This window comes from Miscanthus floridulus, chromosome 4 (assembly GCF_019320115.1).
Source record: "Miscanthus floridulus cultivar M001 chromosome 4, ASM1932011v1, whole genome shotgun sequence".
Lineage (NCBI taxonomy): Eukaryota > Viridiplantae > Streptophyta > Magnoliopsida > Poales > Poaceae > Miscanthus > Miscanthus floridulus.
Window position 1 is genome coordinate 92461660 of NC_089583.1, and position 72089 is coordinate 92533748.

The window sequence follows — 72089 nt, forward strand, 5'->3', positions numbered from 1 at the left end:
CGTTGAGGCTATTGCGCCAGTGGTAGTGGCACGGCAGTCCTGTGTGTATGGAATTTTTTTGCCATTCTTCCCACACTTTCTTACAAATAGTTGCACATATGATTCACACATGAAACAAATATCATATAACATCATGCACATACTCCACAAAAGAGGCACATGGTTCACAAAGCATGCTTGTAGTTCACAAATGAGATAAAGGGTTAGACGTGAAGGGCTCTCAAGGACAACCCTTGTGGCCTAGATTTGTCGCAAGGAGATTAGGACGGCCGACGTCGGAGTGGTCACAAGCATGTCCTCGCATGTTTTGTCCTTGACCTCATCGCGGGCATTGGGACAAACTCTAAAGAAAACATATACAACATAGGGACTTTGTATCTCCAAAGGACCATCACAAATCATGTAGTAGTTGCTAATGACACACGCACCTGAGTTTGTGTACCCTGAGGAGCATCAGCAAGTTGGAAACCCGTCAGCTCGTCTTGCTCATAAGTTGGATCATCGATGCCATCATCACCTCCATCGTCATCATCTTCTTCATTCATATGTCTTGCATGGGAGCTCTCTGGTCTATCAATCGTCGCCCTTTGGCTTGTACGGGTTTGTCGTCCTTGGTGGCATCCCGGAGGTGGCACTTGTACATCTTCGGCTCTCATGCAACTCAACTTGCGAGCCATCCATCGACAGGATGTCAACACCTTCTGCAACCATGGTCATGTCAAATGAGAAGTGGTTACATATCGTGCCGGGTGAGTAGGAAAATACATAGGCATAGGGTACTAGCTTGGCAAATTCTTCAAGGTATGAATTCTCGATCCCTCCTGCACATCCAAGGTAAACTCCAGCCTCATTGGAAAGGTGAGCTAGCTGACTTTCCTAGAGTACATGCATAATCATCATTAACATGTACTTTTCAAGTGAAGGTGCATGAAGGCATAGTTCAAATTAAATGCTTACCATGTAGTTCTCAAGTGGCGCTCTCTTCGGCTACACGCTTGTCCTTGTCATGACATCATAGGGGTCGTCGTCGTCGCTCCCTTCTTCATCTATTGGAATGCTCGACACTGGTGGATGCACACTGATTCTGGGGGACCTGTTAAGCCACGCTAGGTACTCACGGTACTCGCTGGTCATAAACCGAGCCCCACTAGTCGGTGGCACCCTCTCTCTAGCTTCCCATAGTTGCACGTACTTTTCATGCTTTACAAGCCAGTTATTGCCGCCGAACCTTTTCCTCCTTGACATCCTGAAAGGACGACACATATTATATTTTGAGGACTTGTACGAAGCATGCAATGGTGAGTCATGATATATGCAAAGTCTAGCACACTCATGCAACTGACGGTTTGTCGACTCGTGTTGTTGAGGGAAATTTTGTTTCCTACCAAACTGCTTCATCACTCTTTGGGGCAGGTGGTGCTCGACCACATAGTACAAGATCATCGATACATTGGATCGCCACAGCACCTTCTCAGCCTCAACATGTGGGGCCATGTTCAACTCCCGTAAGTCTCGCCTATCATGTGGATCCCATTCAACCTGTAACTTGAGTTACTTAGTACATGGCCTTGTTCATACTTTGGGAACAAAAGAAATGGAAGCATCGGTGGTAGAATGAACTTGATTCGGAGTTAAAACATCCAAATCATTAGAGTATTGAATGTAGCGATGTTGTGGCTGACCCCGAACCAACTTAACTCCCTTCTAAAGGTAGCATATGGGGGGGCGATAGTCACCATATGTCCAAGCCTGAAAAATGAAACAATTCTAAGGATGTCGATAGTGCATGCAACATATGAAACACATATACCAAATAAATGCAAGGTACTTACTGGAACTTGGCCTCTATGCACCCATCCAATAGGAATGCGCTCCCAAATCCAAATCTGAAGCAAGTATGTGTAACCACCTATGTTTGAATTGGGGTTGGCCCTCCTACATCCCTCACATAGCTGCCGATATAACCAAGCAAGAGTGGCAGACCCCCAACTATATTGGGTGATGTTTTCCCATGGCTCACGCAGCTGGGGTAGGACCATCCACGAGATGGTGTTCCTAGAAGCATCTGGAAAGAGGAAGCTTGCGACCATGTGCCACAGCCTGACATGAGCGTGCCTCTCAACGACGTCCGTCGGTGCATGGGGTGGGCACCTGTTAAAGTGTTGCCGCAACCATGTGCCACAGCCTAACATGAGCGTGCCTCTCAACCCAAAGTCTTCTTCTCCTTCTTCCCTTCTTCAGGGTTGGGTGGCCGATGGCCAGTAAACTGCTCCGCCATTTCCTTCCAGTTCTCTGTATCTACCATGCCTGTCACTGCCCAACCATCCAAGCAAAGGCCCAAAATGTAGCCAACGTCTTGCATGAGCACAGACATCTCTCTAGAGGGTAGGTGGAAGCTATGGGTCTCCGGATGCCACCTGTCGACGAAGGCGGTGATAAGGGGACCATCCATGTCTGGGAGGCCAGCATTGATAGCTCGAGCCAAGCCCAGAAAACCAGCTCTGGCTCTTGACAGGTATTCAGCGTAGCACTCATCCCACTCGAGAGGTCGGTGAGTTCGGGGACACAGCGGGACCAAGGCCTGCAAAAAATAACGTTACAATCGATAGCAGGGTTAACACATTATACATGAAAATGAAATATTATGTGTAAATCACTTACCGCACTCTCATCAACCATCAAGTGCGCTCGGTGGTCCTTGTGGTAGTAGGTCTCAAGAAGGGGGTAGTGCGGGTGCGCCATGCTGCAATTGTCAAAAATATAACACAACGTTACAAAATGAAAAAAGTAAATGAAAATTCTAAATGGTACAAAAACAACGAACAAATGCATGGAATATATAAGCAACACCTATTTTAATCTATGCACCTTTATAACCTTCGAACCACTAGTACTCCTGTTCCGTGTTTCTAATTTCTTTGACTTCTTATGCTTGTTATGTGTGGCAGCAGTATGACCGGTTTTGTGGCATTTGGAGCAATGGACTTGCCCGGTGCCTCATCAAAGTTGCCAAAACCATACATATCTTCACCATACCCGTTCAATGCATCCATAACTCCTTGAAGCTACTTTTTCTTCCTTCTACCCTTCTTTGTCTTCAGAAGGTCCAGGTCGGGAACATAATCCAACCCATAGTACTCGGGCCATTGTGTCGGATCTAGGTAAGGCTCGAAGCTCAACTCCCACACTTTGAGTGTTTGATATGAGGTAAAAAGGAGACATGAACTTTTCACTTTCCTGGTCTAGACCCCTACATCTGCAAGTTGTGATGACATGCAAGCAAGGCACATGGAAGAGTTGTGTAATGTTACAAGAGCATTTCGCTTCTCATCTCCCAGGTTCATTTCTCTAGCTGACCTGATATTGTAGACTAACCTTGATGGCCCAAAGGCCTCCCCCACTTGGTTGGAAGCTATCGTCTCCAAGAGATCCAAGTGTTTTGTACCGGCTCTACCCCATTTCTCTTTGGACGCCTTTGCTATATTCCATCAATTCATAAAGTATTCATTGCACTTCCTGAATGAGTACTCCACAATACTAACATGGGGACTACATGAATACTCTTGAACACCTTATTGAACAATTCTAAAGAATCAGTAGTCATCACGCCGTACTGTAGACCTCCAGCATCGAATGCAAGAGCTCACTTGTCCCTTTCAGGCATCTGATCCACAAGCCAACTCTTTGCCCTAGCATTGAGGACCTTCTGTAACTCCACAAGCGTCTTCGAACTTTTCCTCCATTCGACACCCACACAATGACTTCAACTTTTGTACTACCTCCTCCATATGTTGGCAGCAAAGTGCCTCATGCACCACTGATGCTCAAGAGGAGGGCATCCATCCACATGCTCTTTCATAGCTATCAGGAGACCATGATGCTGATATGAGATCATGCATATGTTCCGACATGAATGGAGGACATTCTGTCTCATAAGCTTCATGAACCAACACTAGCTATCATCGTTCTCACCCTCAGCCAAAGCGAATGCTAAAGGGACAAGTTGATTGTCTGGGTCCACTCCAACGGCAATCATCAATACACCCCTATACTTGCTTGTCAGGAAGGTACCATCAACAAGTACTAAGGGACAACAATGCTTGAAGGCCTACGTGAATTGAGCAAAACACCGAAATACTCTCTACAGAACATGCTTTGGAACACCATCCACGTCCATGACAATGCGACCCACGTAAGAACACCACCTAAGTCCTAGATTGAAGTGTTTTATGGCACTTAGAATCCTAAGAACTTGGTTGTACGCCTCTTTCCAATCGTCCCATAGCAACTATATAGCATGCTGCTTTGCCCGCCATGCCTTTGAGTACTTCATGTGGCAGAACCGCCCGAAATAACATGTTTTCGGAGACGCTCGTCTTCCACTAGACACTAAGAACCCCAAAAGTTAGCTACCTCGGACAGTTCCGTCGAGCACACCCCAAGGGAGAACTTGAAACAATCCACGTTTTACATCCAGAATCCAATAATAAGAACAAGCTTATAATACTTAGTCCATTTCATACAGCCAGAGTTCTTGAAAATCATTTATTACAATACCAGAGTTCAGAGTATGATAATTAAACAGCGGAATGAAAATAAGCATCTAGCGAAAATGATACAAGGATCCATCTGTGCCCACTAGAAGAATCCTCCACATAAGAGCTACTCCTCAAGCTGCACCTACAATAGGGGTAAAATAAACCCTGAGTACACAATGTACTCGCAAGAATTACCCAACTAGTGGGAATAGTTTCCTGACTCTCAAGGATATGATAGGCAATATGGGTTTGTTGTTTTCTTTTTGTTTGCGAAAAGCATTACTAATAGTTCATCCTTACAGTCAAGTTGTATTAGCAGTCATGATTACTTCATTAGCTAACCATTCTAAGTAAGCACCTGTTCTTCTTCCAAGCAAGGGTTGAGCAATCAGAACCATTTCACCATCTTTCATCTTCCAGTTCTTAATAGGGTGCTAGACCATAGCCAAGTCATACCGTCTCATGGAAACAGCGATTCATGAATCAATGTATCCCAGCTAGATACCCTGAAACACACACCCCATTTGTACCCCAGGCACAAACAAGACCAACCCATTTCACTCCAATCATGGGGTCTAGGTCCCTGTCCAAACTTGAACTCTAAGCCCCCACACTTGAGACCCGATCTTAATATGGTGCTTAGACCTCCACCTTTTCCCGCCACCAATCAGTTGGTCTAGAAAGAGCTGGAACCCACGACAAGAGTGTAACGAGCCTTCCCACTCCCATAAGCAAGTATGTGCTCAGAATAATAAGTCTATGACTTGACTACCATCCACAACAACGGATGGTCCTCAATCGACATGAATAGGAAAAATAGTGTAACCAAGCTAAGCCCCGTTGGCCGCGGGACACAACTGTTACACCCACCAATACCCATAACATATCCCTGCCATGTCTCCATTTTTCCTTTCATCGTTTTATCATGAGAGTAATTATAATAATCACCTATTATGAGTAATGGCAGGTTACACACGTTACCGAAAACCTAAGCATAGCAGCTACTCGGACCTGTACTAGTAGTACTCATAGGACGGTTATATCTATGCATATGATTTTCATAAAATTCCTGTAACGTAAATGCACATCACATATATATATTCAGTGATTATTAAAAATAAGGGTTATGCACCGAGGCTTGCCTTGAACAGGCGTGGTGTCAGCTGAGTCAGTCAGTAGCGGCTTTGGGACCTCCTCCTGCACGAGAATCTCCTCGTACTCCTCGACAATCTCCTCGAACTCGTGATCACCAGTGGTCACGATCTTCGCCAACTCATTCTCTACATGCATGCGATGATGATGCAACACTTAGCATTTATGCAACAGCAACTCTTAAAATAAGAATACGCATACTAAGCTACTAAGCTAGCTCTAATGACTAAGGTACTAAGCTAACTATTATTTTTACCAAGCAAAGTGTTGGATTCAACTAACAAACACCTACATGATTTAATGCATATTTAAAACAAAGAGCATTTAACTAATGAAGAATATATCTTTATTTGTACTAACGATTTAATGCATATTTAAAACAAAGAGCATTTAACTACCCTAATGCTTAGTCTATTCTAAAGCTACAAAAATTACAGTGAGCACATAATAATACAATGAAGCTATCATAAAAATTTCAGGACTAAAGCTATCACCAATTTACCACAAAAATTTCTACAATATTTAACCTAATAATATTAAGCACTCTCAAATAATTTAATAGCTCCTGGTATCAACATGTATATATATGAACTAAATACACTAACAGATAGAGCACAATTTTAGGAACCTAACAAAATTTGTTTCACAATTTTTGGACACCTACATGATTTTATATGATTTACCGAAGATCAGCTCAAAAATTAAATTAAAAAACTATTTCTAGTTCCTTATTAAAAAGAAAAATGAATTCTCTCGCGTGGCCCACATGCACGGCCCACGAGGAGATGGCCCGTGACGGGAAATCCCGCGCACGCCGGTGCTTTTATAGAAATGCCCCCGCGCTATCCTCTATTAACACGACAACTCCGTGTACTATTTCTACAAACAACGTTTATGCAAGAAGACCCTCGTATTAACCTGTCTTCGCATCGAAGAAGTCCCTGACGCTTCCGCGCTCGCCGGCGCGTCATTGACCGGCACTGGGCCGCTACGCTGGCCAACTGAGTACCTCCTCGACCCATCTAGAGGACCGATGCTCACCTACGAGACAGCGCACAACAATGGGTAGTTATTCAGAGACCAGAGACAAAGTAGGGCGACTTCTCCACGTCGACGGACAACCTGAAGTGGCGACTATGACATTTCGGTGAGCCATGGTGCTAAGGGAGTAGTAGAGGTAGCAAGCATCAGCGACCCACCAAGGACCTAGCCAAGGCGATGGTTCGACCGGAGACGCCCCGAGCAAGGCTCGCCACGTACGCACGGTGAACTCGACGATGAGCCATGGCAGACACGAGCGTGTCAGCAGTGTTGGGACAGCGGTAGGGGTACGGCTCAGGTGCGTATGGCGAGGAGGGGTTCGAGACGAGTCTAGCGGTGTGCCAATTTGGCTCGAGGTGGTCAGGTGGGAGCTGCCCTCGATGATGGGCGGACTCGGCCATATCGGCACGGTGGTGGGGAAAAGCTCCAAAATTGAAGCTCGACTAGGCGCCATTCAAGGCGGGATAGGGGCGGGTAGCTAGGCAGCTGGGTGATGGATCCTGCGATGCGACGAATCAAGCAATGGTGACTCCTCCCTGCTTGTTTTAATGATGCAGCTTAGTCCACCAAGGTAGCATCGAAGAGAGAGGGGAGGGGGTAGGTCAGAGCTTAGCTTGTCCTCGCCATGACGGAACGCGAGCGGCGCAATCAGGACGCACACGCGCAGGTGCTACAAACAAGGCGTGCGCGCGTCCACGACCGACATGGCACGAGCGACTGCTATGCCTTAAAGGGCGAGGCGACAGCAAGTACGGCCATGTGCCGATGTCGCGGATACGCCAAGCGCGCGTAGCAGCGGTAGGGCCACTGACAGGGCGAACAGCGATGAAGAGCCACAGAGGGGTGCGGATGCGACGGCGAGGTGACGGCAGTGCAGCGTGGTCATGGAGGCACCAATGGCGGCAGTGTGAGGCAGGGCAGCAGGCCGCGGGGCCAGCAGCGCGCTGTGGCCGGCCTCGGCCAAGCCTAGGTAGCCTGACCGACCTAGCGTGGCGGCACAGGGTGACCACATGGGATGCAACCATGTGTGCGGCGTGGGGTGGCCGCGCGGTGACCGTGCGCAAGGTGCCAACCATCCCGAGACTGTGTCGTGCATGAATCTTAAAGCACCCAAAATGACTAAATAGTTGTTTTAGGAGCCAAACCATCTTCACCATGCTCAAAATGGCATATGAGACTACCAAATCGAGCTATAACACTACACCGCTCCTTAACCCAATCTCTCAAAATAATTTGGTAAACATAGCAATGTCTAGTTGTTGACAACTTGGAATTTTTCTAAGTTTTTGAGCTGAACTTGATTTCAATTTGCAATTTCTAGGCTAGTAGAAATATTAGCTAGTAATATTATTTTTCGACAGCAAGTATTTCACTGTCATCTATAAAGTTTGTACTTCAAACTTTATTTAAGTATCACACACATGTTTTATAGTATTTTCGCTAAATAAAAATTAGTCTTAAACCCTACTTGATATACATGAACTATTGAATCAACTTTCTTTTAAAATTTTTATTAGTCATTTTAAGTTACAAGAAATTTATCTACACATTCTATCACATGCATTAACACATAAACATGATGCTCATGACATATTTTAGTAAATGATTTAGGGTGTAACACCGAGAGTGTTACACTTCACTCTATAACCCATGAACCCAAATATGGTCTTGATCATGCTTGAAACAGATGTGTCACTATCGGCCCTAACCGTGCCAACAAGATGATGACCAAGGTAACGGTCTGTGTTTTGGGCGTGCACACCCTTTGGTTTCAAAGATCAACACGTGTGAGGTTGCCTCACATTGCGAATCTTCCACTTTTAGTTTCTCTGCCTCCGAGCCCATAGACCCCATTGACATCCATTCTTGCAAAGCACCATGTACCTCTTGTTCTTGTCTGAGTGGCTCACATAATACGACCTATGAAACCTAACGGCATAATCCATCAGGAAATCCTTGAGATGCTCCAACGTATCAAATGCCATTCCCTTCTTAATCTGCACCTCCTCACTATTTGGTACCCCATCGGCCAACAACGTCAAACCGTTGTTACATATTGCCTGGTCAACCATACTAATGTCCATGAAATTTGGTACCGCGGGTACGTCGACATGGACAGCCTTCAATTGCCTCAATTCAACATCATTATACTCCATTCTCAATGACCCATCAGCTGGGACTCCTATTGCGTCCACAAACCCTCCCTCACAACAATCACTTTCGTCCTCGCTACTACGCTTAGACCTGTACTCGTCCTCCAACGCATCATCCGAAGTACTTGGCCCCGAAGTAAAGTCATCTTCGTCCGCAGAGGCAACATCAACTTCGTCATCCTTCGATCCTTGGGATATGTCATCCATATCATGTGTTCTATCTCTGTTGCCATCGTCCTCATCAAACATTTCTTCATCAAAATCATCATTCAAGACACTGGACTCACATGACCTATCAACTTCTGTAACGACAACCGCCTGTAACTATTCGTCTTGGGTAAGGTTCTCTATAGGCTTCACATCCACATTATCATCCATAGCCACCATAATTGGGCTACACCCCTTCTCCACAACAACTTCCAAGCACCTAACATTGCTACTCTTGACAACTTCTACATAGTTCTTCCATTCATCCTCATATGACAAAGACATCAACACATAGTGTGCTCATTCCTCCCCATAGTCAAATCGACCTCTCAATCTTAGTGGCCACCCAAATTTATCCCGACATTGGCTAACCAAACCATCAAAGGAGGAGGTGTACTAAAGAACTAAACATGTTCTTGCATGCTTTGAAACTCCTCATTTCCTTTAACTTTGCCACCATAAAATAATCACACTAACCGATCCATCTACAAAATATGAACAAACACATCAACAACACATGAACTACGCATTTTGGAAATAAATCATATCCATTCACTAATACACTACAATAAGACAAACTTCACAGTGATGTCAACAAAGGCAACAAACATACCGATCTAAATCCACCATGCATCAACTACCTACGTCCATGCAACACGTAGTTTACGTCCAATCCACGGGCAAAGTATATCCTAAACCTAATCTATGCATCCAATACTAACAAGCAACGATAAAAACATTCACACCATCCCTAATTTTCTAACCCTATTCATGCAACTCATGAGGCAACAAATCAAGAAATCGAGGGGGGAAGATAAACCTGGCTGTTTACGTGACTCCACGGACCACGGAGGTGAGGGCCGGCATTGGGGGAAGCCGCAGCCGGTGCTGCCGACGCCGGGAGAGCACCAGGTAGCAGCAGTAGCCGCTCAACTCCCCTGCGGCGACCAAACACAGCGAGGATGGCTGGAGGTGGTGGGGAGGTGGTGGGGTGGCGGTGGAGGCCTACCGGTGGCGTCGACGCCCAGGCCACGCCCTTCTCTTCCCTGGGCACGTTAGGAATGGAGGGAGATGGAGAGGGAGGGTCGCCGGAGTGGGAGGGGCCGGGGTGGTGCGGTGACGGTGGCCCGAGCTTGTTCGCGGGGCTGCGGCACGCGGCTTCGCGCAGAGCCTTGACTCGGTGAGAGAAAGAGAGAGAAGAAATGGGCCGGGCCAACCAAAACCTAAGTCGCCATGTCGCGCCAGACTGCCTGGCGCGACAGAGCTGTCGCGCCGAAGTCACTGGCGTGACAGGGCGGGACCCACGCTCCGCCACGCCAGCTCCGATCAAACAACCACGACAGCGTGGCTCCCCTTGTCGTGCCAGTGCATGTGGCACGACAGTGGGTCACTTTTGCAAATACTGTTTTTTTTGGACTAGTATTAAAATATTAATTAAAAAAGGATTAAAAATAAAAAAAAGTCCTCTCCCCGCTAGGAGCTTTGTAATTGTAAAGATGGATAATTTATCAGCAAGTAAAGAGGTACTTTAATTTTTTATTCCGATTAGCATGGTAACTTTTAGGCCTTGAGAATTTACATGGAGTCTTCTTTTATTGGCCAAATACTATGATAATATATCTCGAGCACAATACTATTCAATAAGCAAAAGCAATGAAAACCAATATTGTATGGACACAGTAACATAAGTTAGCCAGGTGTTGCATAATTTGGGCAGGCATAGATGAATGGATTTTAAAGAGCATATTTTGTCGTATCATTGGATGGAGGTAGAAGCTTACTTTGGTCAACAATAACCAATGTTGCATAAGTGCAATTTGATATTTCGCATGATAGAAAGGAAAATTATTAGATACAATATACATAGCAGTCGGCAGCTTCACAGGGGAAGAGCTATTTGAATATGGAATCACCTAGCCGTCGCCGGACCAGCCGGGGTTCTGAGACGGCCATTCCTAAATCTGAAGGCGATGTACATGAAGCAACACTACTTAGCTGTGCACTGGCACCGCTGGCTGTATCAGAAAGGAAAAGGCAATGAATGATTATGTGCACGCGTACTGAAGGCAACTACTAGAACAACAAAAATAAATCAAATCACCAGTACTGATGATGACAACATTACCTGTATGTGGCTGATCTACATGAGTAGGTTTGCGTTTGTGGCCTCTATCCATATTGGAAGAACCTACTACGCAGGAAGTTGTAGGGCAAAGAACAGTATGATAAACAACCCGTTAGAGTACCTAAATAAATCAATCGTAGAACAAAGTATCAATGTATGTGCTTTATTACTTTGAAGCAAGCACGTAAGCGAAGTAATGGCGATGCCATAGACACAATCAAGCACATAGAGATTTTGAAGCAGAGTATCCACGTGAAAGATACCTGCGCATTGACAATGAAATAAAACTGAAAAAGATTATCTGATCAGAAGCAGCGCTTCTTACCCAAAGACGATGCTGTGTTGCTTGTTGACGTCAATGTTCCGGTCTTCTGTATCAAGGATCCTGAATGTCAGGAACAATACCAAACTGCGCATAACATAGCACATTTAAATAAATAAACAATTTAAATGAAGGGGTACTGAAAGTAATGAAAGAAAAAATAAGAGACACATAGAATCTGCTGCTTTTCATAAAATAAGATTGTATTGTTCAATCCGCATAAACAAAAGGAACGGTAAGCATCCTGACCTTGCATACACAGCAGGTAGTGAACACAAAGGCAACCCTTTTCTTTCTTGTTTTGGAATTCCAAGGATCACCTGAAATGCACAGCACATGACAAAGCTAGTGGGTTCAGCGTGGGCAGGACTTTTTTTTCTTGGTTTGGCGTTTTATCGAGCTCCTAAAATGCACAGCACATGAAGGGCTAGGCATTGTATGGAGCACCTGAAACGCACAACACACGAAGGGCACACAAAATAGGTCTTGAAGTGCTCACCGTCCACAGGAAGGAGGAACAACGCGAAGAAGTCACGACGGAGTCGCCGGCGGAGCGGAGGAGGATCGGAAGGGCACTCGCGGTGTACCGGGCCAGCCGAGACCAGGCCGGCGCAAGGGCTTCTCCTCCGGCGCCGCCTGTGCCGCCGGTGCCGCCTGTGTACGCCGCAGAGGGTTGGACCGGGGAGGGCGCCGGCGACGGGCTACATCGGCCCCGCGACCTGTGCCGACGTGGGCGTACCGGGCCGTGGACGGGCAACGCGGGAGGCAGGTCGCGGTGTATTCCCCGTGGACGCGGGGCGGCGGGAAGTCGACGGGTGGGCGCGGCGGCTGCGGCGGCGGCGACAGCACTGGCAGCGGAAGCGCCCGCGGGGAGGGAGCTGTTTCCTTTTTTTCCTGGTGTCGATGCTTCGGGAGGCTGCACGTTGCTTAGCAGGTTGTGTACGGACGTTGCTGTAGCGGCAGCGGACGGATGGGGAGGGAATTGAATGTGGCTGGAACAAGCGGTGACGTGGCTGAAGGTGTCAGCCTTTTTTTTTTGTTATACACAAACAAGGGTAATGGGTAGATATGTTTAACAAAATAAATGGACAAATAACTATGGGGAAAAAAACACATTCATAGAACAATCCTCCAACCACCATCTTCATTACTCAGTTGCTGTTCTTGTCGGCATCTTCGACTTTCCAATGAGGAATTTAGGCCGTCTAGAATGCGCATCGACTTGCCCCTGCAATATCCTAATCAGACTCCCCTTCTCACCACAATTCTTAAGAACAAGCTCCATAAGGTTTGGCAGGTGTGTCACTCCAGACAAGCCATGCTTATTGTTTTGGAGTAATGGACACCTTTTCAGCCAAAGTTGTTCCAGCTGAGGCATTGCCTGTTGGTGGATTGTCACCTTTTCAGTCTTCCCTAGCCCACCATTGTCAAGGAACTTGAGTTTTAAGAATGTATCAGCAAAGAATTCCAATGAGTCACCTGCATATGAGTTCTCCCACAGACCTAGCAAAGCCAGGTTACGCAAGTTTTGGAGGTGCAGAATGTCTTGCTGCTTCAGCTGTGTTCCCAGCAGCTTCACCGTCGCTAAATTGTTGAGTGAACTGATCCATTCAGGCAGCTTGGTGAGGTTACCACACAGCCTCAATGAAGTTAGATGTGTTGGTATTGCTGATTCATGCATTCAGTCAAGAAAATCAAGTGAATCAGAGTGCAGCTCGAGGCTTTGCAATCGATCGAGCTCTCCTATCGACTTGCACAGCTCATCTCCTTCTTTCTCCGTAAGATCTGTGACCCTGGCCCCTAACCTTCGCAAATTCATCAAGTTTGTCAGCTTCGTAAGCCTCCTTGACACACCATTTCCCTTACCAACATTGACCGCCCCTATCACGTGCAAGTTCTTCAGCTTCTCGATCCCTTTGGGGGCTCTCACGCTAAACTGGTCCGCATTGAAAACCTTGCAGCATCCTCTTCTGAAAATGCGGCCGTTATGGTTGTTCATCCCTGACTCCGCCATCTTCTCATGCAACTTTTTGAAGTTGACGCCAGCTAGAAGATATCGCATCTTTTCCAGTTTGGCAATTCCTCTGGGAAGTTGTGTCAGTTGTGTGTCTTGGATGTCCAATGTCTCCAGGTATCGAAGCTTCTGCAAGGAACATGGAAGTTTCGAAATATTTGTTCGTCTCAGGGACAGATACCTTAGGTGTTGTAGCTCCCCTATGTGCTTGAGGTCACCATTCTTCAAATTGCCTGTGTCCTCCAGGTCCAGCACTCGCAACAGCTGCATCTTGGGAGAAATGAGAGACGCAGGGCACTCACCAAAGATTGTCAATGATCGGATATATGAAAAGTTTATGTTTTCCAGTTTCTCGTCCCTCGTCTTCCATCTCGACACCACCAGGTGACGTATCTTACCCTGTGGAACCTCAATACTGGAGTGCTTCTCAACGAAGAATATTTGGTTCTCCTCAATAGACTTGGGCAGGATGATCTGCAGCAGCATGCTGTGAACCCGGCAGCGAGTAGCTTTTATTGATCCATGGCTAACCTTGCAAGGTTGGATCATGCTTCTATTAATGAGCTCGCTGAAGAAACGCTCACCTACATCCTCCGTGGGCATGTCACGGTTCCTTGCTATGTGACCTTCTGCCATCCACCGTCTCAACGAGCGGGTGCGTCTCATCTCATGATTCACAGGGAATATACTGAGGTAAAAGAAGATAGATTTCAGGTGATACGGCAAGCCATTATAACTTGATTCTATCACATTCGAGATTTTGCGGAGGTCAGAACCCAGCTCGGCCCCAAGGTGTTCGTGCATATTCCTCCATTCTATGCTTGTTTTAGGCCTGTTGGCTAGGAGACCTCCTATTGTAGATATGGCAAGGGGAAGCCCATGGCATACAGTTAAAATTTGGTTGGCTTGCTCCACCATCTCCTCTGGTAATGTGTACTCAGCAGATTTGTAGACCTACAAATGATTGAAGTGAAATAGATAAATAAGTGTCCTGCAACAATATAGGGCAGTTTTAAGTGCAATAGAGGCATTGGCAAGGTGATTGTGAAATTCTTTGTACTTAGAGCATCTCCAAGAGTTTTTCTAAAGTTTACTCTCTAAATCATTATTTGGAGAGTCATTTAAGTAAAATCGATTTCTATATCTTTGTATCCTTCAATAGCTTTTATATATGATTCTCGCTCTCCATCTTTGACTAACGAGAAATCTTGAATAGAGGATGTCTATATTTGGAGATCTAATTAAAAGAGGTCGTTGAAGGATATTTTTTTCACCAAAATCTCTATTTCTATAAATTAGAAAGAATATATAAAGGGTCACTTAGAGTTGCTCATATGGCCTCTTTGGATTGCTCCATTTCACCGGTTTCAGATCCATTCTAAAAATTCCATCTTGGATTGCTCCATAATGGAGTTAGATTGGAGCGACTTGTAACCTATATTAGTAAAATTTGTTCTATTCTATTTTCTAAAAAGCTACCACCCCTAACATTACAAAAAAAACATACAAATGTCCCCTAAATCCATGTATAAATTACCATATGTGCCAGTATGAAAAATAAACCAAAGTAACCTCTTATCTTCATCTAACTTACTCACCTATGCCACTATAAGAAATAATCTAAAATATTAGCTAAATTTCCATCTAAATCACTTGTACTATAATTATTAAATACTCCCTTTTCCTAAAGTTTATTTTTTTTAAATTGTTATAAGTCAAACTTCTCTCACTTTGACTAAATTTATAGAAAAATGATCCAATATCTATGACAGCAAAATAGTTTCAACTAGATGAGACTGTCCAGCTTTCTGTGCCGCTTGACTCGCCCTATCGCAGGTCGCCCGAATTGGCAACTCCTTTGCGCTAAGCGCCGCCGCCATCGTCCACCACCGCTGGTCCCACTCCCTTTTCCTCCAGCATCTCACCGGAGACGTGAGGGAGTGGGGATCCATCGTTTTTAATAAGTTTTCTAGTAGATCAAGTTCTTAGGGTTAGAGTCTCTCCATGCCAAATTTCTTGATATTGGGGATTTATCTCCTCCTCCTCTTCGGCAACGGCGAGGGAGCAGGGTGGAATTGTTTTCTCCATGGCAGCTCTGTTGAAGATGAGGACGACAACTACGACGTCGGTAACTTCACCTGCATGACGACATGGAGACTTTTCTTTCCGAATAGTGACATCAAGGCAGAGATGATGTCGCCGTCATGGAATAATTTTCTTCAATCTCTTCTCCGTTTTCTTGTGGTTAGATCTGGCCACGATGAAAGACTAGGGAGAATAAGTTTCAGATCAGTCTTCCTCATTTTTCGGTGGCAGAAAGAAGAAGAAGGAAGACACAAAAAAAAGTTTCTTAATTCCGCATGTAGGAATGTTGGTCGTCGTTCGTTAGGCATCTATTCTTAGGCATTTTGCCGAGTGTTTGCCTATGCGGTCAATCCATAAGAAGCGTCATAGAGGTTTGGTTTGGAGATTTGGAGCTATTCACAGCATGGGTACAATTTAGATGAAAATCAATTTATGGATATATGTTGTGCATTCCAGAGTGCTTGTAACTTGTTTGTGTACCCAGTTTTTATCTAATAAAATTCTTCTTTGGTCGTAAAAAAAAATAGTTCTGACTAGATCCGTCATGCACGATATATACCTTGGCAGTGAATGTGTTTGCTATTATAGATATTAATATAGTTCCTATAAATTTGATCAAACTTAGAGAAGTCATTTGATTTTATGACAAAACAAAAAACAATAACCTACATCATGGAACAAACACTACTAGAGAACAGACTTTAGAACGATGTCCTAATTTGACATTAGCCTCGGCATTTTTTGCCCCCGGGACTAAAGGACCCTTTAGTCCCGGTTGATAATACCAACCGGGACTAAAGGTCCTTGCCCAACGATCGTCCGTGGGGCAGGGGTCTTTAGTCCCGGCTGGTATTACCAACCGGGACTAAAGGTAACCTTTAGTCCCGGCTGGTAATACCAGCCGGGACTAAAGCTTTTAGTCCCGGTTTGGGTAATGTCCCGGGAATAAAGATTAATCTTTAGTCCCGGTTTGGATCCCTAACCGGGACTAATAATCCCGGCCTATAATTCAGCTCATTTCTTCCTCCCCGAGCCCGAGCCATTCCATTCAAACTCACTGCCTCTGTTTTTCAGCTTGCTGTTGTTCTTGCTCTCTCCCCCTCTATTGGTGTTGCTCTTCGATTTTGGAGGTAACAAACTTAATCCTCTTATGTTTTATCAGTAGCTTATCTCATTTATTTTGCGATGTAGATGCATGTGTAACTTTATATGTTGGACTTTATTATGCTTTTATATGTCATTTTTAGCTCAAAATCACATGATGATTTGCATATATGTTTGGATAAACAAAAGTTAAATTAGTTCATGAAATGAGAAACTTAGAAAATAGTTAGAAAATTGTAGAAAATCCGTACTAGTTAAACTTGCGGACCGTGTTCAAGTCGGCGAGCATGTTCTCTGCCAAGCGGTAACGGACGTCAAGGAGGAGCTTTGATTCTACGAGGGAGAGCGGCAACGGTCGTGGAAGACCGTGTTCCCTTTCTCGTAGAATCGGAGCTCTTCCTTGGCCTAGTACGGTGTCGTCCGGTGGAGAAATGCTCGCCGAGTTGATCACGTAAGCAAGGTCAACTAGTACGGATGGTTATTTATTGAAACATGTTTTTGAGCTATAATTTAATGGATATTTGATAACTTCAGACCTACAAATGTCATCTACAAATGTTACTATCCTCGGTAACCTAAACGTCCGCGAGCTCATCGATATCGAGCAGGTCACTTAGAATTATTTTTTCCATGAAATGAACTACTTAGAAATCATGCCTTTTTTTAGAATTAAATTTTCCATAAAATGAAAAACTTAGTAAATAGTTAGAAAATTATAGAAAATCCGTACTAGTTGAACTTGTGGACCGTGTTCAGCTCGGTCAACATGTTCTCTGCCGAGCGGTAACGGACGTCAAGGAGGAACTTTGATGCTACGAGGGAGAGCGGCAACGGTCGTGGAAGACCGTGTTCCCTTTCTCGTAGAATCAGAGCTCTTCCTTGACCAAGTACGGTGCCGTCCGGTAGAGAAATGCTGGCCGAGATGATCACGTAAGCAAGGTCAACTAGTACGGATGGTTATTTATTGAAACATGTGAAATCCGTACTAGTTTTGTTTAAATATATCATTTTAGAAAATATGAAATTTACACTAGTTTGCAAAAATAAGTATAGAAAGTAGATGACAACTGGTACCGGATGATCGGCCTCTTGTTCGGTTGCGAAACGACTAAGGCCAGAACTCCCTCTCATTATCTGTGGCAAGTGTAAGCAGAAGATTGTGATGGAGCACCGAGTCAAGAGACAGGGACCCAACAAGGGTCGTGTTTTCTACAAGTGCCCGGATCGCGATGTGAGTTTCTTACGCATTTTATCTTTATGGCTAATTGACCTGCTTTTCTTGAATATTTTTGACTAAATATTTTTTGGCTTTAATTACAGTGGGAGGGCAATGGATGCGATGGTTGGTACTGGGAGGAAGATTATGCTACATACGTGTAGAATTTAGGTGCGCTTGAGGTAGCGGCTGCTGCTGATGAGGCAGTGAGCCAGCAGGAGAAGCTTATTGATATTCAACAGAAGAATGATTTGTCTGTTTTAGTTGCGTACGATCACGAAATAATTATGTTACTGAAGTGCATTGTAGTTTTAGTTTATTTAGTGATAGTTGGGATTGCTTACGTTGTAGCCAGACTTAGTTAATTAATCAACCGTGTGTGTGTCATTTATGTTGTGTAATAAAATACTAAATTATGTTCAAGGTTTTCATAATTTGTCGTGTAATACAGATTATGTCACGCCATTGTATGTACAATGCCGATCGCCGCTCTTAAGACTTTATTGAGGGCTTGCACTATTTCTTAGGTGTGGCCGAGGCAAATAAGCGGGATGGTTTCATGTGCTGTCCATGTGCCCTATGTAAGAATTTAAAGGAATATTCAAGCTCAATGAGTCTTCATTCACATTTGCTTAAGTCAGGTTTCATGTCAAACTATATATGTTGGACTAAGCATGGAGAAAGCGGGATCATGATGGAAGAAGGTGAAGGAGAAGATTTAGACATTGATGACATTATTGCTCAGTATGGTGCCTTTGATGATACTACAATGGGGGGGAGATGAAGAAGAGGTAGCGGTAGAAGATGATCTTGGTGATGCTCTTGGCGATGCCATTCGTGATGCACAACAAGAATGGGAAAGTGAAAAAGAGAAAGTTAAGTTCGAGCGCATGCTTGAGGATCATAGGAAGTTGCTATACCCGACGGCTGAAGAGGGGCAAAAAAAGCTAGGTACAACACTTGAATTGCTACAGTGGAAGGCGAAGAATGGTATATTCGACAAGGCATTTGGGAATTTATTGAACCTCATAAAGAAGATGCTTCCGAAGCCAAATGAATTGCCCACCACTATGTACGAAGCAAAAAAGGTTGTCTACCCATTGAGATTAAAAATCCAAAAGATACATGCATGTCCTAATTACTGCATCCTCTACCATGGCAATGAATACGAGAATTTGGATGAATGCCAGGTATGTAAAGCATCGCGGTATAAGATCAGGCGCGATGATCCTAGTGACGTCGAGGGTGAACAACGTCCTAGAAAGAAAATTCCTGCCAAGGTTATGTGGTATGCTCCTATAATACCACGCTTAAAATATTTGTTCAGAAATAAAGACCATGCAAAGTTGTTGCGGTGGTATAAAGAAGACCGTAAGGTAGACAATATACTGAGACACCCAGCTAATGGGTCCCAGTGGAGAGTGATAGACAGGGGATTTCTAGAGTTTGCAAATAAGGCTAGAAACTTAAGGTTCGCCTTAAGTACAGATGGTATGAATCCTTTTGGAGCAGAGCACTAGTCATAGCAGTTGGCCAGTTACTCTATGTATCTACAACCTTCCTCCATGGTTATGCATGAAGCGGAAGTTCATTATGATGCCGATCCTCATCCAAGGTCCGAGGCAACCTGGCAACGATATTGATGTCTATCTGAAGCCATTAGTTGAAGAACTTCTAGTTTTATAGAACAAACCAGGTGTACGTGTCTGGGATGAGTACAAACAAGAACACTTTGACCTACGAGCAATGCTGTTCGTAACAATCAATGATTGGCCTGCTTTAAGTAATCTTTCAGGTTAGACAAACAAAGGATATAATGCATGCACACATTGTTTTGATGACCTTGATAGTATATATTTGAAAAGATGTCGAAAGGTCGTGTACCTTGGCCATCGTCGATTCCTTCCGTTGAATCACTAAGTAAGAAAGAAAGGGAAGCATTTTAAAGGTAAGCCAGACCATCGGAAGAAGCCTCATAACTGAACCGGGGAAGATGTACTCGCAATGGTCAAGGATGTGAAAGTAGTATTTGGAAAGGGACAAGGCAGTGAATCTGTTCCCAAAAATGCTAAGGGACACGCACCCATATGGAAGAAGAACTCCATCTTTTGGGAGCTACCCTATTGGCAAGTCCTAGAGGTCCACAATGCAATCGACGTGATGCACCTAACAAAGAATCTTTGTGTGAACCTGTTAGGATTCATGGGTGTGTACGGGAAGCCAAAGGATTCACTTGAAGCATGCCAGGACTTGCAGGGCATGAAAGAACGAGACAACCTTCATCCAGAGAAGACAGATGATGGACGTCATTACTTAAGTCCTGCTAGCTACACGCTTAGCAAAGAAGAGAGGGACAGCATGTTCCAATGTCTAAGCAGCATCAAGGTCCCATCGGGATTCTCTTCCAATATAAAGGGTATAATAAATGTTCTAGATAAGAAATTCCTAAACTTAAAGTCCCATGACTGCCACGTGCTTATGACGCAATTACTTCCAGTTGCTTTAAGAGGAATTCTACCTCCACATGTACGTCTAGCCACCGTGAAGCTATGTGCATTCCTCAATGCAATTTCTCAGAAGGCAATCAATCCAGTGGAACTAGCTACTCTACAGAATGATATGGTTCAATGTCTTGTCAGCTTTGAGTTGGTGTTCCCTCCATCCTTCTTTAATATCATGACACACATCCTAGTTCATTTGGTGAAGGAGATTAGTATTCTTGGACCTATGTTCTTACATAACATGTTCCCCTTCGAGAGGTTTATGGGAGTCTTGAAGAAATATGTGAAAGTCCGTTCTAAGATTGAAGGAAGCATCGCCCAGGGCTATGGAACAGAGGAGGTCATTGAGTTCTGTGTTGACTTTATTCCTGACCTTGCCCCGATTGGCGTTCCCAAATCACGACACGAGGGGCGACTCAGTGGTAAAGGAACTTTAGGGAAGAAAACATATATCGGTATGGAAGATGATTATTTCAATAAAGCACACTACACAGTTCTTCAGAACTCGTCATTGGTGCATCTGTACATCGAGATACATAAGGAGTTCTTACGATCCAAATTTCCCGGGAAGACTGAAGCTTGGATTAGGCGTCAGCACATGGAAAGTTTCAGTGGTTGGTTACAAAAAGAATGTCAAGGCGATGACAATATTGATGAGCAACTGTATTTGTTGGCTAGGCAGCCATCATGACATATCCTCACGTACCAAGGGTACGAGATAAATGGGAATACATTTTACACAGTTGCCCAAGATAAAAGGAGCACCAATTAAAATAGTGGTGTTCGCATAGATGGAACAGATCCAAATGGGAATATACAAACATATTATGGCCGCATAGAAGAGATATGGAAACTAGACTACGCACCTAATTTTAAAGTCCCTTTGTTTCGGTGCCAATGGGTGAAGCTGACCGGAGGAGGGGTAACAGTCGACAAAGAGTATGTAATGACAACAGTGGACCTCAACAATATTGGGTACAAAGAGAAACCATTCGTCCTTGCTGCCGATGTGAGTCAGGTGTTCTATGTGAAAGACATGTCTACAAAATCAAAGAGAGGAAAAAACGAAGACATCAACTCAATGATCAATGAGCCAAAGCGCCACATAATTCTTTCTGAAAAATAAATATAGTGGGAATTGAAGACAAGTCAGACATGTCAGAAGATTACGAAAGAAATGTCCGAATTCCACCCTTCATAGTGAAGAAAGATCCAAGCATCATGTTAAATGATGAAGACACTCCATGGTTACGACAAGATCATAACCAAGGGTCATACGTCAAGAAGAAATTCACTGTTGTGCCCGTATGATACAACGATGCATGTTTAATATATTATGTTTTAGAGACAGATATTATGTAATATGTTATGACTTCATAATTGTAGATCTTGCTGAGATGATCAAACTTGGTATTCAGAGTTTTTTCATCTGAGGTCATTTAGTGTCTCATTTGAGCAAGTTTGACCAAGTCAAATTTGGTCAAATAAAAAAACAACACTTTGACTCTAGTATTATGAACTCTAAATGACTTCAAATTGAAAAGTTTTGAATACCAAGTTTGTTAAACTCAAAAAGATCTACAATTGTTGTTTTGGTCAACTTTCCATTTGAGAAAGTTTGGACGGTTCAAATTTGTGATTTTTAAATTTCGACGCCTACAAACTAGTTTTCGGGACCCTAGATTGTCTCAAACTGAAAAGTTTTGAATACCGAGTTTGTTAAGCTCATCAATATATACAATCCTTATATAGTCCATTTTTTCATTTGAGAAAGCTTGAACAAAATGTAGTTCAAATTTCACAAGTGTGTGACATAGTTTTAGAAAGTATATATGAGATTCAAGAAGTTGTGACTAGTGTTTGATAAGAATTTCTCAAATGGGAAAATGAGCTATGTAACAATTGTAGATCTTGCTGAGATGATCAAACTTGGTATTCAGAGTTTTTTCATCTGAGGTCATTTAGTGTCTCATTTGAGCAAGTTTGACCAAGTCAAATTTAGTCAAATAAAAAAATAACACTTTGACTCTAGTATTATGAACTCTAAATGACTTCAAATTGAAAAGTTTTGAATACCAAGTTTGTTAAACTCAAAAAGATCTACAATTGTTGTTTTGGTCAACTTTCCATTTGAGAAAGTTTGGATGGTTCAAATTTGTGATTTTTAAATTTCGACGCCTACAAACTAGTTTTCGGGACCCTAGATTGTCTCAAACTGAAAAGTTTTAAATACCGAGTTTGTTAAGCTCATCAATATATACAATCCTTATATAGGCCATTTTTTCATTTGAGAAAGCTTGAACAAAATATAGTTCAAATTTCACAAGTGTGTGACATAGTTTTAGAAAGTATATATGAGATTCAAGAAGTTGTGACTAGTGTTTGATAAGAATTTCTCAAATGGGAAAATGAGCTATGTAACAATTGTAGATCTTGCTGAGATGATCAAACTTGGTATTCAGAGTTTTTTCATCTGAGGTCATTTAGTGTCTCATTTGAGCAAGTTTGACCAAGTCAAATTTGGTCAAATAAAAAAACAACACTTTGACTCTAGTATTATGAACTCTAAATGACTTCAAATTGAAAAGTTTTGAATACCAAGTTTGTTAAACTCAAAAAGATCTACAATTGTTGTTTTGGTCAACTTTCCATTTGAGAAAGTTTGGATGGTTCAAATTTGTGATTTTTAAATTTTGACGCCTACAAACTAGTTTTCGGGACCCTAGATTGTCTCAAATTGAAAAGTTTTAAATACCGAGTTTGTTAAGCTCATCAATATATACAATCCTTATATAGGCCATTTTTTCATTTAAGAAAGTTGTAGAACAAAAAATACTACATTTTCTCTATTTTTATAGGTTCAACAAAAAATTCCTGTCAATTTAGGTCAAAAACCGAGAAAAAATTGAAACATTGACGTTACAATAATGTGATAATAAATTTCCTATCGAATAATATTAGTTTTATTAATTTTAAGTTAGAAATATATTTTTGCATTAACAAAATACTTAGTATTAGTAACATTTATATTCTATATTCATAAAAGAAATTAAAAACTTTAGGTTACAAAATTTTCCTATTTACAATAAATAATTAGTTAATCAATAGTATTTTTTAAAATAAATATTGTAAAGTATTGAAGTTGCTATGGAATTAATTGATTAACCTAGTATTAAACAAAAACAAAATCCCAGGCCTTTCCAATTACGCTGGCGGGTTGGTAAATTTTTCAGGGCTTCAGTCCCGGCCCAGACCAAGAACCGGGACTAAAGGGTGGGCGGCAATTTCGGTGCCCGCCAAAAAATACCTTTAGTCCCGGCTGGCAACACGAGCCGGGACTAAAGGACATTTAGTCTCGGCTGGTAAGACCAACCGGGACTAAAGGGTTGGACCTTTAGTCCCGGTTGGTATTACCAGCCGGGACTAAATGTCCTTTAGTCCCGGCTGGTGTTACCAGCCGGGACTAAAGGGTCGCGGGCTATATATATCGAACGTCTGTTCTGTTCATCTTCGATCTCACCTCCGTCGCTCAGCCCCGCCTGGCCGCACCATCCGTCGTCGTCGAGCCCGTCTCTGCCGCGCCGCCGTCGTCGTCTACCCCCGCCCGGCCGCGCCATTCTCCAGGCCCGCATCGCCGCATCCCGTCTCCGCCGCCGCACCCGACCCCACCCTCCATCGCCGACGCTTCCCACGCGCCCACGCCGTACGGCCTCCGTCGAACTCGATCTTGATCTGCTGCTCTCGATCGGCCAAGTTTTTTAGATTTTTTTTACAAAGTCTCGGCTGTATGTTAGATTAAAATGTATTCAATTTTAATTAGTAGTTTATTGTTAGTTTTTTAGTTATTTTTAGATAGTTTTTGATATATTAGATTTAAATGTATTAAATTTAATTAGTATTTTATTTAGATAGTTTATTTAGATAGTTTTTTATTATAGTTTTTGATATATGTTAGATTAAAATGTATTATCTTACTAGTTTATCTAATTTCATGTTAGATTTATTTAATTGGATTTAGTAATTATATATTCTATCTCTCTATATATATTATATCTAGAGAGAGATTCTATATGTATACATATGTACTTAATTATTTCTATATGTATATATACATGTACTTATTTTTCATGTGTTGAGAGAGAGAGAAAATTGTATCTAGATAGACATTCTATGTGTATCACATATGCATATCTAGAGATATAGACATATGCACTTATTTCTATGTGTTGAGAGAGAGAGAAAATATATTGTATCATTCTATGTGTATATATATATACATGTACTTATTTCCATGTTGATGAAATATTATGTGTTATTATATTTAATTGGATTTAGTAATTCTATATGTGTTATCACATGTACTTATGTTATGTACCATAGTAATTCTATCTATGTGTTATCTTGAAGATACAAATGGCTGCTCCGAATAATAACTTGAGTGATGACATAATGGCGGATATTATCAACGCCGGCACCAATGTGGATGTAGATGACACGAGTCAGTACTTTGCTGATTATGAGGATATCCTGAATATGCCGGTGGTTGAAGATCAACAAATTGTTGCGCACAAGAAAATACTGGCGAGGTATATTCGATTATCTATCATCTCTTATAGATGCATGCGTACGTATATTTGTTGTTAATCGTTGTATTTCTACTCATGTAGCCGGTCTCTGGATCTACATCAACCACCGACAAAAGTAGGAAAGTCCGCGGGCCTAAAAAAGCCATTAGAGGGCCGTTTCATAATATCAGAATTCGACACCGACACCGGCAAACCATTGGGACCACATGCTCAGACATATGTCAATCAATGTGGGTTCGTTGTAAGGGATTGGATCCCAGTTAGTGCTCGTAAATGGAAGCAGAAGATATCCGCTCCTAATGTTAGTTTTGTATCTGATCGTGACAAGAACCTAGCTTGGAGAGATATCACTCAGCATTTCACATTACAAGCAGATGATGCTTTAAAGGAGCTAGTGAGGGATTGGACAATGAAGAAGATGGCAACATTGTTCCAGAGTTGGAAGAAGACATTGTATAAAAAGTTTATCTTGAAGAATGCTACGCCGAATTTCAATGCTAAGGTGTTTGTCAAGTTGGAGTCCCATTGGGATGCCTTCGTAGAATATAAGACATCCTAAGATAGTGAGGAACGTGTGATGAGGAATCGGCAGAATGCCCGACAGAAGTAATACCATCATCGCATGGGATCAGGTGGTTATAAGAGTGCTATTCCCAAGTGGCAGAACCTAGAAGCAGAGATTACTGCCAAGGGAATCATACCTGAAACAATAGAGAAGAACTGGCCTCAACGCGCGAAGAATTGGTTCTACGCTCATGGGGGAAGCCTAGACCTAGACACTGGCAAGCTAATTTTTGGCCAAAAAATTGAGAGAGCAACACAGAGACTAGCTCGTGCTAGGGAAGAAGCTGATAGTGGTGTTTTCAAGCCCAACAGAGAGAAGGATGAATTGACATATGCCCTAGAGAATCCCAAACACGGTGGTCAAACAAGAGGCTATGAGGCGGTTCCGTGGCTACACACATTCCCAGCAGACAAGGATACCTACAGAAGCCGCCAAAGAAAGAAGGATGAGGAGGTAGAACGAATCCGTGCATTGGAGCAATTTGTTGATGAGTCACGACAAGCATTGCTTGAATCACGTGAACGAGAAAAATCTCTTGAGGCAAGAATGCAGGAGGAGATCAAGAGGCAAGTGCAGCTAGCAATGAGTCAAATGCAATCGCAATCAACGCCAGGAGTCACCATTAGCCCCGTTGGTCAGATGAAAAGCAGTTGTGCTTCTACGGAGCTACTAGTTATTCAAGACGACGCTGGGTTGTGCTTCCCTGTTGATGACATTACCGAGCCTCTAACAACATGTGAGCTGCACATTCCAGATGGTAATAATGCATCAATCATGGTGGCTGTCGGAGTTGTATCTCCAATAGACCGAACGAAGACACCAAGAATCCATGGGTCAGTTATTCAACCTCGATATGCTAGCGTCTCGGTCGATAGAGTGCTCAAAGGTTACAGCAATGTTCCTCTTGACATTGAAGGCGGTGATGGGGAGAAGACACTAGGAGAAGCAGAAAAGACATTTATTCAATGGTGCAAACGCTTCATCATCATTCCTGGGGCGCCACCGCTTCCCCTACCTCACCCTAGGTACGAATGAAAGTGAATGAAATATTATTTTCCACTAATTTTCTATTGGCTTAAAAAATAATTGACACACAACTTGTTTTTGTAGCAGGGTCTCCTCCTATCCTAGCCTAATCATTTATTCCCCATCTCATCACAGCGTCGCGGGGGGCGAGACGACTTCATCCCCACGGCGATCACCAACTCCTACACCGGCCCCATCGCCTCCACAACGATCTCCAACTCCTACACCAGCCCCACCGCCTCCACAACGATCTCCAACGCCTCCACGCCGGTCTCCACCAACACCGGCCACATCGCCTCCACGTCGGTCTCCAACACTGCCTCCACCCCCTCCACAGCGACGCACTACAAAGACGTCTAAGGTCCCGGCGGCAAAGAAGACCCTGAGAAAAAGAGTTATTTCTCAAGAAATACTTTCTGAAAAGACTGATGAGCAAATAGCAGCTGAAGAAGACAAAAAAGTGAAAGATTTTTTTATAGATACCAAAAAGAAGAGTCAAGTGAAGCTTAAGGAGAAGCCATACTTTTACCTACCACGAGAGGTGCTGAGGCAGAAGGTCGATGCTTACAAGAAAAGATGATTGAACTTCGTAAGCCTTCGCCACTATCAGACTATGACCGCTCCCTCGTGAAGTCACATGATGCAGATAAGAAAAGGAAAAGAGCATCAGGGAAGGATGTCCCACAGCTCGGACAACAGAAGCAACCAATGCAAAATCTTGTTGTTGCTAATCAATATGGTTCCAACATAGAAGTCTATCGACCAGACAACTCTGGAGAAGTGTCGGTTCAAGCCCTTAATGCTTTTTTTCAGGATACTGGTTTAACCTTGGATCAATTGACGGGCAAAGCTCCAATCCAGAACCTGGAAGTTGATACCTAGAAGACTTATAAATATGGCAAAAGTCTGTATAACCCTGCGGCTCTGAATGAATTGGGTACGCAAATGTACTTGCTCAACAAGTGGTACATACAGGCGTGTGGCAGGGGTGAGCAGTGGATCTTTGTCAGATTTAGAGACCATCATTACTTCCGTGGCGATGACATCTTACATATTAGTTTCGAAGAATTGCATCAACTATACCACATGGACGCTCTGGACAAATCAATCATTAGCTCCTTTTGTTTGTAAGTGATTCTTACTTTTATTTAATAAACTCACTTCCATGCCTACGTGTATATAATTATCCTCACATGTAACTTATATTTATATACAGATTCTAGATGTCAGAGCTCCAAAGAATACAAGACACCAGTGTTGGCTTCATTGATCCTTATATCGTATTCAAAACCGGTATTATTGTGAAGGAGCGATGGGTATCCTGAAGCACAGGAGAATATCATGATGTTCTTCGTGAAGCAGCACGACAAGACAACAATACTTTTCCCATACAACTTTGAGTAAGTGTTAATAATAATGTAGTCTACACATTTTATGTAATATCAATACAACTTATATGCATGTACGTGTGTGTATAAACCAATGCAGTTTTCACTGGATACTCATTGTCATTGAGTTAAACTCAAGTCGGTTACTAATCTTTGACTCGTTGAGAAAAGAACGGGCACTATACCAAGATATGATAGACATTATCCAAGGGTAATTTCGATCTTTCGCGCACAACTATTATTGAATAGACTTTGCCATAATTTATTAATGATCGTACATTATTGGTCGCACAGGGTTTGGAAAGAGTTTATTCGGCAACATCGCAAGGATTACAAGGCACCACTTAATGTAGTTGAAATACCAGTAAGTTGTACTATATACACTTCCCCACGTGTTTAATTACTATATCGTACTTCAATTTACGTGTGAGATGATGAGAATAATCTTCTTCTTGTACAGTGGTGTTTGCGGTAGGAACCAGGTAATAACTTATGTGGATACTACGTTTGTGAATTTATCACTGCGCACATAAGAAGAACTCCTGAAGATGTCCTCAGAGTACGTATATATCAATTTTTATTTATTTTTAAATGAATATATATACATATATGTGTATTAATACTTTTCCTTTTATTTCAAATGCAAGACTGAATGGTTGAAACGAAGGGTCATGCAAAAAGACCATCTAAAAGCAGTTCAAGAGTCAATAGCAGGATATCTTCTAGAAAAAGTGCTAAATCCCAACGGCGAGTTCTACTTTGATCCTAAGGAATAAATGATGTAAATTAAATGTTTATTGATATCGTTATTTTCGAGAACAAGATTATGAAAGTGTTGTATATATACATATATATATCTATAATATATATAGTTTCATACTTTATTCGAATATAATAATGCTCAAGATGAGAATTAGATGTAATTATACGCATGCATGTATTTATATTAGCAGCGTAGAATATGTACATAAAAACATATTATATATTAAACAAATATGTGTAACTGAACTGAAAACAAATTAAACAAAAAAAATAAAAAAGAAAAGGAACCTTTAGTCCCGGTTGGGGTTACCAACCGGGACAAAGGGTACACCAGGTTGCTCGGCTGGAGGGCCTTTAGTCCCGGTTGGTGTTACCAACCGGGACTAAAGGTCCCTCTTTAGTCCCGGCTCGATGACCCGGGACTGAAGGTTCCACCTTTAGTCCCGGGATCGTTGTCCCGGCGCGGTAACCAGGACTAAAGGCTGTTACCGCCCGGGACAACAAGTCCATTCTGTAGTAGTGAAAGGGAATGTAACCTAAAGTAACCCTTTAAAATGCATCTGTATTACTACTCTCATTAAAAAATAATCCTGAAGACAATAAATATGCTTCTAAATTACCCATTTCTACTGTTGAATGTATGGAGAAACTAAATCAAGGTATACATGCATCCATGATGCCATGCAAACAATGTATACATGTATGTTGGAACTTACGAATATACAGTAGCAATTATCAAGCCAAACACATAGGGTAAGCTAAGAATTTAAATAAACGCATGCCAAATACACATGGAGGTGCCATGTAAAAGAGAGAAACAATAAATGAAGATGGAAAACAATATAGAGCAAATAATTATAGTCCATCGCAACCACATAATAAATATTACAAAGTGTTTAATTATATGATTATATTTTTAAAATGTGAACAAATGAGGGCGACTACCTGTAGGTCAACATTTACAAACTTGACACATTTGTGTCTATGGAATCAATTAGCCCATGTAGAAGTATAGGTCGATGGACTACGTACTAAAAAACAAAAAGTGCTTATTGGAGTCTAGCTGATTATATAAAGGTGTGTATCTCGCACTAATGATCATGGCTCTAGGTGTGCATATAAAAGTCGTGCATCTCTAATTAATGAGCACAGATGCGGCTCGGGAAAGACACTACTACATATTTTACCTCCCAATGACCTAAAACACACCTACATACTCCATCATATACAAATATAAACATGTCTAAGTTTGTCAAAGTCAAACTATATATTTTAAGTTTGACAAAGTGTATAAACAAGGATATAGTATTTATGATACCAAGTGAGTGTCATCCAATTCTTTAGTCTTGATATATAATAATACTCTTCTCCATAAACTTGTTGAAATTAGGGACAGCTTGACTTATAGGACACTTATGCATGTAGATGGAGGGATTAGCCTACATTATAATTGCAATACGATATGAGCTTTTCAATTTATGGCATGTTTTGATAATAAGATAGAGATTATAAGGATCAGGATTATGTGGCAATGGATTATACAATCAAGATAGTGAAAAATCAATCTAGAAATTGTTTGGATCACTAGATTATATAGGTAGTTGGAATATGAGTTGTTGATAACACCCATGCTTTGCGATAGAAGTATAATAAGGTGTGGGGACAAAGTCATCTTTTTGATTAATTTTCTTCTTTTAACTAGGTTGAGCTGGATTATAGGGTAAGGATCCTGGTTGGTAGGCTTTATAATCTGATCCATAATCTAGCATGTTTGGATGTGATATAATTTTTTTCATACTTTTATAATCTTTATCGCATCCAATCATACCCTTATATATCTTACTATTACTAACTAGAGGCCCTAGCGGAGTCTCACATCAATCCTCACCAAATACACTACAAAAAGATAAATCCTAAAAATTCCCATAATAATAAGAAACATTGGGCCTTTAATTTGGTAGACTTTAATCATTATTGACAATAATAGCCATTGAATCTATTATATTTTATATAAAAAAATACCCACCTATGTCATTATAAAAAATACATAAAGTAATCCTCTAAATTTGTATCTAAATTGTCCACCTATGCTATTTTGAAATATAGATTATTTAAAAAAAAAATCGGTCAGAGGGAAAAAGACTGCCCCCACGCTATTTCACTGAGAAGAGGTCAACCGGCTCGGCCGAGAAAGGTCACGAAAGTTTGGCACCCTTATACACGGGGACGTTGCCTCCTATGGTTCGGGCCTTAATCCGTGCTTTGAGGCCCAACTCGCTAGGCTTACAATTAAATTACTTTAGTACTAATATGACATAATGTTTTACTCAAAATGTGCAAACTTATTTAACAACACCTTAAAAATTTATTGCCATGGAGTATTAATATAATTTTAAGTGAATTGATAGTGTTATTGATATGTGGTTTGTTTTATAAATATAATCCTTTGATATAACTTAAACACCTTGAGTGTCATGGTGCAGGCTAAAACAATTGTTTATGACATTGTAGTTACTAAGAGTATAGCCTAAGACTTAAGCTAACTTGAGAAAAAAAATATGTAGCAACTAATAACATCAAATTCTAGATTCATATGATGCCACGAGATATGGGTAATGGGTTGCAATGAGATTTGCTATAATTTAAGCCAAGGTTTCAACTAAATGCATATTGAAGATTCAGAGGTGCCATGCAAAACGAAAAACATATAGACTAGTAATTAACTGGATTGAGATGATAGTCACTACTAGAGAACAGATTTTAGAACGATGTCCCAATTTGGCATTAGCCTCGGCATTTTTTGCCCCCGGGACTAAAGGACCCTTTAGTCCCGGTTGGTAATACCAACCGGGACTAAAGGTCCCTGCCCAACGGTCGTCCGCGGAGCAGGGGCCTTTAGTCCCGGCTGGTATTACCAACCGGGACTAAAGGTAAACCTTTAGTCCCGGCTGGTAATACCAGCCGGGACTAAAGCTTTTAGTCCCGGTTTGGGTGATGCCCCGGGAATAAAGATTAATCTTTAGTCCCGGTTTGGACCCCTAACCGGGACTAATAATCCCGGCCTATAATTCAGCTCATTTTTTCCTCCCCGAGCCCGAGCCATTCCATTCAAACTCACTGCCTCTGTTTTTCAGCTTGCTGTTGTTCTTGCTCTCTCCCCCTCCATTGGTGTTGCTCTTCAATTTTGGAGGTAACAAACTTAATCCTCTTATGTTTTATCAGTAGCTTATCTCATTTTACGATGTAGATGCATGTGTAACTTTATATGTTGGACTTTATTATGATTTTATATGTAAACTTAGAAAATTGTAGAAAATCCGTACTAGTTGAACTTGCGGACCGTGTTCAAGTCGGCGAGCATGTTCTCTGCCGAGCGGTAACGGACGTCAAGGAGGAGCTTTGATTCTACGAGGGAGAGCGGCAACGGTCGTGGAAGACCGTGTTCCCTTTCTCGTAGAATCGGAGCTCTTCCTTGGCCTAGTACGGTGCCGTCCGGTGGAGAAATGCTCGCCGAGTTGATCACATAAGCAAGGTCAACTAGTACGGATGGTTATTTATTGAAACATGTTTTTGAGCTATAATTTGATGGATATTTGATAACTTCAGACCTACAAATGTCATCTACAAATGTTACTATCCTCGGCAACCTAAACGTCCGCGAGCTCGCCGATATCGAGCAGGTCACTTAGAATTATTTTTTCCATGAAATGAACAACTTAGAAATCATGCCTTTTTTTAGAATTAAATTTTCCATGAAATGAAAAACTTAGTAAATAGTTAGAAAATTATAGAAAATCCGTACTAGTTGAACTTGCGGACCGTGTTCAGCTCGGCCAACATTTTCTCTGCCGAGCGGTAACGGACGTCAAGGAGAAACTTTGATGCTACGAGGGAGAGCTGCAACGGTCGTGGAAGACCGTGTTCCCTTTCTCGTAGAATCGGAACTCTTCCTTGGCCAAGTACGGTGCCGTCCGGTGGAGAAATGCTGGCCGAGATGATCACGTAAGCAAGGTCAACTAGTACGGGTGGTTATTTATTAAAACATGTGAAATCCGTACTAGTTTTGTTTAAATATATCATTTTAGAAAATATAAAATTTACACTAGTTTGCAAAAATAAGTATAGAAAGTAGATGACAACTGGTACCGGATCATCGGCCTCTTGTTCGGTTGCGAAACGACTGAGGCCAGAACTCCCTCTCATTATCTGCAGCAAGTGTAAGCAGAAGATTGTGATAGAGTACCGAGTCAAGAGACAGGGACCCAACAAGGGCCATGTTTTCTACAAGTGCCCGGATCGCGATGTGAGTTTCTTACGCATTTTATCTTTATGGCTAATTGACCTGCTTTTCTTGAATATTTTTGACTAAATATTTTTTGGCTTTAATTACAGTGGGAGGGCAATGGATGCGATGGTTGGTACTAGGAGGAAGATTATGCTACATACGTGCAGAATTTGGGTGCGCTTGAGGTAGCGGCTGCTGCTGATGAGGCAGTGAGCCAGCAGGAGAAGCTTATTGATATTCAACAGAAGAATAATTTGTCTGTTTTAGTTGCGTACGATCACGAAATAATTATGTTACTGAAGTGCATTGTAGTTTTAGTTTGTTTAGTGATAGTTGGGATTGCTTACGTTGTAGCCAGACTTAGTTAATTAATCAACCGTGTGTGTGTCATTTATGTTGTGTAATAAAATACTAAATTATGTTCAAGGTTTTCATAATTTGTCGTGTAATACAGATTATGTCACGCCATTGGATGTACAATGCCGATCGCCGCTCCCAAGACTTTATTGAGGGCTTGCACTATTTCTTAGGTGTGGCCGAGGCAAATAAGCGGGATGGTTTCATGTGCTGTCCATGTGTCCTATGTAAGAATTTAAAGGAATATTCAAGCTCAATGAGTCTTCATTCACATTTGCTTAAGTCAGGTTTCATGTCAAACAATATATGTTGGACTAAGCATGGAGAAAGCGGGGTCATGATGGAAGAAGGTGAAGGAGAAGATTTAGACAGTGATGACATTATTGCTCAGTATGGTGTCTTTGATGATACTACAATGGGGGGAGATGAAGAAGATGTAGCGGTAGAAGATGATCTCGGTGATGCTCTTGGCGATGCCATTCGTGATGCACAACAAGAATGGGAAAGTGAAAAAGAGAAAGTTAAGTTCGAGCGCATGCTTGAGGATCATAGGAAGTTGCTATACCCAACGGCCGAAGAGGGGCAAAAAAAGCTGGGTACAACACTGGAATTGCTACAATGGAAGGCAAAGAATGGTATATCCGACAAGGCATTTGGGAATTTATTGAACCTCATAAAGAAGATGCTTCCGAAGCCAAATGAATTGCCCACCACTACGTACGAAGCAAAAAAGGTTGTCTGTCCATTGGGATTAAAAATCCAGAAGATACATGCATGTCCTAATGACTGCATCCTCTACCATGGCAATGAATACGAGAATTTGGATGAATGCCCGGTATGTAAAGCATCGCGGTATAAGATCAGGCGCGATGATCCTAGTGACGTCGAGGGTGAACAACGTCCTAGAAAGAAAATCCCTGCCAAGGTTATGTGGTATGCTCCTATAATACCACGCTTAAAACGTTTGTTCAGAAATAAAGACCATGCAAAGTTGTTGCGGTGGTATAAAGAAGACCGTAAGGTAGACAATATGCTGAGACACCTAGCTGATGGGTCCCAGTGGAGAGCGATAGATAGGGAATTTCCAGAGTTGGCAAATGAGGCTAGAAACTTAAGGTTCGCCTTAAGTACAGATGGTATGAATCCTTTTGGAGAGCAGAGCACTAGTCATAGCACTTGGCCAGTTACTCTATGTATCTACAACCTTCCTCCATGGTTATGTATGAAGCGGAAGTTCATTATGATGCCGATCCTCATCCAAGGTCCGAGGCAACCTGGCAACGATATTGATGTCTATCTGAAGCCATTAGTTGAAGAACTTCTAGTTTTATGGAACAAACCAGGTGTACGTGTCTGGGATGAGTACAAACAAGAACACTTTGACCTACGAGCAATGTTGTTCGTAACAATCAATGATTGGCCTGCTTTAAGTAATCTTTCAGGTCAGACAAACAAAGGATATAATGCATGCACACATTGTTTTGATGACCTTGACAGTATATATTTGAAAAGATGTCGAAAGGTCATGTACCTTGGCCATCGTCGATTCCTTCCGTTGAATCACCAAGTAAGAAAGAAAGGGAAGCATTTTAAAGGTAAGCCAGACCATCGGAAGAAGCCTCATAACCGAACCGGGGAAGATGTACTCGCAATGGTCAAGGATGTGAAAGTAGTATTTGGAAAAGGACAAGGCAGTGAATCTGTTCCCAAAGATGATAAGGGACACGCACCCATATGGAAGAAGAAGTCCATCTTTTGGGAGCTACCCTATTGGCAAGTCCTAGAGGTTCGCCACGCAATCGACGTGATGCACCTAACAAAGAATCTTTGTGTGAACCTGTTAGGATTCATGGGTGTGTACGGGAAGCCAAAGGATTCACTTGAAGCACCCCAGGACTTGCAGGGCATGAAAGAATGAGACAATCTTCATCTAGAGAAGACAGATGATGGACGTCATTACTTAAGTCCTGCTAGCTACATGCTTAGCAAAGAAGAGAGGGACAACATGTTCGAATGTCTAAGCAGCATCAAGGTCCCATCGGGATTCTCCTCCAATATAAAGGGTATAATAAATGTGCCAGATAAGAAATTCCTAAACTTAAAGTCCCATGACTGCCACGTGCTTATGATGCAATTGCTTCCAGTTGCTTTAAGAGGAATTCTACCTCCACATGTATGTCATGCCACCGTGAAGCTATGTGCATTCCTCAATGCAATTTCTCAGAAGGCAATCAATCTAGTAGAACTAGGTACTCTACAGAATGATGTGGTTCAATGTCTTGTCAGCTTTGAGTTGGTGTTCCCTCCATCCTTCTTTAATATCATGACACACATCCTAGTTCATTTGGTGAAGGAGATTAGTATTCTTGGACCTGTGTTCTTACATAACATGTTCCCCTTCGAGAGGTTTATGGGAGTCTTGAAGAAATATGTGAAAGTCCGTTCTAAGCCTGAAGGAAGCATCGCCCAGGGCTATGGAACAGAGGAGGTCATTGAGTTCTGTGTTGACTTTATTCCTGACCTTGCCCCGATTGGTGTTCCCGAATCACGACACGAGGGGCGACTCAGTGGTAAAGGAACTTTAGGGAAGAAAACATATATCGGCATGGAAGACGATTATTTCAATAAAGCACACTACACAGTTCTTCGGAACTCGTCATTGGTGCATCCGTACATCGAGATACATAAGGAGTTCTTACGATCCAAATTTTCAGGGAAGACTGAAGCTTGGATTAGGTGTCAGCACATGGAAAGTTTCAGTGGTTGGTTGCGAAAAGAATGTCAAGGCGATGACAATATTGATGAGCAACTGTATTTGTTGGCTAGGCAGCCATCGTGGCATATCCTCACGTACCAAGGGTACGAGATAAATGGGAATACATTTTACACAGCTGCCCAAGATAAAAGGAGCATCAATCAAAATAGTGGTGTTCGCATAGATGGAATAGATCCAAATGGGAATATACAAACATATTATGGCCGCATAGAAGAGATATGGGAACTAGACTACGCACCTAATTTTAAAGTCCCTTTGTTCCGGTGCCAATGGGTGAAGCTGACCGGAGGAGGGGTAACAGTTGACAAAGAGTATGGAATGACAACAGTGGACCTCAACAATATTGGGTACAAAGAGGAACCATTCGTCCTTGCTGCCGATGTGAGTCAGGTGTTCTATGTGAAAGACATGTCTACAAAATCAAAGAGAGGAAAAAACGAAGACATCAACTCAATGATCAATGAGCCAAAGCGCCACATAATTCTTTCTGGGAAAATAAATATAGTGGGAATTGAAGACAAGTCAGACATTTCAGAAGATTACGAAAGAAATATCCGAATTCCACCCTTCATAGTGAAGAAAGATCCAAGCATCATGTTAAATGATGAAGACACTCCATGGTTACGACAAGATCATAACCAAGGGTCATACGTCAAGAAGAAATTCACTGTTGTGCTCGCATGATACAACGACGCATGTTTAATATATTATGTTTTAGAGACGGATATTATGTAATATGTTATGACTTTGACTCTAGTATTATGAACTCTAAATGACTTCAAATTGAAAAGTTTTGAATACCAAGTTTGTTAAACTCAAAAATATCTACAATTGTTGTTTTGGTCAACTTTCCATTTGAGAAAGTTTGGACGGTTCAAATTTGTGATTTTTAAATTTCGACGCCTACAAACTAGTTTTCGGGACCCTAGATTGTCTCAAATTGAAAAGTTTTGAATACCGAGTTTGTTAAGCTTATCAATATATACAATCCTTATATAGGCCATTTTTTCATTTGAGAAAGCTTGAACAAAATGTAGTTCAAATTTCACAAGTGTGTGACATAGTTTTAGAAAGTATATATGAGATTCAAGAAGTTGTGACTAGTGTTTGATAAAAATTTCTCAAATGGGAAAATGAGCTATGTAACAATTGTAGATCTTTCTGAGATGATCAAACTTGGTATTCAGAGTTTTTTTCATCTGAGGTCATTTAGTGTCTCATTTGAGCAAGTTTGACCAAGTCAAATTTGGTCAAATAAAAAAACAACACTTTGACTCTAGTATTATGAACTCTAAATGACTTCAAATTGAAAAGTTTTGAATACCAAGTTTGTTAAACTCAAAAAGATCTACAATTGTTGTTTTGGTCAACTTTCTATTTGAGAAAGTTTGGATGATTCAAATTTGTGATTTTTAAATTTCAACGCCTACAAACTAGTTTTCGGGACCCTAGATTGTCTCAAATTGAAAAGTTTTGAATACCGAGTTTGTTAAGCTCATCAATATATACAATCCTTATATAGGCCATTTTTTCATTTGAGAAAGCTTGAACAAAATGTAGTTCAAATTTCACAAGTGTGTGACATAGTTTTAGAAAGTATATATGAGATTCAAGAAGTTGTGACTAGTGTTTGATAAAAATTTCTCAAATGGGAAAATGAGCTATGTAACAATTGTAGATCTTTCTGAGATGATCAAACTTGGTATTCAGAGTTTTTTCATCTAAGGTCATTTAGTGTCTCATTTGAGCAAGTTTGACCAAGTCAAATTTGGTCAAATAAAAAAACAACACTTTGACTCTAGTATTATAAACTCTAAATAACTTCAAATTGAAAAGTTTTGAATACCAAGTTTGTTAAAGTCAAAAAGATCTACAATTGTTGTTTTGGTCAACTTTCCATTTGAGAAAGTTTGGACGGTTCAAATTTGTGATTTTTAAATTTCGACGCCTACAAACTAGTTTTCGAGACCCTAGATTGTCTCAAATTAAAAAGTTTTGAATACCGAGTTTGTTAAGCTCATCAATATATACAATCCTTATATAGGCCATTTTTTCATTTGAGAAAGCTGTAGAACAAAAAATACTATATTTTCTCTATTTTTATAGGTTCAACAAAAAATTCCTGTCAATTTTGGTCAAAAACCGAGAAAAAATTGAAACATTGACGTTACAATAATGTGATAATAAATTTCCTATCGAATAATATTAGTTTTATTAATTTTAAGTTAGAAATATATTTTTGCATTAACAAAATACTTAGTATTAGTAACATTTATATTCTATATTCATAAAAGAAATTAAAAACTTTAGGTTACAAAATTTTCCTATTTACAATAAATAATTAGTTAATCAATAGTATTTTTTAAAATAAATATTGCAAAGTATTGAAGTTGCTATGGAATTAATTGATTAACCTAGTATTAAACAAAAACAAAATCCCAGGCATTTCCAATTACGCTGGCGGGTTGGTAAATTTTTCAGGGCTTCAGTCCCGGCCCAGACCAAGAACCGGGACTAAAGGGTGGGCGGCAATTTAGGTGCCCGCCAAAAAATACCTTTAGTCCCGGCTGGCAACACGAACCGGGACTAAAGGACATTTAGTCCCGGCTGGTAAGACCAACCGGGACTAAAGGGTTGGACCTTTAGTCCCGGCTGGTATTACCAGCCGGGACTAAAGGGTTGGACCTTTAGTCCTGGTTGGTATTACCAGCCGGGACTAAATGCCCTGTAGTCCCGGCTGGTGTTACCAGCCGGGACTAAAGGGTCGCAGGCTATATATATCGAACGTCTGTTCTGTTCATCTTCGATCTCGCCTCCGTCGCTCAGCCGCCCGCCTGGCCGCGCCATCCGCCGTCGTCGAGCTCGTCTCTGCCGCGCCGCCGTCGTCGTCTACCCCCGCCCGGCCGCGCCATTCTCCAGGCCTGCATCGCCGCATCCCGTCTTCGCCGCCGCACCCGACCCCACCATCCGTCGCCGACGCTTGCCGCGCGCCCATGCCGTACGGCCTCCGTCGATCGAACTCGATATGATCTGCTGCTCTCGATCGGCTTTTTTTTTAGATTTTTTTGCAAAGTCTCGGCTGTATGTTAGATTTAAAATAAATACATGTAGTTTATTGTTAGTTTTTTAGTTATTTTTAGATAGTTTTTGATATATTAGATTTAAATGTATTAAAATTTAATTAGTATTTTATTTAGATAGTTTTTTTTAGATAGTTTTTTATTATAGTTTTTGATATATGTTAGATTAAAATGTATTATCTTACTAGTTTATCTAATTTCATGTTAGATTTATTTAATTGGATTTAGTAATTATATATTCTATCTCTCTATATATATTATATCTAGAGAGAGATTCTATATGTATACATATGTACTTAATTATTTCTATATGTATATATACATGTACTTATTTTCATATGTTGAGAGAGAGAAAATTGTATCTAGAGAGACATTCTATATGTATCACATGCATATCTAGAGATATAGACATATGCACTTATTTCTATGTGTTGAGAGAGAGAGAAAATATATTGTATCATTCTATGTGTATATATATACATGTACTTATTTCCATGTTGATGAAATATTATGTGTTATTATATTTAATTGGATTTAGTAATTCTATATGTGTTATCACATGTAGTTATATTATGTACCATAGTAATTTTATCTATGTGTTATCTTGAAGATACAAATGGCTGCTCCGAATGATAACTTGAGTGATGACATAATGGCGGATATTATCAACGCCGGCACCAATGTGGATGTAGATGACACGAGTCAGTACTTTGCTGATTATGAGGATATCCTGAATATGCCGGTGGTTGAAGATCAACAAATTGTCGCGCAAGAAAATACTGGCGAGGTATATTCGATTATCTATCATCTCTTATAGATGCATGCATACGTATATTTGTTGTTAATCGTTGTGTTTGTACTCATGTAGCCGGTCTTTGGATCTACATCAACCACCAACAAAAGTAGGAAAGTCCGAGGGCTAAAAAAGCCATTAGAGGGCCGTTTCATAATATCAGAATTCGACACCGACACCGGCAAACCATTGTGACCACATGCTCAGACATATGTCAATCAATGTGGGTTCGTTGTAAGGGATAGGATCCCAGTTAGTGCTCGTGAATGGAAGCAGAAGATATCCGCTCCTAATGTTAGTTTTGTATCTGATCGTGACAAGAACCTAGCTTGGAGTGATATCACTCAATATTTCACATTACAAGCAGATGATGCTTTGAAGGAGCTAGTGAGGGATTGGACAATGAAGAAGATGGCAACATTATTCCAGAGTTGGAAGAAGACATTGTATAAAAAGTTTATCTTGAAGAATGCTATGCCGAATTTCAATGCTAAGGCGTTTGTCAAGTTGGAGTCCCATTGGGATGCCTTCGTAGAATACAAGACATCCCAAGATAGTGAGGAACGTGTGATGAGGAATCGGCAGAATGCCCGACAGAAGCAATACCATCATCGCATGGGATCAGGTGGTTATAAGAGTGCTATTCCCAAGTGGCAGAACCTAGAAGCAGAGATTACTGCCAAGGGAATCATACCTGAAACAATAGAGAAGAACTGGCCTCAACGCGCGAAGAATTGGTTCTACGCTCATGGGGGAAGCCTAGACCTAGACACTGGCAAGCTAATTTTCGGCCAAAAAATTGAGAGAGCAACACAGAGACTAGCTCATGCTAGGGAAGAAGCTGATAGTGGTGTTTTCAAGCCCAACAGAGAGAAGGATGAATTGACATATGCACTAGAGAATCCTGAACATGGTGGTCGAACAAGAGGCTATGGGGCGGTTCCGTGGCTACACGCATTCCCAGCAGACAAGGATACCTACAGAAGCCGCCAAAGAAAGAAGGATGAGGAGGCAGAACGAATCCGTGCATTGGAGCAATTTGTTGACAAGTCACGACAAGCATTGCTTGAATCACGTGAACGAGAAAAATCTCTTGAGGCAAGAATGCAGGAGGAGATCAAGAGGCAAGTGCAGCTAGCAATGAGTCAAATGCAATCGCAATCAACGCCGGGAGTCACCATTAGCCCCGTTGGTCAGATGAAAAGTAGTTGTGCTTCTACGGAGCTGCCAGTTATTCAAGACGACGCTAGGTTGCGCTTCCCTGTTGATGACATTACCGAGCCTCTAACAACATGTGAGCTGCACATTCCAGATGGTAATAATGCATCATTCATGGTGGCTGTCGGGGTTGTATCTCCAATAGACCGAACGAAGACACCAAGAATCCATGGGTTAGTTATTCAACCTGGATATGCTAGCGTCTCGGTCGATAGAGTGCTCAAAGGTTACCGCAATGTTCCTCTTGACATTGAAGGCGGTGATGGGGAGAAGACACTAGGAGAAGTAGAAAAGACATTTATTCAATGGCGCAAACGCTTCATCATCATTCCTGGGGCACCACCGCTTCCCCTACCTCACCCTAGGTACGAATGAAAGTGAATGAAATATTATTTTCCATTAATTTTCTATTGGCTTAAAAAATAATTGACACACAACTTGTTTTTGTAGCAGGGTCTCCCCCCAGCCTAGCCTAATCATTCATTCCCCATCTCATCACAGCGTCGCGGGGGCGAGACGACTTCATCCCCACGGTGATCGCCAACTCCTACACCGGCCCCATTGCCTCCACGACGATCTCCAACTCCTACACCGGCCCCACCGCCTCCACAACGATCTCCAACGCCTCCACGCCAGTCTCCACCAACACCGGCGACATCGCCTCCATGCCGGTCTCCAACACCGCCCCCACCCCCTCCATAGCGACGCACTACAAAGACGTCTAAGGTCCCGGCGGCAAAGAAGACCCCGAGAAAAAGAGTTATTTCTCAAGAAATACTTTCTGAAAAAACTGATGAGCAAATAGCAGCTGAAGAAGACAAAAAAGTGAAAGATTTTTTTATAGATACCAAAAAGAAGAGTCAAGCGAAGCTTAAGGAGAAGCCGTACTTTTACCTACCACGAGAGGTGTTGAGGCAGAAGGTCGATGCTCACAAGAAAAAGATGATTGAACTTCGTAAGCCTTCGCCACTATCAGACTATGACCGCTCCCTCGTGAAGTCACATGATGCAGATAAGAAAAGGAAAAGAGCATCAGGGAAGGATGTCCCACAGCTCGGACAACAGAAGCAACCAATGCAAAATCTTGTTGTTGCTAATCAATATGGTTCCAACATAGAAGTCTATCGACCAGACAACTCTGGAGAAGTGTCGGTTCAAGCCCTTAATGCTTTTTTTCAAGATACTGGTTTAACCTTGGATCAATTGACGGGCAAAGCTCCAATCTAGAACCTGGAAGTTGATACCTGGAAGACTTATAAATATGGCAAAAGTCTGTACAACCCTGCGGCTCTGAATGAATTGGGTACGCAAATGTACTTGCTCAACAAGTGGTACATGCAGGCGTGTGGCAGGGGTGAGCAGTGGATCTTTGTCAGATTTAGAGACCATCATTACTTCCGTGGCGATGACATCTTACATATTAGTTTCGAAGAATTGCATCAACTATACCACATGGACGCTCTGGACAAATCAATCATTAGCTCCTTTTGTTTGTAAGTGATTCTTACTTTTATTTAATAAACTCACTTCCATGCGTACAGTGTATATAATTATCCTCACATGTAACTTATATTTATATACAGATTCCAGATGTCAGAGCTCCAAAGAATACAAGACACCAGTGTTGGCTTCATTGATCCTTATATCGTATTCAAAACCGGTATTATTGTGAAGGAGCGATGGGTATCTGAAGCATAGGAGAATATCATGATGTTCTTCGTGAAGCAGCACGACAAGACAACAATACTTTTCCCGTACAACTTTGAGTAAGTGTTAATAATAATGTAGTATACACATTTTATGTAATATCAATACAACTTATATGCATGTACGTGTGTGTATAAACCAATGCAGTTTTCACTGGATACTCATTGTCATTGAGTTAAACTCAAGTCGGTTACTAATCTTTGAACTCGTTGAGAAAAGAACGGGCACTATACCAAGATATGATAGACATTATCCAGGGGTAATTTCGATCTCTCGCGCACAACTATTATTGAATAGACTTTGCCATAATTTATTAACGATCGTACATTATTGGTCGCACAGGGTTTGGAAAGAGTTTATTCGGCAACATCGTAAGGATTGCAAGGCACCACTTAATGTAGTTGAAATACCAGTAAGTTGTACTATATACACTTCCCCACGTGTTTAATTACTATATCGTACTTCAATTTACGTGTGAGATGATGAGAATAATCTTCTTCTCGTACAGTGGTGTTTGCGGCAGGAACCAGGTAATAACTTGTGTGGATACTACGTTTGTGAATTTATCACTGCGCACATAAGAAGAACTCCTAAAGATGTCCTCAGAGTACGTATATATCAATTTTTATTTATTTTTAAATGAATATATATACATATATGTGTATTCATACTTTTCTTTTTATTTCAAATACAAGACCTGAATGGTTGAAACGAAGGGTCATGCAAAAAGACCATCTGAAAGCAGTTCAAGAGTCAATAGCAGGATATCTTCTAGAAAAAGTGCTAAATCCCAACGGCGAGTTCTACTTTGATCTTAAGGAATAAATGATGTAAATTAAATGTTTATTGATATCGTTATTTTCGAGAACAAGATTATGAAAGTGTTGTATATATACATATATATATATATATCTATAATATATATAGTTTCATACTTTATTCGAATATAATAATGCTCAAGATGAGAATTAGATGTAATTATACGCATGCGTGTATTTATATTAGCAGCGTAGAATACGTACATAAAAACATATTATATATTAAACAAATACGTGTAACTGAACTGAAAACAAATTAAACAAAAAAAAGAAAAAGAAAAGGAACCTTTAGTCCCAGGTTGGGGTTACCAACCGGGACTAAAGGGTGAACCGTTAGTCCCGGTTGGTGTTACCAACCGGGACTAAAGGATGCGCCAGGTTACGCTCGGCTGGAGGGCCTTTAGTCCCGGTTGGTGTACCAACCGGGACTAAAGGTCCCTCTTTAGTCCCGGCTCGATGACCCGGGACTGAAGGTTCCACCTTTAGTCCCGGGATCGTTGTCCCGGCGCGGTAACCGGGACTAAAGGCTATTATCGCCCGGGACAATAAGTCCATTCTGTAGTAGTGAGTGTTTGGAGACTTGTTACTGTGCTTGGGGGTTCCTCCCTAAACAAAAATTGCCAGCTGTTGATTATGAAAAATAATAATTAATTATCATTAAGGGTGATTTGGTACTTCAGTCTCTAAGTGTCACGGTTCTTTCCGTCGCCCTGTATCGCGGCCCCCACCTGCACCTGGTGGCTGGCACCGCCTCCCTGGGTGGCTGGGTCACCACTGTCCACGTGGGCTTGCAGTACGTGTGTGGGCGCGCATCGCCATCGCCGGCTTCCTAGTCCTCAACGTCATCTGGAGCATGACGAGCGTGTGAGGCGGCTGAAGGTTGCCTCATCGATGGTGAAGCGGATTAACGACGACGTCGCAGATTCAATTCCACCCTCACCGGCATCACCACGCCAGCCGCATATTGTCCGCGCGTGCCTCGCAGTGCCACCCGCCGTGCTGCGCTACCGACCGTCCGCCCGCCACCGCCGCTCCCACGCCAACGCTCGCTGCGTATGCAGCCTCCGGAGAAATTCAACAGAGCTTGGGATCTCGCCAACCTCGACACGCTTTTCTTACAGGTGAACGGGCTCGCCGGCGCACGACCGTGGCATGACACCACGTCCTTCTGCGCCAGCCACCGCTCCTCGTCGGGCGCCTCCACACGCCTCGCCACCACCAGGAGCAGCTCTGAGCTTCGGCGTCAGGCACGCCCACCTATCCTCCTTCCCATACTCCACGCCTTCTGCTTCGCCGCCTCCCAGGGCAAAGTGTAGCCGCCATTTGGCCCGCTACGTTGGCTCCGTGGCTCGTGCTCTTGTCACATGTGGCAGAACCGCAGAAGATGGACGGGTGAGCACCGGTACGGGTGGATTAGGCATCACAAGGCAACGTTGGTTCGCCTGCTGCCATGCTAGAAAAGCCTCACACCCATGAAATTACTATTGTATCCAATGAATTTAACTTAACGCTGGTTCATGGCCCATTGATTTTAGGTTCCGGTCCACAACTTATGTTTCTTTTGAATTGGTTCGTCCTAATTTTAAACCATTAGATCTATCTGAATGGACGACTCTTATTATCTCCAAGCACCCTAAAAATTCTCTAGTGTTTATATAGCTATTGTGTTAGAAAATAATAAATAAAGAATTTTTTTTGTGAATTACACAGTACCAACGACGCACTCCTATGAATGGACGCTCGCGCAAATTAATCGGTAAAAATAAAAATTACACACTTCCATAAGAAAAGGGTGCCAAGTATAAGACACAGCGTACCTTCCGACACAGGAGATCCATGGATTCCACATCCCCTCTAGTTGCTCCAGCTCGTAGACATGCCCATGCCCCTCCGCAGCATAGCCCGCGCAGTGCCGAGCGACGTCCTCCCGGCGCGTCGTCACGATGATAAGGCTTCCCTCCTTGTTGCCGGTTTGAAAAACCTTCCATACGTGCTCCGACTCCTCCTGGCTAAGTAGGTCGTCTACTATGACCCTGTACCGTTTCACCCGGAGGTACTCCCCCAGCTCCGCTACGCCGAGCTCCCTCTTCTGCCGCTGCGCGAACACGTCGAGGTTGTCGAGCGGGTGCGGCACGGTGACCCACGCGCCACAGTCGAACTCGTCGAGGAGGGCCGCGTCGTTGTGCACCATGCGCACCAGCGAGGACTTACCCATGCCGCCCATCCCCCACACGGACACCAGTCTCAGCCCTCTCAGCTCGGCGTTTCCGCCAGAGATCTGCTCGATCAGCGCCTGCTTCTCTTCCTCGCGGCCGATGATTTCTGACACCTGGAACGCGAGCTCGTCCGAGCGCATGTCATAGTCGGGGGAGCACGGGCTGTTCCTCGACGCGGGCCGCTGGATTGTCGAAGACGACGTGGTATCGCTGGTTGCGCTGGTTCAGCTCCTCGACACTGGCCTTGAGGTCCCGTATCAGTTGCGCGATCAGGTGTCGCTCGGCGATGGCGCCGGGGAGCCAGGTGCCGGCCCGCGACGAGGAGGTCCTGACCGCGTAGAGCGCGAAGTCGAGCAAGCAGTCCTCGACGTCGTACTCGAGGTTGCGCACCTGCTTCACCCAAGTCTTCACGATGTCGTTGCGCACCGTGGCCTCGGGATGGGCCGATGCCACCTTGAGGAAGGCCTGCATCATCGCCAGCTCGTTGCGGATGAAGTCTCCTTGGGGACCCCGATGAGGCGCGCGACCTCATCGGCGATCGCAGAACCGGCGCTGCTTATGACGCCGTCCAGAACGGACCTCGCCAAGCTCAGGGCGGTGGCCTCCATCTCGTGTGGCCGAATTATTTGTGGTTCGCACCTGCCTACTAAGCAGGGGCCAGGTGTTGCTTTTATAACTTCTGCGGGCATATGAACGGTAACTGTTATTCTATGTAAAAGCGGGCATATGAACGGTAACTGTTACTTCTATGCAAAAAGTATACAATAGTGACACGCTCAATGGTGACGTAACTAGATTTATAAAAAACAGTATAAATATTTGTATATCTAAATAGATTTGTCATGGAAATATACAATCTTATGGACTACTGGTCAATAAGATTGAATGGCATGAGACATCTCTGAATCGTTCGATTAAGCAGGGATTATTGCATGGATATGCTTAGTGCAGAGAAGCAAGATATCTGAATATTGTACAATCTTTGAATGGCACAAGAGTGTTGGTTTTTGTAATGTCATTGCTGAAGATCTAACTGAAAAATCCAGATTATGTTTTATTTGATTTACGTCATTTCAGTTTTAATATTGACTCATCTTGGACTTAACGATGATTTGGGTATATGCCCTTTGTGAAAGAAATTAGCTAGGTTCTATTTCAATTGTGTGCCGAGAGCAAGCATAAGACTGAAGAGTTCTACCAAACAACAGCAGGTGTGGTTTCTTTTTTCCTATTCCCATTATGCTGTCAATTTTTATGAGCATCCAACACATAAAATTGAACAGTTCATCTAAGCTGAGCAAGCTGTTCATCATTTTTTATTCTTACACTTGAAATTGTTCTTTAGAGATAATATAAACATTCATTGGAAATTCAGAACATATTAGTGCCTGAATGATGGTCTTCTCCTAAATTCATAACATATTAGTGTCAAAATGATGGTCTTCTCCTGTCAATCATCAGCTGATACATGCGTGTGCCTTTTATGGTTTTCTCCGAAAGGCTGTCAGTGAATAAAAAACTCGATCCGCGGTGGCTAGATAGCCCCGGGTATTCCGGCTTATGAAGAAGATCTTCTCACGCAGATCGAGAAAACCCCCGAACCTCTGTCCCACCCATACACAGCGGCACCGCAGCTCTGCGAGATGAACTGGCCACAGACCTGTGCTTTGGATGCAGGGCAGGTGAGGGAGTTTTTTTTTCCCCTGTCGCTGCGGCCGAAACCAAAAATAAAGAGCGAGTCCCTCAGGACTCAAACTCTGACCACCCTAGGGGGAGGAACTGAGCCTGTTGACGAGATCCTAACATATGAATATGTTAAGTCCTCGAGTCCAATGGTTCCCGACCGAAGAAGACCCCCGACCGACCCCTTCAGGAGCGCCTGGGGCTCGGGTGCTATGCCCATCGGGCACGCTCGTGCGCACCCCCTGGCAAAGAGACCTGGCCAAGCCCGACTTGGCCACGACCGCCGCTTGGGGCTCGGGGGCTCGCCCAAGCCCCAGGCACCCGATCTACGGCACATCCAGGCCCGACCCATGGCTCCTGCCTGGCTAACGACGCCAACCAAGGCCCGGGAGCAAGAAGACAAGCCCCGGGCTACCGATGCTCGGGGGCTCTGTGGCGATCACCAAATCGATCACCAGACACTCCGTTCCATTCCATCCGCCCCCGCTCCGCACTAGGGAGCAAGGCTACCCGGAGAGGGGCACCGAGAGCTCCTCCTCGGCATCCCGTCATCTTCCTCCTCTCCGACGAGGGGGAAGGCTCCACCGGCGGTGAGACAACCTTAGGATTAGCACCGAGCTAACCTCCCTACCAAATCTCTCTCTACACTCTGTTGTAACCCCTGATTTTGGGTGCTCTTGAGTATAAGGATCATCAGCTGTTGGACGTAGGGACCTAATTGGCCTGAACTAGGATAAACCATTCTCTGCGTGATTCTTGTGTTCCTAAGTCCACCCGAGCCACCAGAGACCCGTACTCTGACACCGACTCGAACAGCAATGTTTGCTACGGTTTTGACCCCACGACATCTGGCGCACTAGGTAGGCGGTAGTGTCAAGTGCGATTCTAGCTCTACTGTGGCTGGAGCCACCTGCCTCGTCGCCGGAGCAAGCGGCACCACCCCAGACGGCGGTGTCCGGTTCCCCGCCGAGTTCTCCATCACGGCCAGCGCCTTCGCTCTAGACCAGGTCCTCAACTTTGGGAGCCTAGCCTACGTCGCCGACTGCTACGACGAGCTTTGTCAACTCCACAAGGCTACCCGGCGGGCAACGAGGCCCCGACGTCGCCCCCTCCGCAAGGACTTCTGGGGTCAGATCTCAAGGTTTTGGCCCTGCCAAATCCGGTGCAGTCTAGGCCTGAACCCCACCATGTTGGACCATCGCCAGATGTTCTACATGTTGGCCAACGTTGACCACCAGATCGCCACTAGTGAGATGCTCTCGCTGCCTGACCGCTTCTAGATACAAAACACGGCGACATCCTTCCAACTAGAGCTAGAGCACCTCATCAGCCACAAGGCGCCATGGAGTGTCATCCTCTTTGGCATAGTAGGGACCGACGTCCCCTCGCTCTGTGCCTTCCTTGAGATCCTCTTTGGAAATGGCCCAGAGTATAACTCCGATGACATCGACTACAACGCCCCACCGCGCATGTGCTACCACATCGACGGCGAGGATCCTACCGAAGAGGCACCCGGGCTCATGCCACCAGACAAGACTTCCTACATCCGCGTGGCCTACCTTTAGGAGAAGGTGGACCGCTTGCAAGCTCGGCAGGTAGACTTGGAGGCCGCTGAGGCAGAGCTTGATGAGCGCCAAAGGCTCACTACTACAGGAATCAATTTGCACAGCGTGGCCAAAATGGGCTCCGTGGCGGGCACCTCTTTTGCCCACCACGGTTAACCGGTGGCCGGCCAGTGAGGCCGGCCACCAAGGCGCCCGCCGCGGGAAAAGGGTTTACCGTGGCGGGCCACCTTACTTGCCGCCGCAGGAAATCGTTATTTACCGCGGCAGGGCGGTATGAATCGCCCACCGTGGTTAATACGATTTACCGTGGCGGGCTCTTTAAACTGCTCGCCGCGGTAAAGAGTTGATTTACCGAGGCGGACGCTTTATCTTGCCCGCCACGGTAAAGCCTGTACAAGCACACAGCACCACCCCTTCAGTCTTCTCCATGGGTCTTCCTCTCTCAAACTCATGGGGGAGGCTTTGCCCTAAAATTTGAGGAAACTTTTGATTTGAGTTGAAGGGCTTGGATTTGAGGGAGGAGGACATCATAAGAGGTTCATAAAGGCTCTCCCTCTCTCCTTCCATCCTCTCTCTCTATTTCCATCACTTAGAGTTCTCTCTAGATCTAGATCAATTTTAATGGAAAAAATGATGTCATGTATTTCTTCAACTTTAGATTCATCATAGATGCATGCTTCATCTTTCACATCGTCATTTCCTCTCTTTTTCATGATTTTAGGCGTAAAAATCATCAATTTCTCCTAATTCTTCTTTATTTAATGTTGATTGTGACGGATAATGTTCGTAGGTATGATGGATAGGTCAGAATGGATGTACCGGATTGATAGAGTGAATGATCCGCGGTACCTCTTTGAATTAAGGAAGTTTATTGCTGCTGGTAAAGCTCACCGTGAGAGACTAAAGCGGATGACAACCATATGTCCATGTTCTCGTTGCAAGAACCTGAAAAGCCCATCGAGACAGCGAGGTGCAAACTCATTTGATCATGTATGGTTTCATCGAGGGCTACATAGTCTGGACATTTCACAGGCGAAAGAGTTGGTGTGAGTGGTGGTGCATCCGGAGTGAGCTCTTCGACGCCGACGACGACAGCACCACCGGTGAATAAAGATCCTTTAGGAGCACCCAGCTCCTCATCATCTTCAGCATGCTGCTACGCCAGCCGACAGTGACAACAGTTGTCGTGATTACATCACGGTGGATGATCTAATGTGTTCTAATGCCTCTGCCTAATACTAGTATATTTCGTATAGCGCTTATAAGGAGTACGTGAAGGATCATGAATGCTATGATCGAAGAACAGAGAATTTTAAGGCTAAGCATAAGAACCGCATCAAAATCAGACGCAACTTTCCGGTAAGTATTTGAAAGGTTTAATTGTGCTTTCCGTTCATATGCGTTTTAATGCCTGTGTTGTAATGCTTGTGTATCGATCATGCAGTGTGCCAAACAACCGGTAGGATCACAAACCTGTGGCTTCTACGCCTATGAGTTCCTGAGGGTGTGCAAGCAGTATAGCAGCAGTTGGAGGGTGCTCAAGAATGGATTGAACTGGTCGAGAGACGTGCAGAGCACCCAACACAGCTTCAAGCAGACAAAGGCGGACATATGTAAGTTTGTCTTAGATAAATACATGCTTGAAGGGGCACGTTCTTCAATGAGAACAGCCCGCTAGCGATTTTACCGGAGTACGAGAGGCTGAGGAAATGGCCCACGATGATGCGTCCACGGGATTACACTTTAGCGCATGTATAACAACTTTAATATATAAATATAATGAATTAACGATGATAAGAACGACTAAGTGAATGTATATATATGTATATTATCTCATGTGTAATGCCTGCATACTTTTTAAGTTTAATCTGTGAAATCTGGATGTGATTTGAATTTGAATTTATATGCCTGCTGTATTTTTTTTAATTTAAGAAATAATTTACCGAGGCAGGCAAATAATAAAGCCCGCCATGGCTATTGAACATAACCGCGGTGGGCCACAACAGGTGTCCGCCGTGGTAAAATAATTTACCGCGGCGGGCGGTGTAACGTGCCTGCCATGGTAAAAGTATATTTACGGCAGCGGTCACGTTACACCGCCCGCCGCGGTAAATCGGTTAACCGTGGCGGGCAAAGCCGCTCGCCGTGGTTAAGCCACGATTTACCATGGCCTCTAGGCCGCGGCGGACGGCTTTGCCCGCCGCGGGAAATCAAAAACGCCCGCCTCCAGTAAAGTTTATGTAGTAGTGGCTAGACTTTGCGTGGCAACAAGTCGCGCACCCTCTCGGAGACGACGATAATGCTCGCACGGGGGCACCCAGTGGCCTATGCTTTCCCCGTGCGACATACAACATGGCGGCTGCCGCCTGCCTCCTATAAGACATCTCCGACACGCAGGACTCAAAGACCGATGAGCGGCTGAACGAGGCAAAGTAGCTCCTCCGCGTCGCCCTCGAGCAGTAGGCCAAGAGTTTAGCCTCGCGTCGCCGCGCCGCGCTCTCCTGGCTGTCCCAGATGATGGCCACCACCAACGGGGACCGCTCTGATGCTCACGCCCCACTGAAGGGAGAAAGTAGTGGTGACACCTCCGGCAATAGCTCTGATCGGCCGTGGACCTAGGGTGCGAAGCCTCGGCTGGAGTGAAGGCATGACCTTTCTCCTCGATGCCCCCCTATGTGCCACTGGATCGACGACATCCACGACACCATCGAGGCCATATGCCACACTCAGGCGTAGTCCCGCACCACTGAGCAGTGAGGCAGGGGCGCTGCCCTAGATCACTTTAGTCCCCTAGCGTTCGAGGCAGCGATCCGGGCAACTCCCTACCCCAGGTGATTCCGACCACCGATGCACATCTCCAAGTACGACTGTGAGACCAACTCAGACCATTAGCTAGAGGACTACCGCCTAGACATGAAGGATGGTGGTTCAGACGATGACTTCACCATCCAATACCTTCCCCTGCTCCTATCAAGCTTGACCAGAGCTTGGCTCAAGCAGCTCTAGCCTGGTAGCATCCACTACTAGGGCGATCTTCGTTCTATCTTCATCGGCCACTTCTAGGGTACCTACACCCACCCAGGGAACTCCTAGGACCTCTTCAACTATAGGCAGAGGGCCAACGAGACCCTCTAGGAGTACATTCAGCACTTCTCCAAGAAGCACAATGAGCTCCCCAACATCACCGACACCAACATGATCAATGCCTTCATCTGCGGCATGACCAGCGAGGTGCTCGTCCATGCGCTCGGCCGTGAGACCCCATGCATGACACGAGAGCTCCTGGATGTCGCCACCCAGTATGCCACTGGTGAGGAGGCGGTCCTAGCAAACTTCAGTGGGAAAGCCAAGGCCGCCAGCCACTTCAGTGGTGGCGACGACGACGATGATCCCACCTCATCCCAACGATGCCGCAACAAGCAGAACAAGGACAGGAAGCGTTGTGGGGAGGAAATGGTGGCCGTGGCTGACCGCACTGCCAGACCTCAGCCCTGTAGGCATGACGCACGCCCAGACCACTTCGAGAAGGCGCTTGAGGCCCCCTACCCCTTCTACGGGGGGCAAGCGAAGCATCTCGTCAAGGACTATGCTACCATGAAGGGCTACATTCGTATCACCCTCGGCCAATAGGGCAAGGCCTAGAAGCCTACCCTGAAGGCTGGTGACCCAGTAGGTGGTGCCTAAGAAGAAGACAACGAGTTCCCCAAGGCCAAGCGCTACCTTATGTTCTCCAGGGGCTCCCAGGTGTATGAGTCCCGCCAATAGCGACGCATCACCGAGCTAGAGGTGAACGCTGTCCAATAATAAAAACCAAGATAAGTCTCGTCTTCCCGACCCTCTTGCTTTGCTTATTTCTATAGATGTCTCCCTTAACCCAAGCCACCCTAGCGTAGCTTGGCTGCACCTAAGGATCGGCCGAGTTAACCACCTGCTGACCTTTCAGAAGACGGACCACCGTAGAAGGCCCCCGAGTGAGGCGAGGATGGGATGGACGAGGTAGGAGAACTAGGTGAGGGATCGACAAGGCGCTAATAGAATAGCCTCGACTACCGTGTTACTAGCTATGTCATCTTTCCCTTCTCTATGTCCATTCCATTTTCTTTTTAGGTATCTGGCTAACTCCTGATCCTTCAATGGATCATGCCACCCCACCGCATGACGGTCTGGGAGCCCCATAGAAGGGGCATCACTGAGGGTTCTAAGGCTAGCCCATGTGGCTATAGCCAGGGCACCTAGATGCACCCTGACCGTTTGGACGAATGATGTCTGAGTACTAACTTAGAGCCACTCGTGGTGACCCAACGGGGAAGGCAGCGAGCCTCAAGCACCGATAGATGGCCTCAAGAACTATACAAGTGGCTCAGTCAGGAAGCCAAGGATCTCCCCTCTAGGGGATATGATCAGGGGCACGGAACGACCGTAAACCTAGGGTTCTCACGAACTTACCCGTTAGTAGCATAGGCACGGTGATCTTGACCAATGAGGCCATCATTGTAACAGCCAATCCCAATGAGGGACTAAGTCACTGAGCATGACTCAAGAGCAAATGGGGTTACAAACGAAAGTAATTTCATTCCATTAACTGGGAACGACCCAATTACAATACGTGGCGGTGAAAAGATGGATCTAAAGAAGAAGAAGAAGAGAATGGGTCGAAGGAAGGGATTGAGGACACTGCGTCCCTAGGGGACTCCCTCTTTATAGCCTAGATGATGTGCCATGAGCGGCTTTAGGCCCTTCGATCTACCATCAGCGGCTAGGAGGGGCCCTAGGGAACCGGTTAGGCGCCCCTTCAATCCTCTCAACACGCCTCCGGGTGGTTGCATGATGATGGCCGTAGTAAAGATAGAGTCAGGGAACCACTAACAACGAGTCAAATCCCCGCTCCACTTTCCACTACACGTGCTGCCCACTCTACGCACACCTCCTCACAGGACTTGGGGGGAACCGGCTCTCCCCGGGCCCATCGGCTACCATCGACGGCCTAGATCCACCCACACCAACTATAGTGGATCCTCTTCCTCCATATCTACTCTGCATGGCTCCGACATCCCATCTCCCAGATGAGACGGGATAGCGTGGAAGTGCATGCCATAACTCCTCCACTAGGCACGACAGCCCAGACGCCATCAACCGCCTATGCAAGGCATCAGCGGACACGACATGCCTAGAAGTCACCCCTTCCTCTAGCAAGGGGGCTCCACAGTGACATCGAAGGCTGTGTCGGCTCCCCAGAGAGAGCAGCTTGACCCCTCGACCAACGAGCGCTCGGGTGGCGCATCCCCCAAAAACCAACCGACTTCCCGGAGCTGGGTCAGGAGCCACTGAGTAGTGGGCCCAATGAGGGCCCCATCCAAGGCTCGGCGCACTCCCTACTCCCTGATCTATGGCCACAAGAGGTTGGCCCTAGAAGACCAGCTTGAGAGGATCAGTGGCTTGCTACCGCAACCCTCAGAAGGGCATGGCGCTTCGGATGATCAGATGGCCCTGAGCCAGAGCCCAGCTCTCTTGATCACCCAACCCACAATAGGCTCCGATCAAAAAGGAGGGCACCCCGGGCCTAAAGTCGACAACTCCTAGATGAGTTCACTGAGCCCTCGCTCGAGTCGAAGATCCATGCGACATAGACTCATGAAGGGATCGACACCATCTCCGCTCAGCCCTGACAGCCGAGCAATACCCATCACGATGAAGAAGAAGGCCCTAAGCAGGGTCCAACACTCTTGTCAGCAGGAAGCTGTCCCTGCCAAGGAGGGTTCAGCCACTATAAGATCGAATTTAGCCTTTCATCGCCATCATGCCAGGTGAGGCCATGAAGGGCTCAGGGGCTCCTGACGAGATCCTAACATATGGGTATGTTAAGCCTCAAGTCCAATGGTTCCCGACTAAAGAAGACCCTCCGACCGACCGCTTTAGGATCACCCAGGGGCTCAGGGGCTATGCCCATCAAGCACGCTCACGCGCACCCTCTGGCAAAGAGACCCAGCCAAGCCCAACTTGGCCACGACCGCCGCTTGGGGCTCAGGGGCTCGCCCAAGCCCTAGGCACCCGATCTACGACACATATTGCCCTAGGCCTTGGCTCCTGCCTGGCTAATGACACTAGCAAAGGCTCGGGCGCAACAAGACAAGCCCTAGGCTACCGATGCTTGGGGGCTCCGTAGCGCCGCTCCTAGGCATGGCCCTGCCAACTGCTACCCCTGATAGGGTCACGTCTGGGGTGTGACACAAGAAGACAAAGCTTTCCCTCGGCCTCCTGGGGGCTCAGGGGGCTTTGGGCCTGCACGTCAACCCCTGGAGCCAACCACCTTTGTCACCAAGAAGACTCCAGAAGGTCCACTCGAGGGAGGCCGGTCCAAGCCGACATAGCCTGACACGCAGAGTGTCAGAATAGAGCAGCCGGACGACATCTAAGGCATCTTCAGCATCAAGACATCGCCACGGTCCATGGTGCACCGCTGTAAGACCCTCCTAGACTCCAGCGCACGTAGACCGTAAACTAGTTCCCCCAAACCACCTGTACCCGACCTATCTCATTATATAAGGGATAAGGTCGGACCTAGAAGGGGAGGAGGATCCCAGGTCAATCACCAGACACTCCATTAAATTCCATCCGCCTCCACTCCGCATAGGGAGCAAGGCAACCCGGAGAGGGGCACCGAGAGCTCCTCCTCGGCATCCCGTCGTCTTCCTCCTCTCCGATGAGGGGGGAGGCTCCACCGATGGCGAGACAACCTTAGGATTGGCACCGAGCTAACCTCCCTACCAAATCTCTCTCTACACTCTGTTGTAACTCCCCGATTTTGGGTGCTCTTGAGTATAAGGATCATCAGTTGTTGGATGTAGGGACCGAATTGGCCTGAACCAAGATAAACCGTTGCATCTTCTCTGCGTGATTCTTGTGTTCCTTAGTCCACCCGAACCACCGGAGACCCGTACTCTACCACCGACTCGAACAACAATGCTTGCCGCGGTTTCGACCCTGCAACACCTGCACTGAACACTCGGTCAGTCAGGCCGTTCCCAATGTTGTCAGTGAATACAATTTTAGAAATGTCTTATAGGAGCTATTCAGGCAACTTTGTATTCTTAATTGAAAATTTTTGGATTATGAATTAGAACATTTGTAACTCAAATAATCACAGTGGTCTTTCAAATGGACAGCGTGGGGAGGTATATGAAGATGTAACTAGCATGGAGAGAAACAAAACAACGTTGCAATAAGTCTGATGGATGAGATGAGCAGATTTATTTTACATGTCAGAGCAAAGAGTATATATAATATATCACTATTATACATTATTATTATGTTGCTCAATACGGGCAATTCGGTTTAGCTGTCCAGATATGGTACATTATTATACAAACATATATGTATATATAATTATATATAATATATCATTTATAATTGATGGTTCTAAAAAATATGGTAATCATGTTTATCTTAGCTTGATCCGTTTTCTACCAAACAGGAACACAATGGTATATAAAATGATATTCATGAATGATCCTAGCTACATGTAAAACATTAAAATAAAATATATACATTGTTTATGTGTCAATTGCCTCTGTAGTTGTTCTATTCACTTTCAATTCTCTTTTTCTTGTTCTTATAAAAAAATCAAGAACAACTATTTAGGGTTTGTTTGGAATGTGTAAATTTCACACGAATCAGTTCGATTTCAAAGGAAAAACGTAAGAATAGGAAACTTTTTTCCACGTTCCAAACATGCCCTCAATTCTTTCGCACTTTTGTAATCCACAAGCTGGGGCACACGCACATCTAGACCTAGCGTGGCAAGCGTGCATCGGAAGCAACAGGACGCGGCTGCTACGTCTGACATAGGGAGGCAGGTTCCTAATGTGGCTGTTAGCTTGGTAAATATTGTAGCAGGTGGCAAGTTCCATGAAAGTGTCACATGATCGACACCAAGGTGGAGATATCCAATACTATATTTTACCGTTGCAACGCACATTCACGTTTGCTAGTTCAAAATATAGAGACACGAGAGATGACATGTAAATAGAGACATGAGATATGAGATGCTGAGAACATTTTATACAAAGAGTGTTGATGCACCGTTGATGGCTAGGAACATGTTGTTGATTTTTCCTTTAATTGAGGTGTATGGAACGACTTTTTGTTGAGCTGTTGTGTGGATGTATATTCCTGTTTTGCGGATCAATATTTTTATCTAGCTATTGGGATTTTTGGCAAGTAAAATATGAAACAATCTTGAAGGAATTTGATCACATCTGCCGGTGTGAAAACACAACCTCACATTTTCATGAAAGAAAAAATCAGTATGACACAACCTCATGGATTTGAATCTTCTTTGGCCAAAAATATAAACCCTCATTTGAGATAATTTTGGTACTACAGCTAACAAAAGTTTCACTTGCAGAACTCACAAGTGCCTAACCAATTTGGAGGAGCTACACTACACACAAGAAGGGTATAACCAGTCAAACCAAAGTTTATGGCCGCCAACCTCATAGCCATCGAGCTAAACATTAGCCCACTCTCCATCCTCACATTTCTTAGATGGCTTTTCCAGAGGCGGATGAAATTCCCAATAGCCTCTAAAAGTACTCTATATTTCTAGATGTGTTTCAAAATCCCAACCGCCTCTAAAATTATATTTTTACAGGTGGCTCTATTAATGGGGTTCACAGTGGGCACTATAGAGGCGTGTCAAAAAAGCTCCTATTGCTAAAAATCGTTTTTATAGTAGTGCTAACTTATTTTGAACTATTCAATCGTTTAACTTATAAAAAGCTATTAGCTGGCTCGCTATTGCAGTTTATAAAAGGTTGATGATTCAAACGGTACCTTAAGTCACATCATCCTAATTGGATCCTTGACCGTTGACTACAAGGGGAAAGGTTGTCAAGTTGAGGAGGACGCACCTTCCGACAAAGGAGATCCATGGACACTCACCATGCCCCCAATGGCTTCAGCTGGTCGACATGTCCATGCCACTCTGCCACATAATGTGCGTACAGATATAGCCAACATTTTCCTTGATTATTTGGTTATTTAATTGTCTAATTTGTTCTAAAATTCAACGGTTGTGATCTATTTGAAATCTTACCTCGTAAGAGGTAAAGGGGTACTGTAGCAATACCCATATACAGTTTCCCTTGTTGTTTTCGATCCAGAAAACCTGGCATATGTTTTCCCACTCGTCCTGGGCTCCGTCTGTCTCTCTAGCGTAACACCCTCTGTGTTACACCATAAATAATTTACTAAAACATGTCATGAGTATCATGTTTATGTGTTAATGCATGTAATAAAGTGTGTAGATCAATTTTCGTAACTCAAAACAATCAACAAAAATGTGAAACGCAAGTTGATTCAATAGTCATGTTATATTACTTAAGTTGAAAACCAATTTTTATTAAGCAAAAATGCTATAGAACATATATGTGTCACCTTAATAAAGTTGCAAGTACAAACTTTGTAGATGACAATGAAATACTTGCAGTCAAAAAATGATATTACTAGCTAATATTTCCACTAGCATAGAAATCGCAAATGGAAATCAAATTCAGCTCAAAAACTTAGAAATTTTCAAGTTTGCCAACAGCTAGACATTGCTATGTTTAGCAATTTATGGTGAGAGATTGGGTTAAAGGGTGGTGTAGTGTTATAGCTTGAATTGGTAGTCTCATGTGCCATCTTGATCATGGTGAAGACGATTTAGGTTTAGGAGCAGCCATTTGGTAGTGTTGAGCACTTTGAAATTCATGCGCGTTACCAATTTCGGGCTGGTTGGCTGCGTGGCCGCGATCACCGTGCTTAGGCGATCGGCGTCGCTGTGTTGGACGTGTGTGCGCACGCTACTACGTGGAGCCGCTGGCCCCACCGCACGGAGCCGCCGCTGCTGCCGCCTAGCCCGTCCCACGCTGCGTTGCCGTCACGTCCGCCACTGCTGCCTCGCGTCGCGACGCTGCCGTCAGTGTTGCTCCCATACGCGTGTCTGCTTGCTACATCACGCTGCCCCCTCCCTAGCCCGGTTGGGTGCTGTCCGCACATGGTCATGCACGCCGCCATCGCTATGTCATTTATGACACTGCGGCCACATGGGCCACGCCGGTCAGACACGTGCACGCCCGATGCCTAGCACTGGCACGTGGGCCTCCTGGTCTCGCCGCTCGCGTCCCGCCAAGGCGAGGATGAGCCAAGCCCACCTGTCGCGCCGTCTCTCTCTTTCCCTCTTCTCTCTCTCTATTTTTTGTCGCCGTCGAGTCACGTCATGGCGAGTCAAAGAGCGAGCACCTCTCATCAATTTCTCATGCTCGTGTCTCTGCCTCCACACCCTCTCTCTAGCTGCCCCCACCTCGCTTTGATTGCGGCTTAGCCGAGCTCTAATTTTGGAGCTTTACCCGCCACCGTGCTGTTAAGTCCCGTCACCGCCCATGCCATGGCTAGCCTCCACCACTTCACCCCGCGCAAATTCCTCTACACCACTAGCTTGCCTTGGCTCCCTCTCCACTATGCACATGCCCATGGGAGCGCTACCGCCTCCCCACTGCCGTTGACGTGGCCATGTCCACCATGGCTTGTCGCCATGCTCGTCGTGCGCACGTGGCCAGCGCTGCTCAGGTAGTCGCTGGCCAAACCACCACTTCGGTCGGGTTCACGGTGTGCCCCTGGTGTTTATTCCCTATCCCTACCATCCTGTTAGTGCTGTGGCTCACCAGAAGATGGTTGCCGCTGTTGTAGGTTGCCGCTTCTTGTAGATGTAGCCAACAATAAAACCAATATCACAATGTCTTTGAAACTTCTCTAGGTGTTGCTGCTTCTTGTAGATGTAGCATTTGCAACCAAACACCCAGAAGAATGATACGTCCAACTTCTTCCCATTGAGCAACTCATAAGGGGTCTTGCCAAGAAACTTTTGAAGAAATAGGCGATTGGATGCATAACATGCGGTGTTGATAGCTTCTGCCCATAGAGCTTCGGGTGTATTGTACTCATCAAGCATTGTTCTTGCAAGTGTGATAAGTGTCCGGTTCTTTCTCTCTACTACACTATTTTGCTGAGGAGTGTATGTTATGGAGACCTCATGCTTGATCCCTACTTCATCACAATATGCTTCTATGTTTGTGTTGTCAAATTATTTTCCATTGTCACTTATTATCTTCTTGAGCTTCACTTCAAATTCATTTTGTGCTCTCTTGGCAAACTTCTTGAAAGATGCGGCCACTTTGGTCTTGTCATGAAGGAAGAACACCCACGTATATCTAGAGTAGTCATCAACTACCACAAAACAATAGAGATTTCCTCCCAAACTCTTGTAAGTTGTTGGTCCAAATAGATCCATGTGAAGAAGCTCTAGCACTCTTATTGTTGACATGTAAGCTTTTGTTGGATGAGTGTTTGCAACTTGCTTGCTGGCTTGACATGCACTGCAAAGCTTGTCTTTCTCAAATTTCACATCCTTCAAACCTCTCGCCAATTCATTCTTGATTAGCTTCTTGAGTGAGCTCATCCCAACATGTGCAAGTTTTCTATGCCATAGCCACCCAAGTGATGTTTTGGTAAATAAGCATGTCTTCAAGTTTGCATCTTTGGAGGTGAAATCCACTAGATATAGGTTGTTGTATCTAAAACCCTTGAATATAACTTGATCATGATCTTTCTTTGACACAACCACTTCCTTCTCAGTAAACAAACAATGAAAGCCAAGATCACACAATTGACCAACAGATAGCAAGTTGAAACTCAATGAAGCAACATATAGCACATTTGATATTGAATGATCATTTGATATTGCAACTTTGCCCAATCCTTGAACTTTGCCCTTTGAATTATCACCAAATGTAATCCTTTCTTGACCATCTACTTCTTCATCTAGTGAGGTGAACATATGAGGATCACCGGTCATATGTTGAGTGCAACCACTATCAATAACCCAATGACTTCTACCGGTCTTGTAGTTTACCTACACACAAGAGATCAAGATTGTTGTTTAGGGACCCAAACTTGATGAGGGCCCTTGACTTTCTTAACAAGTGACTTTGTAACCCAAATTTGCTTAGGCCTATTCTTGTTGGGTGGACCTAAGAACATGACTTTTATTTTTCTACTAGAATCCTTTCTAAGCATGTAGTGAGCATTGAAGGCAAAGGGTCTAGCATGCTTGGGCAAGGGTTGTGGTGGTAGAGTTTGACACTCATGGGCAAAGTGACCTTCTTGTCCATACTCAAAACATCTCTTTGGCTTAGGCTTTGACTTGTATTGTTGTTGATATTGAGCTTGAGCTTTCTTCTCTTAACTTGCCAAGTACCCAATACCACTTCTATCCATCTTCATCATGGTGTTCATGAGTAGCTCACTTTGGAGATATTGGCCTCTTGTGAACTTGCTCAAACCGGTCTTGAGATGTTCTTTCTCCAACTTGAGCTTCTTGTTTTCTTCTCTAAGTTCATCATGATTTTTCTCCATCTTGAGTTTCTTGTTCTTTTCTTTAAGCATCTCATTTTCAAGAGCGATATTATAATCATTGTCAAGATTCTCTATCACAATTGTGTTGGTGGTTGATAGCTTTTCAAGATCTTTCTTGAGCTTTTCATTCTCATTCTTGAGCTTGACATAATCATCATAGTTGTCGGACTCAACCACTTTCTTGCCTTTGCTACTAGAACCTTGCTCAATGCTCTCAACAATCAAGTCATCACATGATGTAGCTATATCAATCTTAACAACATTGTTAGTAGCATCATGTGGCTCATTGAATAATCACTCATGAGAAAGAACAAGATTGTTATGATTAATTTTGAGATTGGTGTACTCTTCTTTTAGTAAATTGTAACTAGTGGTGAGCTCATTTTGTATCCCCTCAAGTTTATCATGTTTTTCTCTAAGCTCCTTTTTAGGGGATTTGAGCTCCTTGAGTTTGGATGACACAATTTTATTTTCTTCTCTAAGCTCAACACTAGCTTTTTCGGCTATGTCATACTTTGCTAAGAGTGAGTCCTTCTCAAGTTCTAGGTTTTCATTTTTAGCTCTTGTCTTTCTAATGATTTTAGTGTATTGGTTTAGCAACTTGACAAGATCATCATAAGAAGGTGATTCAAATTCTTTATCACTATCACTATCACTTTCATCATTGCTAGCATTATCATCACCACTACTATCATCATCATTTTGTACCTTTCGTTCACCCTTGGCCATAAGGCATAGGTGTGTAGAGGATGACGGCGGCGGTGTCGGTGAAGATAGTGAAGAATCAATCACAAGAGCGGCCACCTTCTCGTTCTCAATCTCACTTTCATCATCGGATGAGCCACTTGATGTTTCAATATCCATGAGCCAATCACCAACAATGTATGCCTTGCCATTCTTCTTCTTCTTGTGAAATTCTTTCTTGCCATCCTTCTTCTTGTATAGCTTGTTCTTCTTCTTCTCATCATCACTTGAGTCATATTTCTTGCCCTTGTACTTCTTCTTGTACTTGTCTTTCTTAGGTTTGGGGCATTGATGAGCTAGATGACTAAGTTCTCCATAATTATAGCAATCCATTTCGGAGATGGGCTTCCTTCTATTACTAGTGAAGATTTTTTTCTTCTTGCCATCAAACTTGACACCATTCTTGTTTAGCTTCTTGAGCATCTTGGTAGTTCTTCTCACCATAAGAGCAAGACTTGCATCATCAATCTCATCATCACTTGAGCTATCATGATGAACTCTTGCTTTGCCCCTCTTCTTTTGGCTAGCCTTGAATGCCAAATCTTTCTTCTTGGTGGAAGAAGAGCCATCTTGTGGAGTGATGTGCACGTACATCTCATGTGCATTGATCTTCCCCAATATTTGAGTTGATGTAGCAGTGGAAAGATCACCTTGATGAAGCACCATCACAATATGCCCATATTTGTCAATGGGCAGGGCACTCAAGATCTTTCTTACAACATCGGAGGGTTGCATTTGTGTGTCCAAGCATATTGACTTCCTCTACAAGAACATTCAAGCATGGATACATCTCATAGGCACTTTCTCTAGGAAGCATCTCAAATGAATTAAGCTTTTTCATCACAAGGTGGTAGCGTTCCTCACGCTCACTCTTGGTTCCCTCATGGAGTGCATAAATGTCCGACCATAGTGCATGGGCGTCTTTGTGATTCCGCACATGGTTAAAAACATCCTTGCAAAGGCCTCTAAAAAGGGTGTTTCTAACCTTTGCATTCCACTTCTCATAGTTAACCTCATCGCCTTGAAGGTTGGCTGGATCCTTAGGTTTTGGAAAGCCTTGTGAGACGGCTCTAAGAACTCCAACATCTAAATCCTCTTGGTATGCCTCCATGCGAATTTTCCAATAAGGAAAATCATCTTCCTCAAAGATAGGAGGGGGTCCATCCCCGTGGGACATCTTGCTCTAGGCGGTTAAGCCTAATTTAGGGAGCATGAGGCTCCGATAACAATTGAAAGGATCAAGATGCACAAGAGGGGGGATGAATTGGGCTAATTCTATGTTTTTTGCAATAGTTAAGCCCTACACTTAGCCCATTTCACCCCTTGTGCTAAAATGTGTTTCTATTGTTCTCCTGTACAAAAGTTTTGCACCCTAGGTTCCTAATCCTACTCTAACATGGCAATTCTAGGAATGTAAAGACATGAAATTAATTGCTCAAATGTAAATGCCCAAATTAAAGAGAGGAAAAGGAATATGGCGATGTTTTCATGAGGTATCAGAGAGTCGCCACTTTCCACTAGTCCTCGTTGGAGCACCCGCGCAAGGGTGTAGCTCCCCCTTGATCCGCGCAAGGATCAAGTGCTCTCTATGAGCTGATTCTTTGACACTCCAGTCGCGGTGAATCGCCCACAACCGCTTACAAAGTGACTTGGGTCATCCACACGCTCCACCGGATGATCACTAAGCTCCCAATCACCACCGAGCCGTCTAGGTGATGGTGATCACCAAGAGTAACAAGCACAAACTCTTACTTGACCCAAACAATCCTAATGAGTAAGGTGGATGCACACTTGCTACTCACTATGCACTAATGAGGTCCTTAATCTTGGATTATCAAATCTCAATCACCCCACTAGGCTCTTGCTCTCCCTTGCACTCCAAAGGTGTTTCTCAGCAGAACAAATGGGCAAGAGACCTCCCATGTATGAGTGGAGTAAGTATTTATATCCCCTCATTCAAAACATAACGTTTGGAGGCTGAGTCATCACTCTGCGGGCTGACCGAACGCTTTGGTCAGTTGTACCCGCCACTGTGTCATAGAGAGCCGTTAAGCTCTGACCGGACTCTGACCAGCGTCCGGTCAGCACCCACCGGACGCGTCCGGTCAAGAAAAAACCTCTCTAGAACCTCTCTAGAGTGGACTAGACGTAGGCACCCCAGCGTCTAGTGCTGCTCCACTCAGCGTTTGGTCAGTACCAGACGACTGCAGTTGATTGACCGGACTCTAACCTGCATCTGATCAGCACACACCGGACGCGTCCGGTAAAAAAAAGACTCTCTAGAACCTCTCTAGAGTGGACCGGACGTAGGCACCCCAGCGTTCGGTGCTCCTCCACTCAGTGTTCGATCAGTACCAGAGGACTGTAGTTGATCAAATGAACTGACTAGACTCACCCTCCAGCGTCCAGGTCACGACCAGACCAGCGTCCGGTCAGTCATTTGACCCTCCATTCACTTCCAACTCGAAATCCTATGTGAATGAAGTTGACTCCAATTGATCTTAGGGCTATTCCTGAGCTATCTAGTGCTAGGTTTGACAAGTGTGCACAACACCTAGTCTACTAGACTCACCTAGGTCAAGCTACTAGTCCATACCCCCTTAATAGTACTGCCAAAGGAAAAATAAAGTCCTAAACTACTCTAAGTGTCTCCAACACCAAACGACACTTAGAACTAGTCCGTCATTTACCTTATCGTCCATCCTTTGAAAACCAAAACGATTTCTATCGACAGGGGCATGACAACCATGATTGTCCAATCAATTTCCATTACCATGACCTAACTCAAATTGTCTCTATAAAACACACGTTAGTCATAGTAATCTCGTGTCAGTCATTAATCACCGAAATCCAACTAAGGGCCTAGATGCTTTCAACGAGGAGGAGATCCTCGTGCAGGAGGAGGTCCCAGAGCTATCACTGACTGACTGAGCTGACACCCCGCCTGCCCAAGGCAAGCCCCGGTGCATAACCCTTATTTTCAATAATCACTGGATATATATATATATATATATATGTGATGTTCATTTATGTTACAGGCTTATTGTTGAAACTACATGCATAGATATACCTATCTATGAGTTCTACTAGCTTAGGTCGAGTAGCTGCTATGCTCAAGTTTTTTTTGGTAGTGTGAGTAACCTACCGTTACTCACAACAGGAGATTATTATTATTCCTCTCTTGATAAAATGGTGAAAGGAAATGGAGACCGGACAGGGATATGGTACGGGTATTGGTGAATGTAATAGGTTGTGTCCCGTGGCCAACGGGGCATAGCTTCGTTACACTGTTTTCCTTGTCTGTGTCGGTTAAGGACCGGCCGTTGCATTGGATTCTAGTCAGGTCATAGATTTATTATCCTGAGCACATACTTGCTTATGGGAGCGGAAGGCTCGTTGCTCTCTTGTCGTAGGTTTTGGCTCTTTCCGGACCGACTGATTGGAGGCGGGGATGGTGGAGGTCTAAGCACCACACTGAATCCGAGACTTAGGTGTGGGGGCTTGGAGTCTAAGTTTGGACGGAGATCTAGACCCCTTGACAGGAGAGTGGTGGGTTGGACGTGTGTTTCGGGGTACCCAGCCAGGGACTCAGGTGTGGGGGCTTACATAGAATGGTTAGCTAATGAACTAATCATGACTGCTAATAAAATACATACATAAGGATTTACTACTAGTAATGCTTTTCGTAAAAAGAAAACCCAGCAAACCATAAAGCTTATCATATTCTTTGAAGTCGGTAAATTATTCCCATTAGTCGGGTAAGATTTGCGAGTACATTGCGTACTCAGGGTTTATTTACCCCTGTTGCATGTGCAACTTGAGGAGTAGTTGTGTTGAAGATTCTTCTGGTGGACACAGACGGATTCTTGTATCTTATCGTTAGATGTTTATTTTAATTCCGCTGTTTAAATTCCGCACTCTGAACTTGGTATTGTAATAATGTATTTCTGAGAACTCTTGTTGTATGAAATAGACTAAGTAATGTAAGCTCGTTCTTATTATTGGATCCTGGATGAAAAACGTGGATTGTTCGAGTTCTCCCTTGGGGTGTGCTCGACGGAACCGTCCGATATAGCTTGCTTTTGGGGTGCTTAGTGTCTAGTGGAAGACGAGCGTCTCTAAAAACGTGCTATTTCGGGCGGTTCTGCCACATCTAGTCCTTAACCAATGAACTATGAGTGCTCATGAGATTGCTTTGCCTATATTACTTTGATGAATTGGCAAGCAAGGGGATGCACGTTTCGTGTAACCGCGTTGTCCAGAAAGACTACTTGCAAGTTTTTTATGCAAGGATTGAGAAAAGTTCAGCCGAGTGCTGGTAGGTACGACTTACTCATTAGTGGACCTCGAAGAAAATAACGCAAAATTTCTTAGGACCATCTATGTGCTCTTCAATGGGATTCAGCGTCCATAAAGATAAGAAACTCGCTGAACGATACAGAGAATTACATGCGTACGTGCACTTGGGACCTTGTTTTGTATTGAAACGTTTTAATAATCCTCTAAATGAAACACGGGTCAACGCACGTGTTCTAAAAAAAAAATACAGAGAATTACACGTTCAAGTCCTTTCCCTTCTAACTGATTTCTTTGTCAGTAACAACTCAACATCTTCATTGCATTGCTGTTATAGGCCATTTTTATGTGGCTTGATTGCTGCTATTGCTGGCAGAATGCTACCCCTGGCATTGTTAAGTTTATGCTGATTCCAAGGCATGGTCTCTGCAAGCCATCGGTCTCGATGGAGGAGAAGAACTGACACAAAGTCTTTGCCAGCAAGAAGAGGGATTAAGGAGGCTCTGAAGGAATCTGTGGGCTACTGAGTTATGATAGAAAGGGAAGCCGCTTGATAAGTGAAGACTAGAGCCAGCAGCCTCATTGTGGCTGGAGGATACCCACTAATACACAGAGTTCTTCACATTTTGAGTATAGTTGATGATAAAATTGACTATGCAATCCAAGTATGTAATAGTCGGCTTCATTGCTGTTGTCCATGCATTGTTTCATGTGAACTCTATCTGTATCTATCCAGTTCGATCAATAATTGTGTCTAACACGTGGTATTCTGAATTACAATAGCATCTTAATCCACAACACCTGATTCCGAAATTCAATGTAATGAAAGCCAATGTTGTATTAATGCAGCTATTTACATTTGAACATAAACAAGAACATACACAACTAATAAAAATACATACATATATGAAATAATTTGGGCATGGTGCCATCTACATTGCTCAGCTGTCAGTGTGTGGATGGGCTAGTAGGCACAATTGACTTGCCAATGAGGAACCTGGGGCGTTTATGGTGATCACTGATCTGCCTTTGCAGTATCTTCGTCAGGTTCTCTTTCTCGCCACATTTCTTAAGAAGAAGCTCATTCAGGTTCCACAGGTCTGGCACTCCAGACAAGCCAGAACTATTATCCTGTAGTGATGGGCACTTGTTAATCCAAAGTTTCTTAAGCTCAGGCATGGCGCCTTTGTCGATTGACACTTTCTCTATTTTCTCTAGCCCATCAATGTCAAGGAACTTGAGCTTTGGAAATGTACCAGTACAGAAATGCAAGGTGTCACCTATGTAGGAGTTCTCCCATAGGCCTAGCAAAGTCAGGTTGCGCAGGTTCTGAAGGCGCTCAATGTCTTTGTGCTTCAGTTGTGTCCCCAGCAGCTTCACCTTAGCTAGATCATTGAGTGAACCGATCCAATTAGGTAGACTACTCAGATTCCCACACAGCCTCAGGGAAACAAGATGTGCTGGTACTTGCAGTTCACCCATTTGAGTGAGAAATGTAAGTGAATCAGAGCGCACTTCAAGCCGCTGCAATCGCCTGAGTTCACCTATCGATTGACACAGATAGTGCCCTTGTTTCTCAGTAAGCCCTTCGACCCCTAACCTTCTCAAATTTGTCAAGTTCGTCAGCTTCTTGAGCCTCCCTGCCACACCATTTCCATTGCCAACATTGACCACCCCCAACATGTGCAGGTTCCGTAACTTCTCGATTCCTTCGGGAGCTCTTACACTTGCATTGAAAACCTTGCAGTACTCACCTTGGTTGCAGCATAGACAGGATAAAAGGCCGACTTTATGTTTGTCCTTCCCTGATTCCATCTTTTGCAGCAAATCTTTTGAAAAGTCGACTCCAGCTAGAAGATAACAGAGCTTCTCAAGTTTGGCAATGCCCCTGGGGAGTTGTGTCACCTGTGTGTCTTGAATGTCTAATGTCTCCAGATATCGAAGGTTCTGCAAGGAAGACGGAAGCTTAGAAACATCCGTTCCTCGTAGGCACAGATATCTCAGGTGTCGTAGCTCCGCTATATGCTTGAGGTCATCATTCTTCAGATTGATCGTGTCCTCCAGGTCAAGCACTCGCAACAGCCGCAGTTTTGGAGAGACGAGAGATGCAGGGTAATCCCCAAAGATTGTCAACGATCGGACATATGACAAGTTAATTCTTTGCAGCTCCTCATCCCTCCCTTTCCATCTCGATACCACCAGGTGGCGTATCTTACTTTGTGGAATCTCATTGGAGTGCTTCTCGATGAGTAATAGTTGGTTCTCCTCGATGAACTTGGACAAGATGATCTTGAGCACCATGCTGTGAACCCGGCAGCGATCAGGTCTAACACCAGAGATGGCCTTGGAACCTTGAATCATGCTTCTGTTAATGAGCTCATTGTAGAAACGCTCTCCTACAACCTCTGCAGGCATGTCACGGTTCTTTGCTATGTAGCCTTCTGCCATCCATCGCCTGAGCAAGCGGGTGCGTCTGATCTCATGGTTCTCAGGGAAGATACTGAGGTACAAGAAGATGGATTTCAGGTGATACGGCAAGCCATCATAACTTGAGACGATCACCTTGGTGATATTGCGGAGGTCAGACTCCAACTCTGCCCCAAGATGTTCGTGCAGGTTTCTCCACTCTATGCTTGTTTTCGGCCTATTCGCTAGGAGACCTCCGATGGTAGATATGGCAAGTGGAAGCCCACGACATCTCCTTAATATATGGCTGGCTTGTTCCTCCATATCCGATGGCAAATCATAATTAGTCGTCTTGTAGACCTACAAATGATGGAATGAAACAACTAAATGAATATCCTAGAGAACAAAATGGACCAATGAGATAATACCAGACGACCCTTGAAAAAATAGAAATGTAGCAGGCTGTGTCATGCCAATTCTGATGCGTATTAAGTTTCAATACTATACCCCAAACAAAAATAACTGTAATTGGACAAGCTTATCTATTAATTGAACTTATGCAAGCTAAAGACCCAAGCTATGTTGCACACCATCGCAAAAACCATGTGTTTTGATGTATCCTTAGATGATAGGCACAAGCTATCCTTAGATGCACAAGCACAAGCACGACATATCCTTAGATGCTGCGCACAAAAGAAAACTTCAAAGGTCATACAACCTTGGTTCTTGGTGGACAGATAATTCTGGTGATATTTCACATATTCCAGGTTATGCATTTCGTCGAACATGGCGAGGGCGTTGAGCCATTGACGCAATGACATGTGTAGACGCGTGCAAAACACAAGCTGGTCACTGAGAGACATATACACAGGGGCAGGGAGCTCCGGTTTGGTCTCCAACAGAGACGTCACCCCACCGGCCACCAGCCACCGTGGCCACTTCCATTGACATTTGACCACGAGTGCCCTGGTCATCATACCTTTCATCTTGGTTGATCAGAGCACATGACATCGCAGCAACCAGTCACTGTATGTTCTACGCGACTACACGCCCCTCCCTCCGTCCTTTCTGTTGCTCTCGCTCAGTGCGCACCGCAGAGATGGTGCCGTTGGGATAGCAAAGCCCGTGGATTCGTGGAATGCGGATTCAAGTCAAAGTACAGGAGGAGCGAGAAGCCAAACATTCTTTTATAGGAGTACATCTTTCTAGGGTTTTTCCCCCCACCTTTTTATTTTTATGGTGTCTAGATGTGTACCAAGGTCCAAGGTTCGTGCTCAATGGACAATGGTGATGGCCAAATGAAGTAAGAAAGTTCCCGCCTTTTCAAATCACCTAACATCTGATCGTTTGTTTACACTTTTATTAATCTGTCACAAGATAAAATTAATTTATACTGTAGTCACCCATAACACTTGATTTTTTCTATATAAATCCAAGGAAAATCTGGACTATACATTTTAAATTAGGACTTGTTTTGTTTGTCCTTTTGTTTTTCAAAAAAAAAAAAATCTTTTGGGCCTACCTCAAAAGCTAATTTTTTTAAAAGGTGTCCCTGTTGATAGATATGTTTTTGGGTTATAATATAACTTTTCGCTTTTGACTAGAAGCTAAAAGAAAGGGCTGTCCATATGCAATACAAGTTTGGAACACATTGGTCCAACGGAGAAATCTCCTGGATCTTCTGAACAACATCGCTGTAATGGTTCGATTTATACATGATGGCAGTGGGTGAGAGCTAAATTTGACAAGAGCCAAAGGAAGTTTGACTGATGAGCTAGTGATAGACCATTGGTGGAATTTGTCAAATAAGAGAAATAGAAGAACTTTTCAAAATTTGGCAGAGCAACCGGAGGAGGTGGTCTTCATGATAAAAGATGTGACTCAACACTTCTTAGCGATGTCTACAACTCATATTAGTGGACTTTTTAGTTGTTGTTTGGGTTGTCCTCGATCTTCTCCCATGTATATATTTTTTTTTCTTGTGGCGCTCGTGCAAGTCCCTTCGGTTCTTTTTTTCTTAGCTAGTTTCTTCTAATACGAGGTGCATACATAGTTTCCTTAGTAGTACCTCTCGGTTTCAAATTCTAAGTCGTTCTAGTTTTTCAAGGTACATAGCTTTTTGCTACGTACTAGATATAAGTTATGCCTAAATACATAGCAAAAACTATGTATCTATAAAAGAAAAAAATGACTCATAATTTAAAATGAAGGGAGTAGTTAATAGATTATTATAGACAAATAGAGATTATAGATATATGTGTATTTTAAAAAAATGAACAAAAAGCGACCACGAAGACAAGTATTTTTTTTGTTATAGGTATTAAACATATATTTTGTAATGCCTATGTTTGATTAAGTTTTATAAAATATTAGCAACATTTGTATCTCTAAATAAATTTATTATGAAAATAAATTGAATGATCTATCTAATGGTACTAATTATGTACTATAAATATTAATATTTTCTTTTATATATTTAGTCAAAGTTATATATATCTAACTTCTCGGGAAGCGACAAAGCAAGTACATGCTAAGTCACACCATCTTCGATATACCATTTAAAAAAAATACTAATATTTATAATATCAAATAAGTAGTATGACATTTATTATAAAATATGTTTTCTTAATGTATCTATTTTAAATCACCATTTTTTGCAACGAATTTATAACTATTATTATTAATATTATTTTATATAAATTTAGTTAAATTTAGAATAATTTGACTTAGACTAGATCTTAGAAAAATATTTTTTGGACTAGATAAATGCCCGTGCGTTGCATGGGGCCAAATTTTTTTGAGTTAACCTTAGTAATTGGACATGAACTCGTGAGCTACGAGGACTTTGTATTGGATGCAGACTCGTAGATTTTGTCTTCGTATTGGAATCGTGTAGGACGCGAACGC

The 72089-nt window shown here is 43.6% G+C and overlaps 1 protein-coding gene, 1 long non-coding RNA gene and 1 pseudogene across 2 annotated transcripts in view; all 3 read right to left on the reverse strand.

The window, feature by feature from the left end:
• Positions 1-10811: 10811 nt before the first annotated feature.
• LOC136552126 (uncharacterized) lies at positions 10812-12425 on the reverse strand. Its single transcript, XR_010782759.1, has 5 exons — positions 12038-12425; positions 11788-11858; positions 11542-11625; positions 11217-11337; positions 10812-11106 (listed from the first exon to the last, which is right to left on the reverse strand). It is a non-coding gene; the product is annotated as an uncharacterized lncRNA (long non-coding RNA).
• A 260-nt stretch (positions 12426-12685) lies between these two features.
• On the reverse strand, positions 12686-46643 carry LOC136548824 (disease resistance protein Pik-2-like; annotated as a pseudogene).
• Positions 46644-67634: 20991 nt separating this feature from the next.
• The window catches only part of LOC136552128 (disease resistance protein Pik-2-like), a 6318-nt gene continuing 1863 nt past the window's right edge, over positions 67635-72089 (reverse strand). Inside the window, exon 2 of the mRNA XM_066543669.1 lies at positions 67635-69542. Within this exon, the coding sequence (XP_066399766.1) occupies positions 67725-69542 (1818 nt within the window). The 3' untranslated portion in view covers positions 67635-67724. The remainder of the gene's footprint in view (positions 69543-72089) is intronic.